A 72,089-nucleotide genomic window follows, 5' to 3' on the forward strand; every position below is an offset into this window, starting at 1 on the left:
AATATGCATGGCCAGGTCTTTGGATCTAACTTTCCTCTCCGGTCCTTAGCTACATGCACGTACTCGAGACACCCGAATACCTTCAGATGCCAGTAGGATACTTCCTTACCGGTTCATACTCTCTGTGGCGTGTCTCCATCCAAGGGTACTAAGGGTGATCTGTTTATCACATACGTCGCTGTCGACAGTGCCTCAACCCAAAACTTATTGGGTAGTTTTGCATGCGCCAGCATACTCCGGACCCTCTCCATTATGGTTCGGTTCATCCTCTCGGCCAGCCCGTTTAGTTCTGACGTCTTCGGCACGGTAAATTCGAGCCGGATTCCCTTCGAGCGAAAGTACTCCTCGAACTGCCCCCGGTATTCACCTCCGTTATTTGCTCGAACCGCCTTCAGCTTCCGGCCGGTTTCTCTTTCCACTCTCGCGTGGAGCTCTTTGAAGACGGATAGCACCTGATCCTTCGTCTTCAACGGTGTGGCCCACAACTTCCGGCTGTGGTCATCTATGAATGTCACGAAGTATTGCGATCCTGCATGTGACTTCCTGTCCACTTGACACACATCAGTATGCACCAACTCCAGTGGTGCATTACGTCTCATCGGTGGCCTTGGTCAGAAGGAGGTCTGGTTTTGCTTACCGGCCAGACAATCAATGCACGTTCTTCACTGGAATGAGGTTGTCATCTGCAAGCCTCTTCATCCCCTTCTTGCTCATGTGACACTGCCTTTTGTGCCACAGCTCACCGGTAGTGTCGGATGCCACGTTCACTTCCTCCGGACATAACCAGGCATTCATCAGGTATAGTGTGTTTACCTTCCAGGCCCGAGCCACAATCAGGCTCCCTTTGCTGAACTTCATAACACCGTTCCGGATGCTACCAGTGTAGCCTTCATCATCTAGCCGATCGACTGATATCAGGTTCAGACGAACCTCCGGAACGTGTCAGACATCCTTCAGCAGCATCTTGCATCCGGTTGGTGTTGTCAGCCACACGTCTCCTATGCCAACAATTCGGCATGTACCTTCATTTCCCATCCGGACACAGCCGTGATCACCGGCTGAGTAGGATGAGAAGCATTTCCGGTCCGGGGTAAGGTGGAACAACGCTCCGGAGTCGACCACCCAGGTCATCTCGTCGCCAACAAGGTTTATCTCAGTCTCCTCGGTGATGAGCATCAACTCTTCTTCACTTGCCGCAATTGTCGTCGTTCCCTTCCGGTTCAGCCCCCTCCGGTCTTTACCGTTCCGGTCCGGTGTCCGCTTCAAATTGGTACTGTCGGTTTCCTTGTCTTTTTGGAAATGCCGATAGTTCTTCTAGAAGTGTCCCGGCTTGCCGCAATAGAAGCAAGTAGGCTTCCCCCTTGACTTTGACCGTGTCCCCGACTTTTCCCGGTTCTAGGGACTACGGTTTCTTTGTCTTCCACGTTCCGATTCAGTAAGGAGCGCTTTGGAGTCGGAGCTCGTATCCTTATCTTTCCGACGCGCCTCCTCATCTAGCAAGCTCGACTTCACTCTTGCTAGGGATAACTGTTTCCCTTCCGGCCCGGCGTTGCCCAAGGTGACAACCAACGTCTCCAAGCTATTTGGGAGGGAACCAAGCAGGAGTAGTGCTAGTACCTCATCGGCAAGAGGTACTTCCAATGATGTTTCCTGGTGAATCAGCCCCTGGAAGGCATTCATGTGCTCCGCCATGCTGGAGCCATCTTGGTATCGGAGTCTTACGAGCTTCCGAAATACCGAAACCTGATTAACAACATTCTTGTTTTGAAACATAATGTTGATCTTCTCCCAGAGCTCATGAGCCTTGCTCTCTTCATTGAAGTTGTTGTATAGGCTCATGTCGATGAAGCATCGTATGTAGGCCGTTGTCTTCATGTGCATCACCACCCATATCGTGGCGTCGATTTTGTCCGGTCTCTTGTCCCCAAACTGAACCGACAACCAAAGATTTTTAACCACGACCATGTTCCTCATCTTCGACTTCCACACGGAATAGTTGGAGCCGGTGAGCTTGAACATGCCTCCCAACGATTCGTCCATTTTCTGTGTCGCTTCGCTCTGATACCAGTTTGACAGGAATTACACGCTTCGATGAACACTGCTCGGCCACAATCGAGTCTAAGATCAAACACAGAAAATGGGAATGAATACACACGACACAAAGGAGAGAAAAGTACACAAGATGTTTAACGTGGAAAACCCTGAGAGGGAAAAACCACGGGAGTCCACAAACTCCAAACTATCACTATATCACAATGATTACAACAGTGAGCTCACGGAGGCAATGACCTCGCGCTCACGATCTTCGCCACAAGCGGCGGTTACAACAGAGGCAACAACCTCTCTCTCTCTCTCTCTCTCTCTCTCTCTCTCTCTCTCTCTGTACACTGTTACGCGCTTTTTAGTCTTGCGCCAACAAGAATGACAACAACTCTATTCTTTGTTTGCCCTAAGTCATATTTATACTAATATGACTTTTCAGCTATTTACAAATATAGCCCCGATGGACTCTCAGAAACATATTTACAAAGATGTCCCTTCATCCGACGAGCACTCCTCACCGGGCCTGCATTATCTGGCGCTTGTCGGGCACACGTCATCCAGTTCTCACCGGGTCTCCACCATCCGGCGCTTGCTGGGCACACGTCATCCAGTTCTCACCGGGTCTCCACCATTCGGCTCGTGCCGGATACTCCACATCCGGTTCTCACCGGGTCTTCACCATCAGGCTCGTGCCGGGTACTCCACATCCGGTTCTCACCGGGTCTTTACCATCCGGCTCGTGCCGGGTACTCCACATCCGGTTCTCATCGGGTCTTCACCATCCGGCTCGTGTCGGGTACTCCACATCCGGTTCTCATCGGGTCTTCACCATCCGGCTCGTGTCGGGTACTCCACATCCGGTTCTCATCGGGTCTTCACCATCCGGCTCGTGTCGGGTACTCCACATCCGGTTCTCATCGGGTCTTCACCATCCGGCTCGTGTCGGGTACTCCACATTCGGTTCTCATCGGGTCTTCACCATCCGGCTCCTGTCGTGTTCTCCACATCCGGTTCTCACCGGGTCTTCACCATCCGGCTCATGCCGTGTTCTCCACATCCGGTTCTCACCGAGTCTTCACCATCTGGCTCATGCCGGGTACTCCACATCCCTAGGGACCTGTTTCCTAACAATAGACAAGTGTACTTAGCCCTAATATTGTGTTAATCATTTGAGCGTTATCGTGCTCAGAGAGAGAGGGAGGGAGGGAGCTTTCGTTATATGAAAGGATTGGGAAGCAAATATCACCTTATAGTCGTCGTCATCAATCTGACCAATGTACATTAGACTACAAGTTAGTTGGGGAACATGGCTTACATCTTTCATGGTAAGATGAGAACGATCACTAAAATGCGCTGAGATATCGCCAATACCAATCACACCACACTTATGTGAGGCTCCAACGTCTAACTTTGCCAATTGACTTGGCTTCATAGCATGTGAACCACTCTTTATATGGAGTCCCATGAAGTGATGCATCGGAGTCCAACAACCATGTATGAGAGGGAGAAGATACCATATTCACCCCAACATGTGTGATAACATCAGCGAAGACCAAAATGTCACTCTCGTCACATGTTGCATTTATTTCCTCATTTTCTGCTATTTCCACCGAGGAAGAGGGATCACTACATTGTTTTCCATGCCCATCATCTCTAGATTTAGCATCATCCTTCCTTATTTTTCAAGGCATAACAATATTCTTGAGGTGTCCCTTCTTATGGCAATAATGGTTCTTGATGTTTTCTTCCTATACGTGTTTCTACCTCTATCATTTCCGCGATTGTTCTTTGTTTGGCTCCTACCACATTGGTTCTTGTGAGAACCAACCTCATACACTTTATATGCATCTCCACTATGTAATGCAATCATAGATATCCTCTTAATTTATTTGCTTAACAACGCTCTACATATGGCATTATAGATTAGTTCCCCATTCGGTACACTATTGCCAATAGTAGTGCAAAATGTGTTCCACGAGGTAGGCAAAGTGCATAAGAGAAACATATAGTTTAGTTCAGCATCCATAGTCATTTTTTGAGTATGTAATTGGCACCATAGTGCATCAAAGTCATTCGCATGAGAGGCGACCCTATCAGTGAAGATCACAAAGTTTTCTCATTAGATAACTTTTATTTGATGCAATCCCTTTTTCATAGCTACTACATAGTTTAGTCCATAAAATTTCAACTGAATCATTGTCAGGTAGGTGCAATCTTATGGTAGACATTCCCAAGGGATTAAGCTCTTCCCAATCGTCATTGTTTATGCCCTTAGGTCTCTTGGCACCACCATTTAATGGCCTTAATTGCCATCTTTGAATCAGAACATCTCTCATCTTATTCTTCCACGAGGTGAAGTTGGATCCGTCAAACTTGCGGATCTCAAGTTGGTCTTTTCCAGTCATAGAGTAATTTCTATGGGAACTAAAGGAACTGCCACATGAGGTACTTGAAACCTCTGACATTTCAGAAGCCATTAGGTGGTAATGAAGTACCTAATGATAGTTGGGGTGTTACTCGCTAGTTGATCTTGAGCACAACTATCATCGTGGGGAAATTTATGTATATGTAAGTACCATAGGTCAAACAATAACCATATATGTGTCATGAAGGTAAGTACCATAGGCCAAAAAAGAACTATATATGTGTCATGAAGGTAAGTACCATAGGCCAAAAAAGAACTATATATGTGTCATGAAGACATACATTTTAGCTTATGAGGAGTCGAACCCACAACTTCTTGGTCTGTGTTCAACCTTTAACCATTGTAATAGCATATATTATGTGTAGGTAAAATAATTATATTTTTAGTTATTACAAGATATTTGGAATATTCTAGAACATTCTTGAATATTTCACGATTATATTTATTATCAAAAATATCTAAATTATTCTAGAACATTCTAGAATACTCCATAAGGATCTATAAATAGGTGTTTATACATTCATCACAACTTATTCGGTTCAACACCAGTCTTTAGCCCTTAGCCTACTCTTTGTAACATTGTTTTCTCATAATATAATATCATTTCCATTTTCTCTCTCTCTCTCTCTCTAACTCACGAGTCACGACAGTTTGAACTGAATTCTTTCTTTTTCCTTCTTTATTTTTCCCTCTCAGTTATGGAGTCCGTTAGCAAGCAAGAATATATGCGTGTCCTTTCTAAATTCGACATGCTCACTACTAAGTTTGTGGCATTAGAGCAAGAAAATCAATGGCTACTCTAGGATCAACAACACGTGAGTACCGAGAAAGCTCACCAATATGAGGAGTTATCACAACAGGTTCATCAACTCGAGGCTACTATATTAGCATTACGAGAACAAGCGGTGGGGGTTCAAAACTTGCCAGGGAACCAAAGATTAGCCTCCCTGCCAAGTTTGATGGTACAAGATCTCTGTTCCGAGGTTTCTTGAATCAAGCCCGTTTGGTGATTCAGTTACATCCCAATCGGTGTCCAACCGATGCTGCTCGTGTGGGATTAGTAGGAACCGTGCTAAGCGGTACAACATTAGCATGGTTTGCACCACTTCTTGAGAAGAAATCAACGTTGTTGGAGGATTTCGGGGCATTTGTTGAGTTTCAAGCTAGTTTTGGAGACACCGATAGCACTAGGACGACAATAAACAAGTTTCGAAGACTCCGACAAGGAGATCGTCCCACTTCAGCTTACGCAACAGATTTCCATCTCTTGGCATGCAACATCCCTTGGGATGAGGCAGCCTTAATGGATCAATTCCATCAGGGTTTGCATAACGATGTCGAAGATTTTCTTCTTACTTTCCACGAAGATCCGAAGTCTCTTACATAGGCAATTAGTCGAGTTATATGATGTGATAATCACCTATTTGAGCGACATTCTGAACACCAACAAAATGTCCCATTCGACAAAGAAGGTGACCAAACCTTTATTAAAAATGTCTTGCATGTACCAACCATTACGAAGAATTTGGTCTCCGTCGGCCAAATTGATGAGCAAAGGATACAAGTACGATTTAATCAAGGCGGTTGCTTCACCGAAAAAGAGGGCCGACTCATCACTCGCGAACGATGTCGTGATGTTTTCGACACATAGTGCGAAAACCACCCTCAAAAGAGAATAAAATAGTAGTCCAAATAAACTAATGTTGTTAAATCAACTATAGTAATAAATGAAAGGATAAAAAGTTAGAAGCAGTTTTCGAAAGTAGACAAAAATAGAGAAAAAGATAGGAAAAGAAAAGCTAGCCGTGGATATGAGGAGCAAGGTCGAGTAAAAAGCTTGTAATTTCCTCATCCAATGTCCAAATTAGAAAAGGAAAGATTCATAAGAAAGCTAACAGAAATAGCTTTCTAAGAGTAGCTTGCATGTCAGATTTGACGTTACGGAACAGAAATAGTGATAAAAAGAAAACTCGACTCATATAGTACTCTAAGCCTTCTTACTTATCAGACTAATTAAGTATTATTCAATATCGCATAATCTCCTACTCGAAGATTTGCTTATGCATAAATGTAATTAACTATTATTGGATCTCGTATATTACCAATTTACTCTTATTAGAGGGAAATCTCTCGTCTCTAAGCTTAAAGTGCATTAAGCGTCAAACCCTAAATCTTTCCGGTCCAACACCCCGGCGGTTCCGCCTCACGATCCGCACTTACTGGCGGATTTTCACGACAACGAAGAGAGGGCCCAATGTTTATTCTCGACTCGCACGAGATGAAATCGGCCATGTTCGCAAAGGGCACGAAAGCCGATTCCGACATAGAGTTATGGCAGAAGCGAATTGGCCATATCAACCTCCAAAAGCTCAAGGCAATGCAATCGAAAGGAGTCATCATCGGGCTCCCGACATTCAAGGAGAAAGAGATTGAAGGTGTGTGTGCTGCTTGCCAATTCGGCAAGCAACATCGGCACCCATTTCCAAAGGAGCGGAACGTGAGTAAAGGCGTACTCGACGTAATTCATTCTGATGTATAGGGTCTGGCTCTGACGACTACATTCGCCGGATGCCGATATTATACGGCCTTCATCAAAGACTTTTCTAGGCACACCTGGATCTACCCCATGCGGCAAAAGAGCGAAGTGTTCAGACACTTCCAAAAATTTAAGAATGAAGTCGAGAAAGCCACGGGCCGACATGTACGATGTCTTCAGTCGGATGGAGAAAAAGAGTACTTCTCCGACGAATTTACAACGTATCTCCGAAAGGAAGGAATCCAACAAGAATTCTCGTGCCGACACACACCTCAACAAAATGGTGTAGCTGAATAAAAGAATCAACATATCCTCGAAGTAGCACGGGCCATGATGAATGAAAAGCATATACCAAAAGCGTATTGGGCAGAAGCAGCTAAGACAAAAATATACCTCATGAATCGGTGTACGACATCGGGTGTGCACAAACTTACTCTACACGAGAAGTTTTTCGGAAAGAAGCCGGACCTATCACATGTTCGGGTATTCGGCTCCATTGCGTACGTGCACATCCCCGACGAGAAACGACAAAAGCTCAACTTGAAGTCGGAGAAATGTATCCTCGTAGAATACGCACTGGAGCAAAAGGGGTACAAGTGCTATAACCCCTCAACTCGAAAATCTCGAGTAAGTCGAGACATTGTTTTCGACGAGTCAGCATCTTTGTACGCACCAGAGACAACTTCGACTCTGATTCCGCTCAACCCGGAATCCGCCGAAATAGAGATAGAAGCCGGAGATCAGCTCACACGCATGTTCGAAGAAAGCCTAATTATGACAAGGCTTAATGGGCCACAAGAGCCTCCAAGCAATCAAAGCACATCTTGGCCGAGTCTGGAGCTGGACAAAGGGAAGGCGAAAATGCCAGAGTATGAAGACGATCACTTCGACGACAACAAATCGACTCACTCCCTCGATAGTGAGTTCGAAGGCCTTGACATCCAGACAAATGGAACAAAAAAAGCCTTAGTATCCGCAAACGAGAAGCTCCGCCGATCCACCCGTTAAAAGAACCTCGTAAGCCGATTTGGCTGCAACGATTATATGGCATACCATTACGCCTTTATGAGGAAGGTGGCAATAGTACGGGAGCCGAAAACGTTTTCCGAAGCCGCGAAGGACCCTAGATGGGTTGAAGCGATGAACGAGGAGATGCAAGCACTCTCCAAAAACAAGACGTGGGATCTTGTCCCCCACTCACCGCACAAGAAGGCGATGGGTTGCAGATGGATCTACATGGTGAAGTATAATGTTGACAACTTTGTAAACCACTACAAATATCGACTCGTAGCAAAAGGATACGCACAAACGCATGTAGTCGACTATGAAGAGACATTTGCCCCGATGGCAAAGATGACAATTATGCGGACCGTGATCGCACTCACAACGACGAAAGGGTGGCACCTCCACCAGATGGACGTCAAGAACGCCTTTCTTCAAGGCAAATTAGAAGAGGAGGTGTACATGGTAGAACCACCTGGCTTCGAATCCAGCATTCATCCGAAACCCGTATGCCAACTCAAGAAGCCTCTTTACGGCCTTAAGCAAGCACTCGTGCTTGGCATTTGAAGATTATGCAATATCTTCATCAAATCGGCTTTTGAATGTCAAAATCTGACAATTCCCTCTACGTACGAAATGACTCTAGAAGCTCGATTGTCATCATCCTATATGTGGATGATCTGGTGATTAAAGGAGAAAGTTCAGTCAACATCAACAAGTTGAAATCCCTCCTCTCCAACAAATTCGAGGTGATGGACATGAAGGACCTTCATTACTTCCTAGGCATCGAAGTAATTCGGATTCCGACTGGCATTATGATCTCTCAATGGCACTACATTCTCAACTTATTATACAAGTTCAGGATGACAGAGTGCAAATCTATGGCAACCCCTCTCGATCGAAACTTCAAACTAGATGCCAACTCCTGCATAGACGAGTGCGAGCTGACTCGATATCGACAACTGATCGCGAGCCTCATCTATCTCATGATCACTCGACCCGACCTCGACTATCCGATCGGCCTCCTTAGAAAATTCATGCAAACTCCATGAGATATCCATTTCAATTGCACTAAGCGAGTATTACGATATGTGAGTGGCACAATGGATTATGGCATCCTTTACGCATCGGCCACACAATTTGACTCGAAGGGTACACAGATGTCGACTGGACTGGCTACAAAGCCGATCGACGATCAACCTCTGGTTTTTTCTTCTCCCTTGCCAGTGGAGCAATTTCGTGGAGTAGCAAGAAGCAACCAATCGTAGCTCTTTCGAGTACGGAAGCCGAATATAGGGGTGCAGCCGTAGCTTATTGTGAAGCTGTATGGTTCAAGAGGATTTTGAAGGATTTGAGCGTTCCCATCAAGGATTTGACTCCCATTTACTGCGACAAAATGAGAAGTATATATTTGGCTCGGAACCCGGTGTTCCACGCACATACAAAGCATATCGAAGTGCACTACCACTTCATTCGAGAGCGTGTTCAGGTCGAAGATGTCGATCTTCTACACATCAACACGAATCTTTGAACAACTGACATCTTCACAAAGGCCCTAGGAGCCAACAAGCTTCGGCAATTCATGTCAGACCTTGGATTGACGATACTTGTCTTGCTAAGCTTGAGGGGGAGTACAAGCGAGAACCGAATATCGCTTGAATCGGGTACGAGCCGAAGCAAACACCAAAGATCATCCGAACCGGATATCAACCGAAGCGGACATCAATCAAAAGGAACCGACCCGAGTTGAGCTTGAGGGGGCGTGTTGAGAATCAAGCTCAACATAGTGCAACCTGTGAACACACCTTTTGAGAATCTATAATTACTCAAAGGTCAATAGTCACACCACTACTCTCTACACATTAACTATGTGTCATAAAATCATATTTTATGACACATAACTAATGAGTTATATATTCCCCATGACTATGAGTCTTCACATTCCCCAAGAGAGAATGGTTGTTGTAGTTAGTTAATGAAGAGAGAGGGTGACTAATAACCATTCGGTTAAGTACATGTCCAATTAAGTTCATCATTCTATTAAATGCGTTTTTTATAGATGTCAAAATCCTGTTCAAAAAAATACATTGTTTTGCAAAAAAATACATTGAACCAAATTGAAACTATGTTCCAATAATTCAAAAAACAACAAAATCAAACTAAGAAACCCAATATTTGTGAACCTAATTGACATATGGACTCTAATTCAGCCATGAAAACCAGACAAATACATCACATACTCTTTTATGATCAAACATTTTCAAATTCACTAAACCCTCGGAAATGCACAGAAAATCTACGTACTCGGAGAAGACGGTAGGAGCACAAATAGTGTTTTGAGAAGAAATGTAGTGAAGGAATAGTATTCTAAGCAACTAGCAGAATCCATGCATATCTTGCATCTCAATAAACTCAGAATCTGAATTGTTTTTATCATCTGCAAGTGGTTCATTAGTGTTGGATGCTTGCGCTATAACTTCATCAATCTCTTCAAGGAGACTTTGATTCAATTTTTCTTATTCATTTGCATCTGCATTGACACATTCCATGATTTCCTCTCAAATTTCTTCTACATTATGTGCATTTTCAAGAAAACTGCAGTTACATAACAAAGCAACAAGATCATCATGGCATTGATCTTCCATTTCAACAACTTCAACATCATTAATACGGAGTGATGGAATAATATTTGCTTTTCTATAGCAATTAAAAAGTGTCTCCTACATTATCTCATTCCAAGCAATAACAATGAGATTGGCAGCATCTAGCAAATGTGCCGATTTTCCAAAAGTTAAACCAGTAGAACCTCTTCTAATTCGTTAAGCTACATCCTCCAAACGAATCTTAACATTTTCTGGACTATCACGATATGTCAAAATTTCTCTTATCAAATGATATTTGTACCTTTTTATCAAAGTTGCAATAATTCCCATATCCATTGGTTACTTCCATGATGTGACATTTGATGGGAAAAAAATCACTTTGATAGCATCATGCTCAAATGCTTCGGCATATCCAAGAGCATTATCAAGGATTAGAAGCACTTTGCGATTAGTTCGAGAACGAACAAAAGGTACAAACACATTATCAAACCACTTATTAAAAGTATGGATATCAATCCAAGCATTTTTTTGTGCTAAATAAGGTAATGGCCAAGAATTTCCAACAATACAAGAAGGTTCCTTAGCTTTCCAATCATTGTAATAGGAACTTTTTCAGTTCCAATCGCATTACAACAAACAACTAAAGTAACTCTATCTAGCAATTTTTTCTTACCTCGAATTGTTGTAGGATCTTCATTAGGCAAAAGCACTGTGTATCTTGGAACTAATCGAAAAAACAAGCCTGTTTCATCCATATTGTAAACACAATGAGGATCATACTCATTGACTATAGCATAGAGCCTTTCCAAAGAAGCCAACAATTGAGGGTCATTTCGATCAACTGCCCCTCCTTCGCCATACAAACTAATAGTATTCAAACATTGGTGATGAAGAAATTTCCTAAACCAACCCCAAGTTGCTTTGAAATCATCATCACAAATATTCATTTGTGTAGCCAACCTTCTCCATTATAACCAATGGAGGCAATGCAATTGACAATCTACGAGATGCATCAATCCAAGCATACAAGCGTTCCTCTAATTCTGGATATTTCCCTTTAGATCCTCGAAAAGTTGTTTTCCTTGTATTATGATCTTTTAATAGGACATGCATTCGTACCTCATCCTTCTTCTTGATGAAACTTCTAATTGCACCTTCACTCAAATCGAATTTTTTGCCTATTTTGCGAAGAGAAGGAGCTGCTGGTTGTTCCACTATCTCCAAAATTTGTAGCCTTTGTTCATCATTCAAACGAGGTCCAACACCTCGCTTGCGGGTTGAATTAATCTTTGTGATAAAGCTAATTAGCTAATTTCACATTGACTTATCCATTCTTTTTTAATTCCCCCAAACCCTCAAACTAAGAAACCCAATATTTGTGAACCTAATCGACATATGGACTCTAATTCAGCCATAAAAACCAGACAAATACATCACATACTCTTTTACAATCAAATATTTTCAAATTCACTAAACCCTCGGACTAAGAAATCCTTAATTTATGGACCTAATCGACATATGGACTCCAATCCAACCATAAAAACCAGATGAATACATCTCAAACTCTTCTACAATTGATTATTTTCGATTTCCCAAACCTATAATTCATGAATCTAATCACCATTTGGACTCCAATTCAACAATAAAAAAAGACAAATCAATCACATACTCTTCCATAATAATAAAAATTCAAATTCCCTAAACATTCGGCCTAAGAAACCCATAATTTATGAACTTAATCACCATATATAGTTCAATTCAGCAATAAAAGCAAGACAAATACATCACATACTCTTCCACAATCAATAATTTTCGGATTCCCTTAACCCTCAAACTAAGAAACCCATAATTTGTGAACCTAATTGACATATGGAGTCTGATTCAGCCATAAAAACAAGACAAATACATCGCATACTCTTCCACATTCAATAATTTCCAAATTCCCTTAACCCTCAGACTAAGAAACCCATAATTTATGAACCTAATCGATATATGAACTCTAATTCAGCCATAAAAACAAGACCAATATACCACATACTCTTCCACAATCAATAATTTTTGAATTCCCTAAACCCACAGACTAAGACACCAATAATTTGTAAACCTAATTGACATATGGACTCTAATTCGGCCATAAAAACCAAACAAATACATTACAAACTCTTTTACAATCAATTATTTTTCATTTCCCTAAACCTCGATCTAAGAAACCTCTAGTTTATGAACCTAATCACCATATGGACTCCAATTCAACAATTAAAACAAGACAAATACATCGTTTACTCTTCCATAGTCAATAATTTTCGAATTCCCTAACCTTGATCTAAGAAACCCACAATTTATGAGCTTAATCACCCTATGAAATTTGATTAAGCAATAAAAACAAGACACATGCATCACATACTCGTCCACAACCAATAATTTTTGAGTTCCCTAAACCCTTGGTCTTAGAAAACTCGGAAATGCACAGAAAATCTACGTACCCGGAGAAGACAGTAGGAGCACAAATAGTGTTTTGAGAAGAAATGTGGTGAAGGAATAGTATTCTAAGCAACTGTGCAAGATCAATTAAGGAGCAAATAGGGTTTGATCGGTTGTTATTGGGGCTATGCTCCCTAAAATGTGTAGAGAAAAAAAAAAAATTGGGGAAAAAAAATTTGTGTGTAAAAAGCCCTAAGTACGCGGCTCGGTTAAATGCACACTTTTTCCCTCCGATCAAAGTGCGCACTTAACCGAATGTTTACTGTATATAAAGCACCCTCCTCATACTTTATATTAAGTCGGTTATGACTCCTTGTAATGCTACATTTTTGTATTTCATATTCTCCTTGTGAATATACATCTTCTTCTTCTTGAGTATTCTATTTCCATTCTATCTAATCTATCTTGTGTTCTCTCTTCTCTCTTCTAATTCCTCTCACACATACACATAACACACATCTCTTCCGCTACGCAAGAATCATACCCGATTCTTTACAATAACATCAAATGGTTTAGTGTTGGGTTCTAGACAATGGTTATTGTGGGGAAAATGACAAAAGATATTGCGAAATCAGTTCGAACTTGGCAAGAATTTTTATCGCGTTCATGGGAAAAACAAAAACAAATCCTAGGTAATATGCATGACGGTCAAGTAATGTATTAACAAATTCAAGAAGCTATGACTAGACTCCCCATACCACCCAATAACTCTAACCATAGATAGGTTGGGATTTTTTCAAGATTGGAAGTACTCTTGGTTGTTAAGGGGTATTCAGATGATAAGACCTACTAGTTTTTTGAGGTGGATGAAACAAACTAATTGTCTCGGTTGGGGGAAATGGTGATAGATTACCCTTACGCAATTGAACACAAGATAAGGGTAACCAGATATGCCGATTGTAAATGATATATTGATCCACTGATAGAGGAAATAAAAGGCATATTGGAAGTTGTGGGTGTTGGCTAAAAAACCAGTATTTAGATTAGATTGGGATCCAATTGATTATCAGCGGATAGATCCTTTTACAAGTAACAAGTTCAATTTCTTTGAAATTCAGTATAGTTGGGAAGACAAGTGCTTTCAAATACACGGGATGTGTTACCAGAGGTATTACTCCCCGGTTCCTTGCAAACTTATGGGTTATCTTATGGGCAAGAAAACAACCACACCAATATATTGCATGTACAATGGTTACTTGTACACCGAGCCTTGCTTGTTTGCAAATGGTTGCATAGGATGGGAGTATCTTTTGGTTGTGCTCGATGCCATTTACAAATGGAAACTCAAAAACATTGTTTATGGGAATGCATTCAGTTTCAACCGATATGGCAATGTCTCCTTAGAATTTTTGCTAACTATTTTCCCCTATTGATTTTCACTTGGGCCATGCTGGTTTGGACATCACTTGTCCGTGATGCGTTCCATTATGACACCAAACCTATGGACCATGGATTTTACACTAAATCTGGAAGTGTTCATACATTACCATTGCTGTCATTACAATTTTCAGGAATAAGGAAGGAAGTCCAACCAGTATGGGAGATATTGAGTAGTACCACTACATATCACATGTAGAAGGCTCGATGCTCTCTTGTTTTCCATCAACTTAAAACATCACTAGCTGAATTGGTTTTAAATATTTAGTTAGACATAGTTTATACTTTGAAGAGTCAATGGGATGATTCTGATGCTAAAAATTGATCAACGGCATGAGTTTCTTATCGTTTGGACAACAACTCCATTCATGACATCCAATTACGACACTACTTATTAGCAATTTCAGCCTTCGAAATGGTTGTTTCCCCCCACCGATCACATAGAGTTAAAAAACTTGTAAAATGTTTACACTAATGACAGGATATCTTCTCTAAAAAAAACAAAAACAAACTTATATACCTACTAATAAATAGTGAGAATTACCCCTTTTCAGTCTTTCTCACTATGTATCAACATATATACATAGGTACACACACACACACACACACACACACACACACACACACACACTATCTCTATGTTTTCCTCTGCTTGCTTGCTCTCTAGTATACATACATACATACGTACGTACGCACATACACACACACACACACACATACACAATCTCTTATGTTCTCCTTTGCTTGCTCTCTAGTATACATAGATAGATAGACATACATACATATATAGAGAGACATACATACATACGCAGATACATACATAGACATACACACATACATACATTGGTACATAGATACATAGATAGACACATAGATACATAGATACATAGATACAAACATAGACATACATACATACAAACATAGACATACATACATACAAACATAGACATAAGTACATACATACATACATACATACATACATACATACATACATACATAAATGATAATTGTGATGATAAACCCTTCCATGAAGAAAAGAAGAAACAACACTTCCTCAAAAACAAACCCCTTCAACTCTCTCTCTCTCTCTCTCTCTGTGAGACTCTGTTTCTGAGCGGAGGAAAGAGGGGGAGGGGTGAAGAAGAAGAAGAAGGCGATCTTCAGACATGGGGACGATGAAGAAGAAGATGGTGGAAGAGAAGAGCACAGGTGATGGAAAAGGAAGAGGAAGAGGAAGAGGAAGAGGAGGAGGAGGAGGTACAGGTTTGGCATCGATGTCTGCTCTGGTTGCGCCTCACATCGAATCGTTCGACTACTTTGTGAACCATGGCCTCCAGCAATCTGCCCTCGCTATCCGCCCTGTCGAGCTCCTCCAGCAGTCCACTCAGACTAAGCTGAGAAATATCCTTCTTTTTCTTCTCTTCTTCCATTGCTCTATTTTATTCTGGTGCTATTCTTTATTTTCGGCTTTTCTGTCTGAAAATTCAATAATTATTTTGAATTTTTCATGAATCGTTGAGAGAGAGAAAGATATATTAACGTCTTCTAAGACCGAAATTGGCCCATGAGACAATTGGTTTACAACAAAAGTGGGGTATTTACCCATTCATATATATATATATATATATATATATATATATATAGAGAGAGAGAGAGAGAGAGAGAGAGAGAGAGAGAGAGAGAGAGCATGACAGCTAAATGTTCAACTCTGACATTCCACAGCAGCAGTGGCATCTAGTAAAGTAGTGCATATTGTGAGATTTGAAGCCAGATGCATGAGCTGGTAAAAGCAGTGGTTACACTAGGTAAGCCCGTTATGACAAAAAAAGAAGAGAGTTAGAGCAGCTGATTTGTTGGAATGTAACTTGGGAGAAGTATTTTGTGGTGACCGAAAGTAAAACATTTGAATTCTTCTTGACCTTGTGTCGATAGCCCACAGCGCACAACTAGGCTTAGTGGATTACAAAAAGAGAGTGCAAGAGAGAGTTAGAGAACTGTCTAGTGCCAAGAAGAAAGTCATGAGTTTTTTTTTATGCATTTGGCTTTCCTTGACTCTTTCGATACTATGGATTGAAAGACCTGTTCTCAGCCCTCCGTTGAAGGATGTCAGGGATAAGAGTCAATTCTTGGATCAGCGAATCAAGCCCCTGGAGGTGATCTCTTGGAAGTCATTTCTTTTGTTTTGGATCTTTTCAATTCTTATGTTTTGCTCTTTTGTTTCGGATCTTTTTAAATGCATTAGGTAGATGTCCTTTTACTTTAAAAGAGAAAAACGTTTTGATTCATCCTCCACAGTGCCGTCAAGGTGGGCTTACATACAAAGGTCAACTTACTGCCGACATATGTTATCAATGGAATGATCAGGCTGTGATTCGATTTAGTGCTTCTTTGGGTCATGTTCCAGTAATGATCAAGGTATGAAACGCTGTTGATGATTTGATCTCATTTTGAAAGAAAATTTGAACAAAAGATGTGCATTTATTATTTCTACTATCTTTTTACCTGAACAACTTGATGAGATTTCAAAACAGTCAACAATTTGCCACTTGCGAGGTGCTGATAGTGGGAAATTGGTTGCTTTAAAAGAAGAAGCTTCAGAAGTAGGAGGGTAAGGCTCATACTGGACTCATGTTATGTTATTTTGTCGTGTTCTAATTTCTTATGATTTTTTGATGGATTGGTTGGAATAACATCAGATTTTGTCACCATTTTAATATATGATAGTTGCATGTTTGCAAGTTGCTCACTTTTTGTACTGCATGATCAGAATGTTAATAGCTTCAATTTGTTCACAGATTATGATAGCTGTTTTATATTTTGGCATAAAAAGGCTGCGTAAAAAGATTATTTTTCATAGAGACTCGAATGTATGCACAGGTACTTCATTTGCAATGGGAATGAACGTATCATTCGGTTGCTTGTTGTGACCAAGCGTAATCATGTAAGTTCCCCATTACATATAATTTACAACCATTTATAAATATATGTATATGCATGTCTATGAACCCTCTCTTCTTGTGGCTAACAACACATGTGATAATACTGTGAAGCCTCCCATGCAATAATATGCTGTAGCAATGCACTAGATAGTACCGTGTAAACATCTGATTTTATATTTCCTTACAACTGGGCAAACAGATAGTAGCTGTGCGCAGAGGTTCATACAAGAATAGAGGCCCTTCTTACACGGACATGGGTGTCTTCATCAGGTAAGAAAGAATATTGACAGTTTCAACAGTCAGATAGGATACAAATAGATCACCATGAGAAGAATTTGACTTCTTTTTGCAGGTGTGTCAGACCTGATCAGTCAGCAGTTTCAGTAAAGTTGTACTATTTACAATATGGTGGTGCATCATTAGCATTTTCGTATGTATTGTTGAAATTTATGTTCATATCTTTACATATGTATGCCATTTTTAACCTATGTTCATAATCGCCTTCAAATAAACTGATATTTTCAGCCTCCGTCGCCAGGAGTTCCTTATACCTGTGGGAATCATCCTTAAGGTCTGGTCTTCTTATTATACCAAAAAGCAAATACCCAACAAAGAAATAATAATGTTATAGATAATGAGCATTTAAAGGCCTGAGAGTCAAAAGTCACATGATGTTTTTGTTTCTCTGTAGGCTTTATCCAATACTCAGGACAAGGAAATTTTTGAACTTTTGACATCTACATATAATGAAAGAAATACAGGGAAAAGGGGTGCAGTTGGAAGTCAATTAGTGATCCAGAGAGCGCAAATCATTCTCGAGGAAGTTAAGCAACTTGGAATGTTTACAAGATTGCAATGCCTTGAATACATTGGTGGGTAGGAACCTATAGTTAGGTAGGATATTCATAGTAAATCTTTTGTAATTCCCTTATTCTTATCATGCCTTCCAGGTGAGAGATTCCGTCCTGTACTGGATGGAGTAGAAGGCCAACTTGCTGCTATGGTAAGCACATTTTGTGATTCCCTAAGATTCATGTAAAAAGATTGGTTTTTAAGCTAAAGTTTGTATCTAATATTCAACAGATCGGTGAAAGAGTTCTTGAAGACTACATTTTTGTACATCTAGACACATGCTTTGACAAATTCAACCTTCTTATGTGAGTATGCCAACTGGCACGTTGGAAAATCTTCCTGCCAGGTCTGCTTATATTTATAAACTAAAAATCACTCTATGATGGTTTTTGCTTTTTAGTTATATGCTGCAGAAGCTTTTTGCACTAGCTGATCAAACTGCTGCTCCAGATAATGTTGACGCACTTCAACATCAAGAAGTTTTATTACCTGGTCATGTACTCACTATGTATGCCAAGGCAGGTTAACATTAATCCACCCCAAGCTGTTGTACTCTGACCTAATCCATGCATCTAAAATGTTGTGAACTTTGAAGAAACGAACTTCTTAAAGCACTACAGAATCATGCCATATGTAATTCATGAATATTATATGTTTTGAGTCCACAACTGTACAATGAATGTGCAGGATAGAATGCAAGATTGGTTGACAAGGGTACGGAGGGTTCTAGCAAAAGAATTAGAAGATCATCCAAATGAATTTGACCTGCAGGATGGTGAGTAAGCCTTCACTATTCATCTAGGAAATAAAAGAATACTATTTCATTTTTGCTTTCGACCTTGGAACAAAAAGGGTTTCTTGTATTCAGTTTTATTTTTCACCATAAAATATCTGTTAAAATTTTTTCCTAGCATATTTAACCACAAATTCTTGTAAATGCCATTGAGTGCAGCTCATAATGTGAGCTTACATATTATTTGCATTTGGATATCCTCCATAATTGGTCCATATTGGAACTCTTATAATCAGGTTCCTGTTCGTTTCTCCCTTCTAGGATTTTGATCCACAGCCATAAATGTTAGACGAGGAGCTGTGATAATGTTGCAAAGAGTGATGAGAGGTCACCATTTTGGGCTGATTGTTCCATAAATGGTGAAAGAAAGAAAAGAAAGATACATTGACGTCTTTTAAGAGGCCAAAATGGCCTATAAAACCAAACAAGATATTACATCTTAACCGTTGTCTTGTCTTTGAGAGCAAACCAAAATAAACGTTACTAAGTAAAAAGCTAAAAAAGATAAAAACTAAAGAACCTTGTTATTAGTACATGTAAGATTCTCAAGTCAGATACATTGTATTTTTGTCTTCTAAAGTTCATTAGCATAGGTTGATCTAGAATGTAGAGGTCTCTGAAGCGAGGGCATGGCCTTTATCTGTCGACGACAAGGGTGGTGAGATCATGGTCCATGAGACCGGGGCCTACATGAATGGGAAATTGCTATTGCCCACTGTATTGTAACCCCTTTGCTATGTCCTGATCGGGATCCCATGGTAAGATCATGGTCCATGAGACCAGGGCCTACATTCATGGGAAATTGCTATTGCCCACTGTATTGTAACCCCTTTGCTATGTCCTGATCGGGATCCCATTTATGTATCCCTTGATTGACTTGTAACATGAGAAGGAGTGATAGGGCTAAAGAAAGAAAACTATATTAATGTCTTTTGCAAGGCCAAAAGGACGTATAAGACTGAACGACGATTACATCTTAAAATGTTGTTTCTTCTTTAAGAAGAACAAGCCAAAGTAAATATAACTAAATATACTGTATTAAAGAATCTAATTATTGAAACATTTAGGATTTCTCATTGTGTGGCCCTACCTCAAATGAGTGTATCTAACTGGTGTGGGAAAGGCATTTGTGGTGGCATAATGCAATAACTTTGACAACCGTTTGGGTAATTTATCTAGGGATGTGAAAGAATCCAAATCAAGCATGCCATTGTTTTCACTCCACAACTATACACATGAACTACTTCCTGAGTTAATGGGTATTTGGCATGGCCAGTTTTGTTCCTGGCATATACATCTTTTTGGCATCCATGCTTCACCTTAAAAGTGTTACTGAAGGTGAAGCATGGATGAGGGAAGCATGAACTACTTATTGGTGACGAGGGAAGGTGGTTGTGATGGTATGTTGGATGTAAGGGTTACAGAAAGATAAAATGTGGTTGGCGCCAATTAGGCAGGGTTGGATGAAGGTTTTGATGGTTTGGGTGGCTTGTCTTGTCCTGAGGATGTATTCAATGTTGCTTTCGCCGCCTCTATGTGGAGTACTGTGATGAGACTGCACTCCCCACTTAGGAGGAAGAGTGGGCCATTCTCAATAAATCTTTGATCCATCCAGTGTTTTAATGCACCCCTAGTCTGCTTCCTCCAACTCTTGAGGGCTCCAAACTTCATAGCTGTAATCACAGTCGTCCAGTAGAAGCACTATATTATTGATCGACACAATTGACAAATAGAATCAAAGGAGTGTTGGATATGTCTCTCACAGAATGTGTTATGTGAATAAGGGAGGGATGTATATCCAAAGAGGGTGTTGGCATCTTTGCAGAGATGGAGAACTAAAATATGAAATAATAGACTGGCATAGTCAAACCACGGAAATGTATGTGGAATCACTTGGTTTTTAAAGCCTTATTCTTGGTAAATCTCAAGTAACTTTGTAGCATGTAACTGGAACTGCATGAATGGAACAGATTGTCACAGAGGATGTGCTAGAAAGTCATATAAACTGTTCTGTTTGTGTAAGGGCTACATCATTTATTTGCTATGGCGTTCACATTTGTCAAATCACAATTATCTGGTTTAAGTGTGAAAATTGTAAATATTCTTATTGATAACAGAGTTTGATGATTACAATTTGCTTCTCGCAAGAAAAAACAGTAATGATGTATTCGTGGCTTGATTGCTATTGATCAAAGATCTCTTTAAAAATGTCTACCTGTAGTGAAAAAGGTACAGAAGCTAATGGAGAAGGTTCCAGCAACATTAATTGGTAAACGTTTTGAATACCTCCTTAATACTGGCAACTTGGCTATGCAACACGGATTAGAACTAATGCAGGTGCCTTTCCTTCTTGCTGTAAAACCACGCAGTGTTGATGTAATATGAAAGATTGTCTAGAGTTTCTCTATTTTGATTTACACATCATCACAATTAAGTTTATGAACTTTGTGGTGCACGAGTTGAAAGCCAATAAATAGTTGATGAATCTTCTAAATCAGCCATTAATATTTTTGTTATAAGCCTAAGAAACCATTAGATGTTGTAGCTTCATACTGATATACCTAAGTGACCTTTGGTGAATAGTTTAACATCCATATCTAGGCAGTACGATTCTAAGATGGTGATGTATAGTGCTAAAACTAACCTTTTTCTAAACATAGTTCTTAGCTGTGATATTTTTCCCAGTACAATGTGTCCTTTCAGATAATCTGATTAGCTTTTTTTGTTATGTTAAATATTTCAACAAAAGTTTTGACATACAATCATAAGACTTCCATCTACAGGCTCAGGTCCGTGTGACAATCTTCTCCTTTGGAAACTTAAACTGTAGGCGTTTAGCTTCATACTAATATGCCTAAATGGGTTTTGGATGATCTTTTAACATCGATAGGAAATAATATTCTAAGAGGCTATATGTAATCTTAGAACTAACCTCATTTGAAACATAGTTCCCTGGTATGAGATTTTTGTTGTGTTAAAGATTTTAATAATAAATTTGGCATACAATTGTAAGTCATACAAAATCCATTATTCCATCTAAAGACTCAGGCATGTGTCCCGTGGAAACTTAAATAAGCTTTTAGGGTCAATAGCAAATGTATGTTATGATGCGCCCCCAAGACAAGCAAGGAGTCCTTCTGGGCAATGTTTCCTTAAGCCCAAAACAGAATCACCAAAGTCAGTTAAAATTTGATGTTCTGGAATGCTGCGTAGGTCTCATTACCTGGCTAGAAGTTGCCTTGTGCCAAAAGAAGTATCATGATTGCTTCTGTTTTGAAGACGAAATGCATATACGAAAATTAGGGTCTTCTTAAAAACTTTCTTAGCTGTAAAAACTGAACAATGGCCTACATATAAAGTTAAGTGCTTCTATTAAGGTAATAACTGACTGTAGAAATCTGTCCTGACCAGTCTGAAGTACTTGGCCTATCATGGTAAGAAGTTTATTTTATCACGCGGAATGCTAGAGATTATAGTCAATTGATGTGTGGTAATGTCAGATAATTGTTATTGTAAGAATATTGATATCATGCTTTGTCTTTTCCTGTTTGATGCATCAATTCTGATATGAAATGTGGTTTTTGTTCACTTCAGTCAACCGGCTATACTGTTGTCGCAGAGAGACTCAACTATCTTAGATACATTTCACATTTTCGATCCGTTCATAGAGGAGCCTACTTTCAAGCTCTTAGAACCACAACTGTGAGGAAATTGCTTCCAGAGTAAGACGGAACCTTTGTTAAAAATTGCCTATTGTAGTTACTTTTACTGAAACAAGAAACTTTCTGTATTTTCAGGTCCTGGGGATTTATTTGTCCAGTTCATACCCCTGATGGGAGTCCTTGTGGGTTGCTTACCCATTTATCAGTAGCTTGTGGTAAGCCAGTCCAAGATTCATTTGTCATTTTGAAAACCACACGGAAAAAAGGCTATTTGAACTGTCTAATATCAAATCATAGGTAATCATCACATTGTATGTGGCATCCCTTTACTTTGTAACTTCAAGTAGGCTTGCAATTGTAATTTTTCATTTAGTATGATGTCTAATTAAAGATTGAAAAGTAAATCACTTGTAAGATCGCTCATCTGTTTCAAGAAATGTTTAGAAACATTTTTCTTGTTTTCTAGGGTGTGCTTGTTGCATATTGAGCCCTACCTTTTGTTATGACTTATGGTTTTCATATTTGATCTGTTGGTATTCTAGGTAGTGCAGTTTTGATGTCAATCTGTATTTTCTTGAAAGTTTCCTTTCTATGATCAATTTACATGTATACTGTGTTGTTTTAATCAAGTTGTCATTAACTGTCCTACTTTCTAAAGATGCCATTCAGAATAAACATGAAAAGTATAAGTTCCCTTCAATTATTGTGTCGAAGTTGTAACCAAAAATGATTTGCAGAGGTAACAACTGACATGGATTCGAATGGCGAATTGAAGGATTTTCTTCAGCAGAGGAAAGAGATTATTTCTGTCCTGTCAGGATTTGGTGTGGTGGGGATTGCACCTGGCCTTTCAAGATCAGGCCCACCTGACTACCTACCTGTCCTTTTGGATGGCCGTGTTGTCGGACATATAGACAGTGGAAGGGTCTTGTCTGTGGTTCTGCAGCTTCGCCTATTGAAAGTCACAAAAAGTTCTGCAGTAAGTCGGAATAATTGTTATAAAAGTGATGAACTCTGACATACTACACCTGGGCTTTTTGTTATTTCCCTAGATACCTGTAAGTTCTTGTTTTTCCCCAAATGAACATATCCAATTGAGAAAAAGGAGATGAGTTGAGCATAGAATTTCCTGAAGAGAGGGTTTACCAAGGGCATTTGGGGTATTTGAGGGTTTTTTGGCCATGTTTATAGTTTGAGGAATTAGAAGCAATTTCTGAACATTCATAACTAATATAACTGTGTATTTTGGAACAGGTGCCACCAGATCTAGAGGTTGCATATGTGCCATGCACTTTTGCTGGTGCATATCCAGGATTATTCCTCTTTACAGGGCCTGCACGAATGATTCGACCTGTTAAACAATTGTTTAATGAGCAAGCAATCGAAATGATTGGACCTTTAGAGCAGGTATTTCTTACAAATGATACCACCTTGTTTGGCTTTTAATGTGCTGTGATTTAAATAGATGAGATATCAGCTGGAGTAAATTAAACAAATAATAAGTTACTGTCAATAGTCTTATTTTCTCTCATGGTTTAAATCAACCTTTTGTTATCTTAATTTTGAACTTCTGAATCAAACAAATTTTAATGAACTATATGCTAGGTGCTATTCTCAAGGCATTTTTCCATTTCGATGAGCATTTGAGATTTAATTCTGTATGGTTCGTATGAAACAATTCCTTTTAAATGCTTGAAGAACATCTTTTCTCATATACTACTTGAATGTAGTAATTGATCTGTAGAGTCCACATCAATAAATTATATGGGTCACGGTGTTTAATTTTATTAATTGTTGCTTGAAAATGCGTTGGCAGGTTTATATGGAAATAAGTTGTCCAGATGGTCTTGATGGTGGGCGGTCAGGGGTCCCTGCAACACACACTGAGATTTCTCCTATGGCAATGCTTAGTGTTGTAGCTGGTCTAACACCCTGGTCAGACCATAATCAAAGTCCTCGTAACATGTACCAATGCCAGGTCAATTTTGTCTTGTCCCAGTCATATTTCTTCTGCATGATAGTGTGATTCTTTTAAAGCTTACTCCCTGAATGTTCCACTATGCAGATGGGCAAGCAGACCATGGGATTTCCTTCTCAAACAGTTCAATTTAGGGCTGATAATAAACTTTATCGACTTCAAGTATGTAAATATTCATTATTATTCCTTGCTGTTGGGAACTTCTCTGGTCAATTATAGTACTCATTTATTAAAGGGATTCCTTGTAGACACCACAGACACCCTTAGCTCGAACGAGTCGTTATGTGAACTATCACATGGATGAATTTCCTACTGGGACAAATGCTGTAGTTGCAGTTCTTGCATATACGGGTTATGATATGGAAGATGCTATGATTATAAATAAGTCTTCCATGGAGAGAGGATTGTGCCATGGTCAGATCTACAAGGTTTGTATATCATTACTTTGTCTGGCTAATACAACAATTTAAAATATAAAACATAGATTTTTCATAACTGTTGATGCAAGCTTATGGTAAATACAGTTTATATGTTGTCATTGTGGAGAATACTGGGTCTTGAATGCAGATATTCAGTGCGTTAAATATGTCTTTTGCTAGATAATTAAGGTGAAGTGTGGACACCCTAGAAACCGTTGGGGAAATAAGTACTTCAGCTTAAGCTCTGTACATATCTTGTTCAGGAGATAGATAATTGGGTTTCATATGGACAGCTTATAAACGTTTTTAGGGAAGAAGTGTGTCAGATTCAGCTCTGCACACACATCTGTCTAGTTCATTAATAGAGGGTGGCATTTTCACGGGAGAAATGCTTCAGCTTCAGCTCTGTACACTTATCTATTTAGTTTAGGAGATAGGAAATATTCAAATATTAACATGTTACTGTAAATTATTTCTGGTTCTATAATCCGACATCTCAGATGCAACAAGTCATATATATGTACATATATATATAGATAGATGGACATGCATTTAGAGAGTGTCAACTGGTGGATGTTATAAGAAATATAACTAATAAATTCTACTGATCAGGATACAATGACCTGATTTGGCATTTGTGCTCTATGTTTGTATGTAGACAGAGACCATTGATCTAACAAAGATAAACAAAAAAGGAGATGGGTACATTAACAAATTCTCAAGACCAACAAATAGGTTTCGTCCTGCAGATGTAAAGTATTTAGATACTGATGGGCTTCCCTACATTGGACAGGTACGAATGCTATCCTTACTGCATTCTAGTAAATTCTATATGGAGTATTAGTTTATTAAAAAGTGGTTATATATGATTGCAGGTCCTGAAAGGTGATGATGTTTACTGTAGTGTCACTAACTCAATGACTGAACGTGCAAAACTTTGGAAACTGAAGTCTTCAGAAACAGCAGTAGTTGATTATGTGGCTGCAATTGGAACTGGTGCTAAAGAACCATTACAAAAAGTAGGTATTTTGTGTGAAATTAATGAATGTGATTTTATATGAAATAAATGAATTCGGTAAAGTTTAATGAGTCGTAAAATAGAAGGGCTGCAAGCAGTTCTCATTTGAATGATGTTTGCTGTACCAATGACATTTTGCAAAATATATGCATGCATGCCAAATCTGACGGCGAAAAGCTATTGTTGGTGCTCGCGTACTACTGCCTTCTCTAAATGGCATACCTTGTCTGAAACCAATTTACCAGCTTAGTCTTCTGTATAAATGTTGTTATCTCGCATCTCTCCAAAGTCAGAGAACCTTTCTTACAGGCTTCTGCAAGTTAGTGAACCGTTGAAACACAATTTATGGATGATTCACATATAAATGACCATTTGCTCACATTTATTGGATCGATTCACATACCTCATAAAGAGCTCCACTCATATTAATGACTACAAATTTCCTACTTTAGTTGAATCAGACCCACAGACTTCATATTCTTCAACCCATATTAGTCCTTGACGTTAAAGATCCATTCACTGCCCATCGGTACAAACATCTCAAATCTTCCCTGTTTCTAATGCAGTTAGTTTCTCAAGTTATTTATCTCTTGAGAGACAAATACTGAAGCTGAGAATGAGCATTGTTTTTCCAGCAATAATGGAGGACATTCTGATAACCGTTGCTTCATATCTAGTCATGGTGTACAGTTAAATATTGCAATCCTTAATTCTTGGTCCAGATGGCATGCAATTGCAGTACCCTTTCAGTAATAGATCTTGCCTTGTTCTTTGTTCTTATGGCAGGTTACAATACGATTGAGGCAAGAGCGTAATCCGGTAATTGGTGACAAATTCAGCAGCAGGCATGGACAGAAAGGTGTTTGCTCACAATTGTGGCCAGATATTGATATGCCATTCTCACATGTAACAGGAATGCGTCCCGACATTATAATAAATCCTCATGCATTTCCTTCGAGAATGACAATCGGAATGCTTTTGGAGTCTGTGGCTGCAAAGGTATGTGTGCTTCTTCCTTGGTCTTTTAATTTAATGTTTTCCTTTTTTGAAATTGGAAAGAGATGTATGGAAGGAATCAATGAATACTGTGAACTTTCAGATGAGTTTAAAGAAGGCTTTTTTTTATCTCAGAAATTCTTTATTAAATGTCAACTTTCTAATCCTACGCCATGGTTTGTTAGAGTGGATGATGTACCCAGGTACATGATCGTGTTTTCTTTTTTCATGCTGTGCTCCTATATGTATTAGTTCACTTCTGATCACTTCTGATTGAGGAAGAATGCACAAGATTTTCGTCTCCTAAACTAGCATGTGAAAGGTTCATTCCAAAGAAAAAAGCATTATCGTGTTTTTGATCTCACTGAAGTGGATACAGATTATTGGTATACGGGGATGCATTTGGTGTTTTCATCATCTTCCATTATATTTCATGAGCATTCTTGTGGGGTCAAACGAGTCATGAAAACTGTGATTGTATCATGCATCTGTGAATCACAATGAATCTACATGCTCTGTTCATTATATGCATAAGAATCAATTTCAAGTTCGTGTCTCCCAACAGCAACTTGCTTTTAAAAATTAATGTCAGGGTGGCGCATTGGAGGGAAAATTCGTGGATGCCACCCCTTTTTCAGGTGTGAAAGTTGCATCATTGTCTGGAAAATCAGATAAACCAAGTGGAACCTTAGTTGATGAGTATGGCGAGGTCTTACGGGATCATGGCTTCAATTATCACGGTACCGAGGTGATGTACAGTGGATTATTTGGAACAGAGCTAGTTTGCGAAATCTTTATTGGAGTTGTTTATTATCAGCGGCTGCGTCACATGGTATCAGATAAGTATCAGGTGAAAAGACAAAATTGTCATCTTAGTTTTGTTTTAGAAACTAGAACATATTATAATTAGCCATATTTATGTGTTTTAAACAAATCATTTATCGCCAGTGGACTTTAATTAATGAAGCTTTTTATGACTGGATATATTTCAATTGCTTCTTGGTTCAATAGGTGAGATCGAGAGGTGCAGTGAATCCTGTTACACAACAGCCCGTGAAGGGGCGGGCGGCGGGTGGTGGAATCCGGTTTGGAGAGATGGAGAGAGACTCTCTACTAGCACATGGGGCCGCATATCTGTTACACGACCGATTACACACTTGTTCTGACCATCATATCGCGATGGTTTGTTCTTTTTGTGGTAGTTTACTCTCACCTGTTTCGGTCTGCCAGGTGAAATCATCTCAGCTTAGTCTTCCACCACCTGGTGGTAGAACCAAGAAGGCTATGTGTAAGTATTGTAAAACTGGACGTGGCATTGAGAGAGTGGCAATGCCATTCGCCTTTCGTTACTTAACCGCTGAGCTCGCGGCCATGAATATGAAACTTACATTGAAAATTTCAGATGATGCAAGGAGGAAGATGTAGTTCTTTTTAATATAAGTGAGCCATTTTTGACCTAATTTGATATTTTGGCATTTTGTCATTCAATCTTTTTTATTTACCTTAATTCCATTGTGATATTTATCCAATAGTAAATTCTTTATGATTGTTAGCAAAGTAATATGTTACTGTATTTGGTGTATTTATAATATAAATAAGTGGAAAAATGGTCGAGAGATGTTATTCACAGAGAGAAATAGATACGCTATTAATGTAAACAGGGAATCAGTATGAACTATGGGATGAGCGTGGATTGAATATGAATTTGCTCAATTCTGTGGTATTGATGCCACTGCAAGAAAAGAAAAGAGATGTATAATATGCAGGAAAAACAGTGAAGTGGCGAATAGTAGTCGCCCTCATAAACATTTGATTAAATGGGCAGGTGGTAGTTCTTAATTTGTATGATGCAGCATAACTCTTTATAAAAGCATCAATATGCAACATGATATGGTGCTTAGCTGGGGGTTCTCCATGATGCACACTGAATGATGAGTATGTTGGTACAATAGTTGATTACATTGTGAGAGATGTCCTTAGATCAGACAATTTGGAATAATATTGTGAGGCATACTTGAGACGTCATAGGCAAGTTTGGATGTAATCAGATGCACTCTAATCATCTCATTAGTGTGATTTTTTCTTGGTAAATTTAGGTTAATGATACCAACGTCCACAATTGTTTTGCATTCCCTAGCATGGTGGTAAGGACTTGGCCTAATATTGTTTGACTTAGGGTTCAAGCATTGCATTATCTAGAATAGCAAGTGTTTCATTTTATGTGTTTGACCATGTAAATTTAGGCACAAGAGGTGACTACTCAATCAGTACCTTAATGTGTAATGTATTTGGCAATCCACACGGGTGGTCTTGATTATCTATTTTGAGTGTTCCCTTTATAAAACGAACTTTAGTCCACCATGATGTTGCGCGAGGTTGTGAGTATGTGTGAACACGTAAGGCACTTGCACGACTAAGCATCTCATGATTGTAATTTGTAACTAATTAGAATATTGATTGCAATGGATTACAATCAGAAGTTGATTGCAAATTGAATACAATATTCTGGTAAAGGATTGATCAGACTAGATTACATATATTAGCATTCAAGGAAAAAGAGGCAATAATGATGAGATAGCAAATGTCATTATGCGATATTAAGAATTTGAGCTATCGTTATGAGCAACTAGTCATCAAATCAAAATCAAAACATTCATAGCTAATCGATTGTCATAACATAACAAAACGGAACTCTTAGAAAATAAATGAAAAGAGAAAAAAAAGAACATTGATTTCTCACTCTTTGGTTTCTTGGATCAACTAACAGTACTCATAAATCCTTAAAAAATAATGGAACTCTTGGAAAATAAATGAGAAAAAAAAGAACTTTGATTTCTCACTCTTTTGTTTCTTGGATCTACTAACAATACTCATAAATCCTTAAAAAATAAACGACAAGAGAGAATAGAATAGATGTTTTATTGTCCATAATCAGGCCAATTATGATCTATAGATGTTTCATCATCTTCCATGTGACTTCTTCCTAAGAAGGGGTTATTGCTAAGTAGTAAAAAACTCTTGACGTGAAAATCATGCACACACATCCATCTAACAAGTCATCATATTTCTCGTGGATTACCTTATACATTGAGCATGCGATAAGTAAGTGATATTCATCCGCCACTAGGTTTTCATTGGATATCTTGCATATCTTCATATTTGAGTGATGATGTAATGATGCTACCTCAACACCTAGCTTGCGTGAGTGAGTTCGAAGAAGTGTTAAAGACTTCTAAGAGCCAAGGCTCATAGGTGTAGTGAGATGCAATTGGATACCAACATTTTTTCCTTGTATTTTGGCCAATATTGGGGGTTAATATTTGCAATGTAATAATCCAATTTTGTCATTTTTGCATTTTGCCATTTTATCCTTAGTGCCTCTAGTAATGTATCCTCAAGGACCACATACTTCATACCATCGCCTGAAAGCTCCACAAGATCTTTTATTTCGCATCCATTTTGTTACATGAGGCACCCAACCACACGAGAGGATCTTCCTCTTACTAGTTTTTTGTACCTTGCATTTTATGCTTCAAGCTTGTTTGGGTAGTCTATAATCAAGCATTTTCTTGACTTTTGTGATATACTTCTTTACTCTTTGCATGGCTAGTATGGGCCATGCGCCTATTTCTAATAGTATGATAGGATAGGATGCTGAGGATTTTACCCCAATTGTCTATGTAAGATTTTTTTTTGGATTTTATGTATTTCATTCCATGCACCAAGTGAGATAGTGCCACCCCATGCTTATACTCCATAAACAATGCTAGGACCACCAAAGCATTGAATGACATTAATCTCAGTATCTCTTTGGTTGCATTGATTCTTGAACATATAATAACTATTCCAATGTGCTTGAAGTCTAGGCTCATAACATACATTCCACCTATTTGTGTTGGGATATTAATACCATATATTTGTGTTGTATTAGTTCTTCGTTGTATGTAAAAGTGGGGTAATGTTTTGGTTGTATTACCTTTATTGCCATCATTACTTTTCTCCACATTGACAATTAGCCCATCGATTTGACAAAATGTGTCGAACACATGAAGTGTTGCATATCATCCAAATTATTTAAGAAAAACAGCATCATCAAGATACAGGCATATAAAAATAATCTCCATTGATTTGATAGAATGTGTCCAATGCACAAAAGTGTTGCATATCATCCAAGTTATATGAGAAAAACATCATTAGAATATAGGAGTATAAAAATAAGCTCATGCTTGAGTTTGGGGATCCAATCAAAACACGCCATTAGAATTGCATCGGTACCATTGAGAATATGCAAATTTATGCATTTAAGCATAAGTATGAGAAGCCTACTATAATTTGACTTAGTGCAATCTTCTGAGTCACATGTCAAATCCAACACCATTACATTATCATCAACTTCCACATTTTGGTAAGTTCCAATTCTAGCAACAAAATCTCCCACAACCAACACTTTTCCAATCTTCTCATATTTAAGAAAGGGATGAGAAATGGAGGCTAAATTTGGCTTCCTTATAGATTTACGTGATCACGTACTCACAGGGAAGATTCTAGTTTTGTTTTAAAAAAATTAAAACAAATTCACAATATACTAAAGCAAACAATAATGAAAGGTTATTATTGCTATGCATTAAGGGAGACCATCCACCAAAAGCTATCAAAAAAACACATCCTAATGTACAGCCCAGTGGAAATGATATCTTAACCCACTATTGGTAGCTGAAACTGTAGATATCTTCACACACTGAAATACACAAAATTGTACCACAAGAGGTGTTCTAGTTAAATTTGGAAACTTACAGGTGTTTTTGTCAAACTTTGAAGACATGGGAGTATTCCATTGAAATTTGGAAACCTGTGCTATCAAGGTGATTTGGGTGACCCAAACGTTCAGGCTATTTGGGTTTTTTTTTTCTTCCAGGTAAAAACCTGCACAGTAATATAGTATTGACCATGAATAAAATTTCCACTATATTAGAATTCACTGGAGGTTTCTCAAAAGATCAAGACTAGGGGCACTTTGTCAAGGCATTACTATTTTGCAATTTCCATCCAGAATATGATGATGACTTGGTAAAATAGTTACAGGTAGTTTACTCATCAAGATCACAAGATGTTACAATTTTGCCAAGTGACACCAAAAAGTCAATAGTTAGTACTCATCAAGATCTCAGGATGTCATAATTTTTGCCAAACGAATCCACTATGTTGGACAAGAAACTGAAACAGCTGTGTGGGATCTTTATGTAGAGAGAAGATATAATTATAATAAACATAATAGAGAGAGGAGAGAAAAAGGACAATGGAAATGTACCCTAGTGCCAAAGGAAAAGGAAAAAAGAATTGGGTTATAACTTATCTGTGTCACACCTAGACTCGCCACTTAGTGGGGCTATGTTAACCTTGGGTTTTTGGTTAAATGATGATAGTTATAAGCCTCTGTACATTTGTACAAATTCGATGTTAACCTCTTGGTAACTATCTATATATACCGATCAATATTGGGAAATAACCTCCAATTGGTTCTTAATCTGAAAACCATGAGACCTCATCCAAATCTTTGTTTTCAGATTGGACACCTGCATTAGTCTCTCTTAGAAGGTCAGCTTGTTGCAGCAAGTCTAGTGTATCGTCTTTCGGAAACTCGACTAGATCTGATTTGCTTAAGATTTCCGTCTCGCTTTGACCTCTTGATGCCTGTCGATATAATAGGTCCCCCATAGAGTTTGTGAGATTCTTCTCATTGCTCTTACAAATGCAAGAGCTCGGAAACTCAAAAAAATCACCACCAGGTCTCTTCTCATCGGGCTCACCAATATAACCCCTCTGGATACGCCTCAACTTTTTCGTGAAAGCTCTCCATGTGATATTCCTCCTAGTAGAAAATAAACTCCCTAATTTCTTCACATTTGGCTGTATTGTCCGCTTATGTGCTCTGTAACGCCTGAAAAGAGAAGAGATGCCATGGCATCAGTCGCAAGAATGATTTACTAGAATTTATGATTTTACTTTAGCAAAATTAATAAAGGACAAATTTATCAATATCATAATATTATTTTCGTGAAAATTTCCAAAAAGCCATCCAATTTTTCTGAAACATTACCACACCACCGTTACATGATACAAACAAACATTTTATGGAGCCAAAATGGAAAGTACTAATCACTTCCAATCAAGGGCAAATAAGCTCTAATAAATCATTGATGACCCCTAAATAAATGTTGATCACCCCAATTATGCACTGAAGCCCATAGCTAATCAACTCCAGTTGAGTACTAACCATCCTAGTAATTCAGCATTAACCACTCATCTCAATTAGCATCAATCACCTACTTAAGCGCTAATCATATCTACGGTTTAGATGATAACTTTCCCTAATTTGGATGGCTTTTGGGCAATTTCCTCAAGTAACGATGGGTATATTTGGTAGCTTTTCCATGAATAAATGTGTATCACAATGAGATGAAGCAAAACCTGCTGCCTGCGAGTATCTTAACCATATTCCCATTATAGTTAGTAATGAATACATCACTTTCTTCACAAACTATGTAGTCGATTGCGGCCATACGGTTTGTGTACGGCATGAACGGCCCCAGCTCTTCATAGCTTGTCAACGAGTCTTTGGTGTGAAAATTTGGAAAGAGTGCTCGCAAAGGTGCTAAATTGTCTTCACCACCATAAACCTCTCCAGATGCAACATAGATATGAGAGTTGTTCTCAAACCCAAGGGCTCTTAACATTAAGCCAACCTCCTCCGGTGTTAAGGGGCACTTCCCACTGCGAGGAACCTCTCCTTGCTTCATCGGCTGCAACACAAGTACACAACATCAAAAGAAAGACCCTTTTATGGATGAATAAGATGTAGTATGGAATTTATTGTTTAAAACTTTGGCAATATTAACCAATAAGGAAAAAGAAGACAAAAACGAAATATTGAAACACACCGATAGAGTTATCCATCGCTTTCGAATTTCACCTAGTTCTCTCCTTTCCTTCTCGCCACCGCCATAGTAGCAACCGGTAAAAGCTAGCATATCAGGTTCAAATCTGCACGACAGCTCCATGGAATCAGAAATGGTATCTCAAAGGTAGAAATCACAGTACACATTTTACAGGTCAATGTTAGGCAATTCTTTCAATTACTGCAAGATGTCAGACTGAAAATATTAATCATGAAACAATGACCAAACTATCTACATAGTATATGTATCACAAGATGATCAAACTCTCTACACTGTGTATGAAAAGATTGCTGGACCTTAAATGTAGGGCAATGTATCGTCCACCCTTGGTTCTCAAACGCTTCACTATAGTTTTGCCCATATCTGCAATTGCTGTAGTGAAACGCAGTGATTGATAGTTGACCCGACAACGCAGCTTCTGTAAACCTTCCTCAAGTTCGCTTGCGAGTCTATAATCAAATTTTGTTAAACGAATTGCCTGAAATAAAACCAAAACAGCATGATGTTAAATAACTTGGCAGGGCTTAAGTTGGCAGAAAAATGCTAATGCTCTCACATAATCCAATGGCCACATACCTTCTTCCTTCTTAGAAGAGGCAAGATAGATCTGATATAATGCTCAGGTTCGGACCTCCTTGGTGCACGAGTTGAATAAAGCATTTCTCTAGTGATTCTTAATCTCGACGGTACCTCTTTCAATATTTGTACATCTGGTGCCAAAGTAGCAATAAACCATTCGATATCGAATATGTCACTGAAGTTGCTGTAAAATAAAACGAAAACCACCTATAAGAACAAGTACGAACCTTAACTTTGAAGGATTGAATGAGTTTCTTTTAATTATGTATTCCATCAACAATCACTCCATTCTCAAAAGGCCAGATGTTTTACCCCCAAGAATTCACAGCTAAAACGGAAACCTAATGAAAATGCAGAGAAGAAACATGATGGTACCAAAAGTGCAAAAATAATGCCATATTAAGAGACATGTTGCCAAAGCAAAGATATAAGAGATGGAAAATAAATCAGACACAGGAAAGTCACCAATTATACATCCAAACATATGATTTAGACGATAATATCTTTAATAATAAATAAATAACAAACAATGGTTCAACCTGTTGTCCTTCCAAAAAGAATCATGGTCTAACACTGGTACTATAAGTGTTGCATTTAGAATTCGTGCAACCACTACAGCATCAGTAATCTGTCAAAAACCAAAATTATTTGTAGTTAGCATTACAGTTCCAAGCCCAGAAATTTGAAACATTATTTAATACTATCTTCAAGTATTGAATCCAGATGCAGCACATGTTGAAAAACTATGACGATGTATTGATGTTGCAAACAGACTCTTCACTATTCAACCATGCAATGAAAGTAATTGCAGTATTATTATATTTTCATGCGACAAAGCTGACTTTTTAATCCAGTGTAAATTGTTGCTAAAAAATAAAATCCCTAGACAAACAAAAAACATTCTGAATGACCCAAACATACGTACACAAGTTTCACTAGATAATTATGATTTTACTCCTGTCATCAACTCCCAGAGCAAACTCAAAAATGGAACACAAACTAAAATTACATACAGCACTGAGGCAACATCTTAAGCAGATAATGATGAGAATACATATATCCATAGGGAGCCAATAAGACCCATAGGAATCAATCAATCATTACAAAGCACTCTCTGCAGCCATTTAGGCTTGGCTTTAAAAATGAATGCTGAAATGAAAAACTATGCTTGTTTCCAAATTTCACTTGTCTCTAACTTTCATGAGTTTTGTGTTGTAGTGAGCAGACTAGCAAAGAAGTTGCCTGGTGTCATCGGTGATCGTTCCATCCTTGTTAGGACTTCCAGAGAGCTTGTATAACCTTGTCGGAATTCCTGGAAATCATCCTTTATGTCCACATATGCCTTCCAAAGTGACATTTTCTTCTGTTTCTGGTACATTGAGAAAACATGGGTCACATATTCTTTTTTCCGCTCATCATTCAGCCAATCCCAGGTTTCTATTTCCAATGTGTGAGCACAGTGTGATAGCATATGTTACTCACTCTCTTGGGCCATGAGCGTCCAGATGTGAGCTTGGGTCTTGGACAGTTAATTTCAGTAATTTCCCCAATATTGATTAATAGAGCAGCTGCAATAGTACTCAAACTTAGATTGATGTTGGGCTGTGTGGGGGACTTCCAATGTAGCTTTGTAAAACATAACTCATGTTCTGCTATCCCTTTCTTTTCCTCTATATGCATATTCAAATATTCAACATGGCAACTTGCAAACCATTTCCTGGTGTCTTGGACCCAGCTGGAAAGAAGCTTGCTTGTGTAGTTTTAGTTGTACGCATTCAATTTCCATGAGGCCTTAGGGAGGCAATTTCAAGGCATTGTCCTTACTTTTGATATGTACTTGTAACATTTTAAAGATCTTAGAACTCTATTGGTCTTCTTCCAACTTCTAGGAGCATTAATGAGTACAGAATTCTTTTGTATTTCTTCTACTTTATTCGATGAGCTGGCTGAAATACTGCCTCCCTAAATCTTAGTTCCATAAGGCAGAGTTTGCATCATGCATGCATCAAATTCTATTTCTGTAAACTCCCATCTTTAGGTTGTTCTCAAGTGGCACATGTTCTCAAATTCATAGTACTGGGATGTGCCAGCTTCTGTTCTTCTAGTTATGAAACTTATCCTAACTGTATTGTCTAGGTATGTCAATTCCAAGGTATTTGAAATTGTGAACCACTTCATTTTCCTCCTCTTCATATCATAGTAACTGGATGCTGACTTTCACATTTGATATGTTTAACACCATTAATTTGGTCTCAGTCACGTTGACAGCTAGGCCATTATGTTCACAGAAAGTATGGAGTATATCTAAAATCTTTTGCTCTCGATGCCAATAATATGCCAAAATTGCAACATCATCTCCCTTTTATTCACAAACGATATTGTAGGGAAAGAAAGAAAGATAGACATATTGACACCTATTTAAGAGGCCAAAATGGCTAAAGAATCTCATTATCGATGTAAGATTCTCAAGTCACATAGATTGGAATGTTTGTCTTAGAAAGCTCTACCATAGGTCAATCCAAAATGCAGAGATCTCCAATGCAAGGGAAGCATATGCGAAGGCGGGCAATATCCTTTATCTGTTGATGACAAAGACGGGAAATATCCTTTATCTGTCGATGTTAAATTTCTATTGTCTGATCTATTATAACCCCTTTACAATGCCCTAGTCAGGAGCCTACTTGTGTGGCCCCTAATTGATTTATGGTATGAGTAGCAGTGATTGGGCTAAAGACAGTTGTGACTGTTCTTTGTTGATGAGCTTGTGTGGTTCTATTGTTGTCCTTCAACAACGTCTCCCTGTATCTCTTGAGTTCTAACAAGAACAGTCCCAAGCAGCGTTGGTCCTCATATTCCATTACCTTGAGTAGTGAGCCAAATCCTTGGTTAAAGATGCAATGGTATTGCCCTCTTATTTATTTCATAAAAACAGTACAATGACCAATATAGTGTTCTTCAAATTCTACTCCCTAATGACGCAAATGGCATAAATTCTTTATTCTAGAGGTATGAGTGTAAATGTCCAACCTCGATCTCTAACTGATGTGAAGGGGTCTGCAGCTTGCATAGGATAGACGTGTCCATATAAAAGGGGCTGATGATGAATCCATCCTCCACTGTGTGTAAAAAGTGTGTTAACTAAGTGCCTTATAATGGGCCATCTTCCTACAAGAAATCATGTGGGGCTTATCCATGTTCTTCCATTATGCAAGTTGATAATATCAGTTTGGATCATTCTATTCTTTTCCAAATTGGTTATGTTTAGATGGGGACAACTTGGAACGGGGTAGTGCATTAATGCTTATGCCATGTGACTCGATCCATTCTTGCATTTTAGCATTTCAACAATGAATGTCACCATGTTCAGTAAGTTATTTTGAACATTAGTGCCAACCTTGAGCAGCTATGTTAAGAGAGCTCCCAATGCCATTGGATAATGGTCACTGATCAGAATAATGCCTCCACAATTATTGGGGCTGCTCCTGTCTTTGCCCGGATTATAGCATGGGGCACTAATCTTTTGCTCATTATCATGTGGGTAATCATTGAGACTAAAAGTCTCTCTAAATCTTTCTAGTTATTTGTCTTGGTAACACTTAGTCCCCAAGTTTCTATTCCATAAAGAAGAGTTAGTGAGAGAAGTGTATCAAATAGCCAAGGTTTAGTTTGTGGCATTTGGAACTGCATACCTTCACATTGTCTCTTGAAAGCACCTAGGGCTGCATATCCACGAGAAAATCGAGCACAAATATCCTGCCATAAGGAGAATTGAGGCCATGTGAATGTTACTCCTAGGTATGGGTAGGATCATTATCATATAGTAATATTTGTATGGCTACACCTGCTATGCATACTCTCTATGTAATACAAATCCTTTACCGTAGGTGGGTAATAGTGGGCATCCTTGTTTTACTCCCTCAAATTGTGTTCGCCACATTGGGAGATCACACTTTTCCTTTCATGAATTCATAGTGCATAGATTTTGTATTCCATATCTACGGGAACACCCTCGGTTTCTAGCTGCTGCATGAGCTGAGCTCATGGTATCGTTTCAAAGGGTTTTCAAAAATCCACAAAGAAGCAATAAACTCTCTTTTGTGGGTTCTGCTCTCCTCAATAAGGGCTCATAGGATCAATATGTGATCCAAAGTTGTGAATCCCTTACAAAAGCCCGTCTGTCCAGCTAAACGGCAGCCGTACACTGCCTATACACTCAACTCTGACTCTTGGACTGAACAAAATAATTTAGCCTAGTAATGGCCAACCATGATTGTCCTATAATTGCTCGGCATCATGGAGTTTCCACACTTGAATATTGGCACAATGGTATGTTCTGTTCATCTAGTAGGGATCTTCACTAATAGCTCTATTAAAGATGTGTGTTAGCAATGGGAGCAAGGTGTCACAAGCATAGATAAAGTGATCATCTACCAATCCATCGTTATCTTGGGTCTTCCCAAATTGTAACCAATCAATGGTGTTTCTTACATTTTGTGGAGTAAAAAATGTGAATTCAGATGAGCAACAGTTATAAAGAGGAGGCCAGATCTCTTCCCCCTTGATTATTACATCGAACTTGTAAATTAGAATCCGATGATCCTAACACATTGCCACCAATATTGATAGATAAAAGATAGAATGACATACCCCAATCCGTTGTTGATTTAGTCCTCCACTTGTTTCCACATAAATATAGCCATTTGACTCAATCGCTGATACTCGATCTGTGCATTCGGTTCAAATGGTTAGACACAAATATCAACTTTCATCAGAGAAAAAGAAATATATGTGTCTATGAAAGGACCTTCATGAACAGTATGTGTTCATGTACAATGTATGGCCTTCTATGTGTATATGAATATGAAAATGTGTATCAAAATCTCACTTGGATGCGTAAATGTTGTAAATGTATATGACATAAGTCCATGACAGTTTCTGAATGTGTTCATATACATTGTCAATGTACATTGTATGTTATATGTGTAAATGTATATGACATTAGTCCATGACTGTATCTCAATGTGTTCATATACATTGCCAATGTACATTGTAATATGTGTATGTATATGTATATCAGAAGTTCACTTTGGAATATCCATTCTTATACAGATATGTAAGCTCACTTGGAAAAGACTTGTTAGGTCTGCTACAACCATGATACAATTTTGCCAAAGGTGATGACCAGATGGTCTCAGGTAAGATCTCGGCTGCCATTTCCTATAACATCATAAAATTAAATGCTTTGAGAGACTGAGAACCACCATAGCCCACTACAGCAAACAACTCAACTAAACTAAATGATAGAAAACATTAACAGATTAGCTAATTAGCTAATTTCCACCACAAACCACCAAGGAGCTTACGGAGAAATCAGGCACGGTTATGTTCGAGGTGTTAGCTGACCCAATCTCCTCCTAGCAAGAGCAAAAGCAGGAAACACAGAGATCTCTTTAGCGTCCAAAAAGAAGAAGCCAAGAAACGGATCTCAATTTTCCTCTTGTGTATGAAGGAGGAGAACTCACCAATGGGAAATGCTGATGATGATCATGGAAGGCATACCAATGTTGGTAGGGATGGCGATCGTGAAGGCGATGAGTGAGCAGGAGATCAAGGTCATCCAGCATAGGAACAATGGTGAGGGAGAGGAGGAGGGTGAAGATGATGAGCAGCATCAGACCACATGAGAGGCGAGCCTTGGATGTGAACCTTAGCTGAGGAGCTTTTGAGGAGGAAGAAGAAGAAGAAGAATAGTGATGGTGTTGATGATGATGATGATGATGATGATGATAGGTACCCATGGCTTTCTTCAGTTGTGTCCGATTGATCTGCACATCTCAGCAGGAGGCTTGAGAGATTAGTAGCCATGCTCCATCTACGTACTAATAATCTCTGCTCTCTGTTCCTCCTCTTCTCAGCTCTCTCTAGGACTGAAATTTGGGGAAGATCTCTTCTCTTCTCTTCTCTTTCTCTTCTCTTCTCTTCTGCTACACGTGGGCACGTTGCAAAATACGTCTCAGATCTCTCTCCTCTGTGTTTTCTCTCTCTCTCTCTCTCTCTCTCTCTCTCTCTCTCTCTGTGTATGGTTGGTTCTCTCTGTTCCAGAGTCAACAGACTCTGCTCCTCAAAGCTTCTCATATTTTCGAATTCTTTACATTGGAGAGAGAGAGAGAGAGAGTGTGTGTGTGTGTGTGTGTGTGTGTGTGTGTGTGTGTAATGTAAAGTAATGTATGTATGTATGTATGTATGTATGTATGTATGTATGTATGTATGTATGTATGTATGTATGTATGTGTGTGTGTGTGTGTGTGTATGTATTTTATGTGTATGAGATGTGTGTGATGTATGTATGTATGTAAAGCAATGTGTGTATGTGATGTGTGTGATGTGTGTGATGTATGTATGTATGTAAAGCAATGTGTGTATGTGATGTGTGTGATGTGTGTGATGTATGTATGTGTGTGTGTGTGATGTATGTATGTATGTATGTATGTATTTTGTGTGTATGAGATATGTGTGATGTATGTATGTATGTATGTATGTATGTATGTATGTATGTATGTATGTATGTATGTATGTGTGTGTGTGTGTGTGTATGTATGTATGTATGTAAGCATGTATGGATGTAATGTATGTATGGATGATGCATGCATGCATGTTTGTATGTAAACAAGTATGTTTGCATGAATGTATACACACACATGTTTTTCTTTTAAGAAGATATCTTGTCATTAGTGTAACCATTTTTACAAGATTGAAATTCTATCAGATTGGGGGAGGGAAACAACCATTTCAGAGGTCGGAAATGCCAATAAGGAGTACCACAGTTGGTTGTCATGAATGGAGTAGCTTTCCATATAGTGATAAACTCATGCCGTTGAGCAATTTTACCATCAGAATCTCCAACAATACCATCCCATTGTCCCTTCAAAGTATGAACTATGTCTAACCAAATATTTGAAACCAATTCAGCCAATGGTGTTTTAAGCTAGTGGAAAATAAGAGAGCACTTAACCTTCCAAATGTGATATATAGTGTTACTACTCGATATCTCCCATACTGGTTGGACTTCCTTTCGTGTTCCTATAAACTGTAATGACAACAATGGTACTGTATGAACACTTCCAGATTTAGTGTAAAATCCGTGGTCCATAGATTCAGTGTCATAATGAAATGCATCACGAACAAGAGATGTCCAAACCACCATGCCCCAAGTGAAAACCAATGGGGGGAAATAGTTAGCAAAAATTCTAAGGAAACATTGTCATATCAATTGAGACTCGGTACATTCCCATAAGCAATGTTTTAGAGTTTCCATTTGTAAATGGCATCGTGCACAAGTAGAATCTACTCCCATCCCATGCACAAACATGTTTGTATACATTCATGTGTGTGTTCAGTGTTCACAATGGCCAAAAAACATGACACACTTGCCTCGGCATAATAACAACCCCTTACAAGTAAACAAGTAAAACCATATTGTGCTACATCTGGAAGGCTCATTGCACTTCCATTTTCCATCAAGTTAAAGTCTCACTAGTTGAAGTGGTGGGTTACATTTGGCTAAACATGATCTATACTTTAAAAGGACAACGTGATTGTCTGATTGGGGATTCATATGATAAAGTTTTTTTTTTTTGAAAAGATATCCTGTCATTAGTATAAACAATTTACAAGATTTTAACCTCTATGTGATTGGCGGGGGAAACAACCATTTCGGCAGTTGAAAATGCCAATAAGGAGTGCCATAATTGCATGTCATGAATGGAATAGTTGTCCAAATAATAAGAAACTTGCTCCGTTAAGCAATTTTAGCCTCAGAGTCTCCAACTATACCATCCCATTGACCCTTCAAAGTATGAACTATGTTTAACCAAATGTTCGAAACCACTTCAGTTGGTGGTGTTTTAAGTTGATGGAAAACGAGAGAACACCAAGCCTTCCAAATGTGATATACAATGGTACTACTCAGTATCTCCCTTACTGGTTGGACTTCCTTCCTTACTCTTGAAAACTATAATGACAACAGTGGTAATATATGAACATTTCCATATTTAGTGTAAAATCCAAGGTCCATAGATTCATTGTCATAATGGAACGCATCACGGACAAGTGATGTCCAAACTAGCATGCCCCAAGTGAAAACCAATGGGGGAAAATAATTAGCAAAAATTCTAAGGAGTCGTTGCCATATCTGTTGAGATTCAATGCACTCCCATAAATAACGTTTTTGAGTTTCCATCTGTAATTGACATCGAATACAACCAGAAGATACTACCATTCTATGCAACCATGTGCCTACTAGCAAGGCTTGGTGTACAACTAACCATTGTACATGCAATATTTTGTGTGGTTGTTTTCTTGCCCATAAGATAACCCTGAATTTGGAAGTGGGGAGTAATACCTTGTTGATTCCAATATTGAGATGCAACTGGCAACACATCACATGTATCTAAAAGTACATGACTTCCCAACTGTACAGAATATTGGAAGAAATTGAACTTGTTGCCTATGTAAGGATCTATCCACTAATAATCAATTGGGTCCCAATCTAATCTGAATATCAGTTTTTTAGCTAACACCCACAACTTCCAATGTGGCCTTATTTCCTCTATCATTGGATCAATATACCATTTACGGTCAGCATATCCAATGACCCTTATCTTGTGCTCAATAGCATATGGGTAATCTATCACCATTTCCGGGGACTGAGATAATTGGTTTGTTTCATCCACCTCAAACAACCGGTATGTCTTATCATCTGAATACCCCTTCACAGTCAAGAGTACTTCCAATCTTGAAAAAACCCCAACCCACCTATGGTTAGCATTATTGGGTGGTATGGGAAGTCTACTCATAGCTTCCTGAATTTGTTGATACATTATTTGGCCGCCATGCATAGTACGTAGGATTTCTTTTTGCTCTTTCAATGAACGCAATAAAAATTCTTTCCAAGCCTGAACTGCTTTTGCTGGACCTTCTATCATTTCCCCCCCACAATAGCCATTGTCTAGAACCCAACACTGAACCATATGATGTTGTAAACAACGGGTTCCAAACTATCTTTTGTCTAAGATAGTCAACATAATGTCATATGATAAAGTTACCCAAACATCTCTAGTTTATTACTCTTTTGGAAAAATGCTCCACCACACTTATGTCCTTCAAATATGGTAGCCCGTTTTGGCATTCTCAGCCACCAAGATGGTTGTTCCCTCCACCAATCACTCGAGAATCACATCTCTAAGTAAACTTCTTTATACTAATGAATGTATATCTTTAAATAAATAAATAAATAAATAAAAACAACACCTTACGAGAGAACCTCCTATGAATCCCCCCTAACTATTCAAGGGCAACTCGCATCAACAATGCATGTTGGCATCACATCTCTGCCTTCAATGGTAACGAGAGAACCTGCCATTGTATGTTGGCATCACGTCTCTGCCTTCAATGTTAGAGGCAAATCTCCCCCTCCCCCTCTCTTGTAATTAGACTACCCTAATGGTAAGTTGTTACACTAGAAAACATGTTCGAAACCCAATTTTCTCACCTCTCTATTACTCCATAGACATATCTTATTTCATTAAATGCCACTGTGGAATGTATGGGTTGAACCCATGACCACTTGGTCTCCATTGGACAACCTTACCAACTGAGCTCTCTCTCTCTCTCTCTCTCTCTCTCTCTCTCTCTCTCTCTTAATAAGCTTACTCTATTGGTAAGTTGTTATACTACAAGCAATACGTCTTGGGTTCAAAACCCAATTTTCTCACCTCTCTATTATATACTTCATACATATCTCTTAAGTCACAAGATGCCACTTTTGATTCTCTCTCTCTCTCTCTCTCTCTCTCTCTCTCTCTCTCTCTCTCTCTCTCTCTCTCTCTCTCTCTCTCTCTCTCGTCTACATGAATCACTATTGAGTTTGTTGCATAAAGAGGGGGTTTTATGGCATGAAGAAGAGAGAAACACAAATGTTTTTAAGATCTATGAGAGATTAATTGCGATATATGAGACCAAGCGTAGTCCCTGGTTCACTTAACTTCTTGACTTTGATGATACGATGCAAACCACTAAGCTGATGGCAAAAGAGCTAACAGGGTTAACGAATAAACCTTTCATTAATTATGGGGAAACACTCTTTAAATTTGAGGATTTGAGAAAAATATGTGGGATTTCCCAAACTTTGTATCGACTTTTCAAGATTCACGATTTCTAAATAGGTTGAAGTATCATGTGGGTTGAGTTTGAAAGTGTTATACTTTTTACAAAAAAACTTGAAGACTCTTGGTAAATGTTGTTGGAGTCAATGGGGTGATTTCCTCGATCAACTTGCATGCAACTCCCGTCATCTTCTCTTGATTGAATCTATATATTCACTTCAAATGTTGGGAGATCTTGAGGATGTTGATACCCCTAATCAGAATTATTTGTAAATGAGCTTCAATATACTATTTATATTCCTATCCTTCTTCCTATAATTTATACTCTTAGTTAATTCAATTGATTGATTTTTCGCGAGTGTGAGAATCGAGTAACACATGCATCCAAATAGGTGACCATGACAAAAAGACCTAACAATTTTACTGAAAGAAGGTTGAAACACTTGAGATCTCAACCTCGTGTGCGATTATGTACATATTTGTGAATCCAAATCTCACACATACATGAGAATAACATCCTTACTATATAGTAACAATTGTGAATTTCTTCCAATGTGTATACGACATATGCCAAGGAACCTAATCATTCATACCTATCTAGTTCTTGAAATACGACAAGATCAATCTCTAACTTTGTCATTTGTATGTACACAAGTTTGAAGCTCATGTATAGCCTCTTGTTTTTGAATGAATAGAATGAGTGTCACACATTTCGTAGCAAATTGTTTACCAAATAGTAGATCATTTCATTTTCTACTAATAAGCATTGTGATTGTGATGTGAGAAAAGGTAGCATGACAATAACTCAAAGACCAACCATATTTTTTTATGAACATTACCTTCTCAAGTGTGACGTTGTTTTCCCTCTATGTAATGTGACCCAAAAATGTCATACTTTTTTATAGGAAATCATTCACGAGCATCGTCTCAAACTAAACAATCGCACAACACATTTGAAGTTTAAAGTTTCTTTAAGATAACCTTGTGAATCTATGAGGGGACATCAAAAGTCTCTTAATGTGCTTTACCACGCAATGTAATATCAATTCATACAAGTGTTCGAATATACCATTTATACATTCTATCACAAATGCATAATCATCCTGATTACTCAATGCACACATGTCTAAATTTTAGGCATGTAGTTCAATGTGTTACACTTCGGATGGGATTCTCTCTATATGTATGAGAATTTCTTTATGCACATAAATTACTCAATACAACATGTAAGTATAATGTTAAGTCTCAATGTTGGTAATGATAAAATTTACCAACTATTGAATTGCACCAAAACACATGTCCGCTAGATCTAATGGTTCATACTAGACACCTTATATAAACTACATTTTCTTTTCTTGATCACTTCAACTTACATATTCTAAGGTTTGTGAACTTAAAAAGTTGGGCCCGATAATCATAAATATAAATAATTTGGTATCGTACTTTTACAATATAAACATTTGCTATGGCATTTTCTTATATCATCAAAACGCAAGTTCCAATCTAGAAAACTACCCTCATTAATGAAGTAAACATGCAAGTTAAGATATTGAAGGTGTGCAGTTAGACGGACCCTTACACGATGGTTGGCGAACATTGGGCATCCCTAATGAGATGCTCATTACTTTTTGGAAGGGTCTCTGGCGTCTCCACATGCTTGAAAAGATCAAGCTCTTTTGGTGACAAATTGGTAATAATGTGGTTCTCGTTGGTGAATTGCTAGGTAAACGTGGCGGCCCATTAGGTTCCCCACTTTGCCCTACACCTATTGAGACTATGAGACATTGTTTCTGGGATTGCCCTCAAGCTCAAAAGGTATGGGATAGAGTGACTCACCTCCTTGCGGCAAGTGAAGCAGAAGGAACAACATCGTGGAGTATTGCGGCATGGATTGATCACTCTGTTGATAGGTGGACGGAGCCTTCAATGCGGATAGTTAGTGCTACGTATGCACGAGAGGCAAAATCGCCAAGATTCGTTTTGAGAGAGGCTTGCAGTCCGCATCCCTTAGGTTCCCGGAAATTTGGATGTTGATCGCAGTTTTCACCCTATGGTATGTATGGAAAGCTCGTTGCCTAAAGGTCTTTCAAGATCTGGTACGGACCCCAGAGGAAGTGATCATGGACATATGGTTTGCGCTTATCATCTGCCTACGAGGGCAATTGGACGAGGATTGCAGCCATTCCAACGATGTGGTCACTTCTCGTTTGCGTTTTTGGCGGAAATGGCGGGACACACCTATGGTGACACAAGGAGGAAGTGGCCCAAGGTGGAACTACCAGCCCCCACGCTGGTTGTCCGACTCACCTGTCCCTCCTTTCATTGTAGGCCCTAGGAGTTGGCTCGTACTAGCCAACACTGAAGGGGACTGTTTTTAGCTATAGGTATCTACTTACATTAAGTAGTCAGTTCGAAAGGCTATGTAAGTAGTCTCATTTTCTTGAACTTGATCAGAGGAAGATTCCCTAATTTGTGTATAAGCCTCCTTGTACAGTCTCTTTGTAATAATCCGTCCTAACTAATGGGGAAGTAGCTTCATTTTGGAAAAAGAAAGAAAGATATTGAAGGTATGTCATAAGGAAACTCAGATTGGATTGGCACATAAAAAATGTGTTGATCCAATCAAATGTCTCACGTCTCAAAAAGTCGATGCACATCATGCAAATGAAAAGCGAAATTTTCTAATTTGTCCCCATCATTGTGTGCCTAGGGCATTTCCTCCGAAGTTTTTTTGGAAGTCTTTCTCGTTTTAATTCATTGTTTATGTATTGATGGAACAATGAAAATGTCAAGAGTGTATGTGACTTTTCCACATCGAAGTACGCGAAACATTATTGTGGCAAAAGAAAACGCTCCACCTAAAAAAGGAGAAAAGTGTTCAATTCTTGTTATTGTACTGTAAATCTAGCTTTATGATTACGTTATCAAACTTTAAAACGTACGTACACATTGCATAGAAAGATTAACATGTTGTTGGGTATCCAAGTGATGTTAGAGTAACCAATGGACCTTTGGCCTTTTTAAAAATTAAAATTAAAAGTGCAAATAATGTTCCATCAAGTTGCGCATTCACACAAGAGAAGATGACAAATTTGTATGCTTTGTTAGCATATGAATGATCTATGTGTGTTGATTGACATGTTTGAAAAGAGTTGTTGGTATGCATTGCTTGGAGGGAAGAAGCATAACATAGCTTCACTATGGTAAGCGTCTCGACTCCTAATATGAACAAGAGAATTGATCCCACTTAATGTTTTCTCCATCTTTACTTTAATGGAATCGACGGTTCTTTGGTATACTAAACAAAATCTGGCAAATTTAGATAACATTATTGACATCAACAACTTTTATGCACACTAATTAAAAGGAAACAAATTGTATCATATTATACAATAGTTATAAACAAGGAATTTACTATAAAGGTCTAGTTATAACATCCGATGTTAGAATTTAGGCATAAACAAATTGGTTATCACCGTCACTAGGGATTCTTGATCATCATTGGAAAATGCTTGGAATAATCAATGTTAAAGGAGTTGGTTAGGCTTTCTCCTCCATCTCTAGTATTTTGTTTGTCATGAACCCGTTGTCATTAAAGCATTTAGCTCATAACTCAAAGAACCAATCAATCTTCATGACATGTGATAAGCAACTTTGTAGATGATTTTGGATCACATGTTCTAAAACTATGGAGAAAGTGTTCAATGTTTTAACAAGCCATTTCATTATAACGTCATCACAACATTTACGCGTCCACAAAAGGTTAAGATTAAATTCATGTCACTTTTGGCAAAAACATTTATAGTGGAATAGTCGAAAATGCATTATAGTTGCATGAAAATTTGATTTAGGAAATGTCACTAGTATTTGTTATAAGCTTGAACTTAACATTATAATTAGAAAACGTTTGCATCCAATATATTGATAATGTGTGTGAGTGTACTAATATATCAATCTTGATATTGGAGAATGGTGTGAAGGAGCTAATAAACCACGTTGACCGACGACCAAGATAAATGTTATATAGAATTATATTAAAATAAATGCTTTAAAGCACACATATCCATAATCATACATTCGTGAGCAAATCCATAATTAATTTGGGCACATAAAACATTTAGACTAACATCTAACACATATTTTTCTATGTCAATGATGAACTTTATGTTTATGTTGGGCGTTATTTTTCGTATATGAACGTGAAAGTTACCAATAATCTCATGTTGTTTTAGTGCTTTTACAATAACAATTTTAGTGCATGTGTAATCGCTCAATATAAACTAAAAATTGCAACCAACCATGAGATTCATGTATATTTAATTTGTCTTGGTTGTAAATTTCAGTGTTTTTCTTTACCCATATAAAGTTGTACTCCATGTTGTACATGATCAATTCTCTAATTTACGTTACTCTTATAACAATGAACATAATGTCTTGTCAAAAACTAAAAAGTCATGAGAACAACTTTTGTCTTCCTTTCTAAGAGAACATATACATGAAATGTATGAATGATTCTCTTCTATATAACTTCTATTTATTAAGATGCAAGTTTTTCCTATCCAGGTATCGAACGGTTTCATGGGACTTGAGCTAGTGTGAACTTTTGTATTTATTTTCATTTACAATATGATCACAATAGACTATGTAAAAATATATCAAGAATCCCATGAATCCAAATAATTAAGTTCTTGGAACTTTTGGACACATATAGTTTGATTGACCAATCTTCAAATAATGTTATGCATATTTTGAACTTCTTGCACCATATTTTTGGTTGATGAAGAAATGAGCACATGGAACCATACATTTGGTGGCCTTTTGAAGTTATTCGCCCAACACAAATCTTGGATTGAAAACAACAAGTACAACTTCTTTGAGCAAGTAATAAAGCATGCAATCATGCATGTATCTAGGACTAAAAGGGAAGCTCTTTGCATGAAACAAGGATATTACCTATCTAGAATGGGTGTGTTCTCTTATGGAGACCTTCAAAAGGACTTCTCTTGCATCCAATTGTTGTGACGGAGGTTAGTACGAGTGATTAGATCAATTGAATATTTGATAACAGTAGGAAGAAACAAAACAAGACCTAGCAATATTGCTTTTGGATTTTGAGAAAACTTATGACAAAGTCGATTGGAACTTTTTATGTGAGGTTATGGGTCGTATAGGTATTCCAGGTGATTATATTAAGGTTGTTTTTGCCTTATATACTTCAGCATCTAGTCAAGTTCTTGTTGGTGGAGCACTATGTAATAATTTTCCGATTACTAGATCCGTGAGACAAGGATGTCCTTTGGCTCCATATTTATTTCTATTCGTAGGAGAAGCCTTTAGTGCATTCTTGTATAAGAATAAGTCATCTATTAAGGGTATACAGTGGCCAGGTCTAGAGGAGGTTGTGTTAGATTGTGAATTTGCAAATGACACAACATTGTATGTTGTAGGAGATGACAAAAATCTTTGTAATGTGCAAAATGTGATCCAAGATTTCTGTGATGCTTCAGGTGCCATTATTAATTGGCACAAGTTAGCGGTGTCGTGGAGAAAATCGTCCCTAGGTGGAAATCGAGTATAACGTGCGTAAACCGGCCCTTACACGTGGGCACAAGTTTTGTTGTATAGTACACAGATAGGTACAAGTCGGGTGAGGTGAAATCCTAGGTAGCACGCATTTATTAGGAGAAAATTGAGGCGTATCCCTGTCCGAAAGGACAGAGAATAAACATGATGTAATGGGTGGTAACGACCTCCCTCCTTGGGTTATAAAAGAGAGGGAGAAGTGAGACCAAAGGTATCGCGTTTTTGTGAAGGACGAAGTGCTGCCGGACTGGAACCGAGCGCTTCTCCTCTCCTTTATCGTCTCCTTAATCGTTCTGTGCAGGTTTTGGGAGGCTGACTCTGCTCCACGGGACGCCCGAGTGCTCTCGGCAGAGCCTCCATCTCGCGTCCTGTGTGTGTGTGTGCGCAGGCGTCGGAGCCCATCACTCGCCAACTTGCCGGTTGTAACACCTTGATTTATATATACATAAACATTCATTCTGTCTCCATCTCGTGTTCTATAGCTGGTTGCAATTCCTGTGATTCTGTGGGTCCGTGCGCGTGTGAATTACATCGTTATTTTCCTTCCCCTCCCCTCATACGGTTATTTCTCGGTCCGAGGCCCCGATGGTCCTGCCTCGTTCTCCACGCACGTGCGTAACAACGCGACATATTTGGTGAACCCGACGTGAATAGGCGGCAGAGGAATAGAAAGATGAGAGGGTAAGATCTTGCAGAAGCCATGGCTTCGACTGTGGATCAGATAGTGAGTGCACGCGAAGGCACAGGCGCCCTCGATAGGGCTATTGAAGCGGTTGTTGGCACGATTGGCCGGTTAGGTGGGAAGGACGCCACGAGCTATTTGGAGGCCTACCGAGCTGAAATGGTGATGAGGGACATCCCGGAGGACATGCGACTGGTCGGATTCCCTCGGGTGGCGATGCCGGGCATCCACGCGGAGGTGCTTGAGAAACGGGCTGAGAGTCCGACTTGGGAAGAGTTTGAAGGTCGGCTCCTTGAAAATACGGGCTTGATGACGCGCTTCGACTGTCGAAGCAAGACTTCATGGAATGGGTGGAGACCCCCGAAAAGGGGAGAAACGCGTGGGTGCTCCTTCAGGAGTTTGAAGAACGCTTTGCACGACTTTCGGCGTTGGACCGGACCGTGCTGGACACGAGTCATGTCCTATTGTTCGTTAAATCGGTGGACGCAAGGGACTGGGAGCAAGTGGGCTTCTTACTGGAGATCGATGACGGCCTAACAACCGACTGGGCCATGGTAAAGAGAGTCTGTGGCCGTTTTGACAAACGGCGTGAGTAGGTCGATAAAGGCTTCACGGGGGCGGGTTTTGTTGTGACAAGGAAGGTGGAGGTACCCCCACCGGCGCGAAGGGAAGAGACCCGAGACCGGCTCGGCTCGACTTCGACCGGTATGGTCAAAGGTTCGTCCGGAGGAGCGGCTCTGGAGGAGCTAACTCAGATGGTGAGGGACCTCCAGATCGCACAAGCACGGAGGGACGGCGGCGAACAAGTCCGTGACCGAAGGCCTCCGGCTGGGAGCCGGTGCTTGTGGTGTGACACAGACGGCCATGCCCGAAAGGACTGCGAGGACTTCGCCAAAGCGATAAGAGCTAATGTGGTGTACCTGTGGAATGGTTGGGTGCACGCTAGAGAGACCCGGAGGGCCCTGGATTTGAATGTTGGACGAGGGGGTATGAAACGGCTGATGGAAGAAGCGACAGCTCGTCACGTGGAGACCGTCCACTACTCGGCGTCGGCTGGAATCCGGGTCGGAAGCAATGAAGACTGGAAGATGAAGGAAGCCGGATTCTGGCCGGTGATGTTGGAAGGCCTCGCCGGTGTAAGGCTGAAGAAAGAGGAAGCGAACCGCGCGGAAAGACGGGTTCGGGAGGTAACCGGGTGGAGTGACCCGGTCGAAGAGAAGACGGGCTTCGTGGAAGCCGCGTGCCAGAACTATGAGGTTCTGGTGGAAGACAAGCGAGCGGGAAAGACCGGGGGGGCCGGACCCTCACAACGGTATGAGACCCGGTTCGGGCCGAAGCAGAGTGATGTCGGTGCATCCAACGCACCGGACAAGGCCAAGAAGGCTGATTATCGGTTGAGCACGGACATCGAAAGGTCCTGGAGGAACGGATCCTCGACAACAAAGTGGAGCTGTCGCTGAGGGAAGTGCTCGGTATCGCCAAGAAGGAGTTCCACGACTCCATCGTAGACTTGGTGAAGCGGAAAAGGTTTTCAATGGAGCCGGAGCCGGAGAAGCCGGTGGAGGTGCAAACGACGCACCTAGAAGACATGGCCCTGGACGACGAATTGGCGGAAATCCACTACTCGAGGCTACACTGGGCTAGGGCCACTACGGAAACCCCTGTTCGGATCGGGGACGTCCACGAGCCAGTGGTGGCATTGGTAGACCACGGTTCGGAGATCAACTTGATGTCCATGGACTTCAAGAAGGGAAAGTGGCCGATCAACACCAAGCACGGGTGGAAGATACGGGCAACAACGCGCGCCACGGAGGAGCTACACGGAGCTTGCCCGAATGTACGAGTGAAAATCGACGATGTCGAGATCGACCAACACTTCTTCGTGCAGGAGACGTCCTCGCATCCGGTGATACTCGGAGAACCATACATAACGGCAACGCGCATGGAGACAAAGGTGCTGGACAACGGTTCGGCATATGCACGAGTCAAGAGCCAGGATGGGCGTCACTCGGTCCAGTTCCTGACGGTGCGACCAAACCATGAGCGTAGCCGCGAGACCCTCGGTGCCGAAAACCGAGGGGATGTTTAGAGAGGGCTATCAAGGCGCGGGGCTGCAATAGTCCGGACACCCCGGAAAAACCCCAAAGACCTATACCATAGGTAGAAAATTTTGGTTCTCCAATAGCGGAGGTTGTACGATAGCCAACGTAGTTGGCCGGGAAAAGAAGCGGGCGGAGGAGCAACTTCGGGCATGGGGAGTCCTCGGCCCTGAAGAGGAAATCAACAGAGCCGTGGAGGCGGTTTCTTTCGACGACACCTTGGGGAAGTTACGGGAGGTGTTCGGAGAAGCCCTTAATGAGGACCGGATGATTCCGGTATGTTCGGAAAAGATGTACGAAGTCATCGCCGACTTCGGTAGTGGACTTGAGTTGGATCGGACGGCTCGAGTGGATACGAAGTACAAGACTGTGGACCGGAATGTGAGGCCATTCGTGGCACCCTTGCCGGAGGGTAGTGAGTTACGGATAAAGGGGGTTGTGTCGGACCCAAGTTTACGAGATCCGGCTGGCATAGGACACACGTTCATCGACGTAACGCTACGGGAGCTCAAGATCGGTGGGGGTGGCTTACTACTACCGGCAGAAGAGGACCGGTTTCGGAGAATGCTCGGGAGGCATGGGAAGGCTTTCGCATTCTCACCGGAGGAGATCGGGTGCGTAGACCCGAAGGTTGTGGAACCAATGGTGATCTTCACGGTATCGCATGTACCGTGGAGTCTCAAACCGATTCCGGTACCCAGAGCTCACATCTTGAAGCTGATGGAACTGCTGAAACAGAAGGTGGAGATGGGCATCCTCGAACAATTGAGTGCCCCATATTCGAATCGGTGGTTTACTGTGCCGAAGAAGAACGGCACACTGCGCTTCATACAAGACCTACAACCGGTCAACAAGGTGACCATTCGAAACGCAGGTATCGGACCGACCATCGATGAGTTCGCTGAGGCTTTCGCAGGGAGGTCGAACTACTCGGTCGGGGACCTGTACTCAGGCTACGATAAGTCCCAGCAAGTCGTAGAGAGCAAGGATGTCACGATGATGCGGACTCCTCTCGGCCTAGTTCGGATGTGTACCCTGCCGTTTCTGGACGACATCCCGATCAAAGGATGTCCGATGGAGGACAAGGACGAGTCGGTCGGGCCCAATGATTGTCGGAGGCGTACGGTTCCCGATCCGGTTCGGGGCGAAGGTATTGAGCGAGCAGCAGCGAGGATACGCCCAAGTCAAGCGCGAGTTGTGGGGTATCGTTTCGGTAGTCAAGGCTGACAAGGACTATCTGATCGGAACGGAAGTGATCATTGAGACAGATTGCCTACTGATTCTAGGTATGGTCTTCGGATGCGCGACTCCGGACCTCGCGATGCTCAGGTGGATCGCGTACATCAAGTCCCTGAACCTGGAGATACGACACATCTCCGGGAAAGATAATGTCATGGCTGATATGCTTTCAAGGGTGCGGTTCAGTGACGAGGACAACATGGTTTCGGATAACGAGGAAGTCGGCGAGGATTTCTTCGGGTCAGCCAACGTAACAACAAGAAAGGGGAGCACTCCAGTGCTTAACGAATTCGACGAGAGCAAGTACGACGGGGAGTGGCTCCAGATCGGCGGGTTCCTAAAGGCAACGACACCGGACGTGGCATGGACGAAGGAAGAGGCCAACCAGATTCGGAAGAAAGCGTACCGATTCTTTCTACGGGACGGGAGCATATAGAAGCACCCGTAGAAGAGAGATGGCATCCCGCTCTGAGTGGTGGCGAAGAAAGAGGAACATGAAGAATTGCTAACAGCGTACCACGAGAGTCCCTGGGTTATAAAAGAGAGGGAGAAGTGAGACCAAAGGTATCGCGTTGTCGTGAAGATTTTCGGCAATAGTGTGAAAATCCCATAAAACGTACAAAATCGAGTATGAATCATGTAATACAATAATTGTGAAGATAACATTTTTAATATCTAAGTACAAAATGATGGAGGTTTCGAATGCACTTTATTACACAAGAAATGGACAACTAAATGTCAAGATATGAGGGTATAAAGTTTGTGAAAAGAAAAGAGAAAATTGTGAGATATCCCATATAGGCACGACAAATACGGCTCTTATCATATATAAGGTGGAGCAAAAGATATTATTTTTGTGTCTATGTGTGGAGCATAGAGAGTTCAAGGTAACTTGAACTTAGAGTGGAGGTGGCTAGCTACTCCAAAAGGGTTTTGGCCAACCAAAACCGGACCGGCGATGGAGTCGGTGATCCGACGACATCCGACCGCAATCCGGCGGCGGCGTCGGCATCCGGCGGCGGCACCGGTATCCGGCGACGACATCCGGCGAACCGGCGACTAGATAAAATAAATATATAAAAATATATACATATACAAGGAGGGCAAGTATGGATTCGAACCTTGCACCTCCAAGTTAGGAGTCAAATGGCTTACCATTAAGCCATAGTATTTAGTTGAAATTATATTTCTATCATTGTACTTTTACATGTAAATTCTCATCCATGAGTGCTAAAATGAGTGACATGGTTAGCATGCACCACATGTAATACTTAAGCGCCAAATGGCAAACATGCAATTTATGCATGTCTTGTACCCTCACATGCATCATATGCATGAGAGCATCTATAAAAGAGGGAAGGGGGAGGAGAAAAGCACGGTTTTTTTTTATGAAAATTAAGAAGAAGAAATTCGTTATCAAATCAATCGTGTAATCTCATCTTCTCTCTTTCCCAATCTATCTTAAGTACTTTCTCGCCAAAGCTTGTATCGACTCTAAATCCTTCCGGTCCAGAACCCCGGCGGTTCCGCCTCACGATCCGCGCGTAGTGACGGATCTTCATGACATAATAAAGTGGTGAACCCGACGTGAAAGAGGCGGTAGGAAGGATCAAGTCGAGATTAATACTTGGAGATGGCGTCCTCAAGCAACCAAGCAGGAGAGCTCGAAAGGATGATGCTAATCGTCGAGCAAATGATGAGATCTCGGGACAACGACGCGAGCGTGGAGAAGGCTGTCGATCGTGTCGTAGAGCTCGAGGGCCAATTCGATGGAAGGAACGTTACGAAGTTCCTTGATGCATATAAGAGGGAGATGAATCAAAGGGACGTGTCCGAGGCACGTCAAATTGCAAGCTTCAAGAGAGTTGTCGCCAACAACATCCAAAGACGCGTCATCGAGCTTCAAGAAGGAAAGACAACATGGTCCGAGTTTGAGAAAACGATACTAGCGGAGTTCGTGACTGAAGACTCAACGAGGATGACTCGACATGCCCTGATGAAGTGGATAGAGAAGAAGAATAAGAAGATGAGCGTCTCGAGGGTGTACGACGAATTCGAGCAGATGTTTAGTCGTCTCCCCAATACGGACCAAGTGTTGCTTGAAGAGGACAAGACTTTGTACTTCTTGAAGGCCGTGGACATAAAGAATAGACGGGAGTTGGGGACTCTTCTCGAAGATGATACCCAAGCAAATGGGCTCGTAGCGGACTGGATCGCGGTGAAGCAGGCATGCAATAGGCTCAACAAGCGTCGCCAATGGGTTGATGACACCGACTTGACGGGACCGACTACCACAGAGAAAGCAAGTCCGCCGAAAGTAGCTGAGCCGCCAAGACAAAGTAACGTGGAAGAAAAGAAGATTGATGACGACATCATTGAAGAGCTAGCGAAGAAGTTCGAGAAGGTCACTCTAGCCAACATGAATCGTCGGGGCCCTAAAGGAAAAGAACCCTTTAGATGCGTGTGGTGCGATAGCATGGACCACATGAGAAGGGATTGTGCGAGCCTTCGAGAGGCGATTCAACAAAATATCGTATACATAGAGGACAACATGATCTGCTCAAGCGAGACTAGAAGACCCCTACGGGTGAATTTCGGAAGAGGAGGAATGAAGAGATCTATGGAGGATGCCGATGCGACTCATGTGGATGCGATGCACTATGCTGCGTCGGCCGGAATAAGAGTCGGGAAAGACAAGACTGAAGCTGCTAGAGCGGGAGCAAAGTTTTGGACTTCCGTTCTCGAATATGAGAAGAAGGGAAAAATCACATCGAACGAGGTAGAGCTTGCGGACCGAAGCGTGCAAAGCATAACCGGGTGGTCGGATCCGGTGGACGACAACACCACACTCGCAGAGGTGATGTGCGACAACCACGAGGTGTTCGTCGAAGAAAAGAGAAAGAGAATAGAAGAGCAAGGGCCATCAAAAAGACAGGAAACAAGGAACGCGAAAAAGAAGGACGATGCGGAGACGAGTCGACCTTTACAAACGGAGGAACGAGAATCAAGCCGAAAAGGGGAGCCGAGCATACGAGTTGAAGAAACGGTTCGGCCCGTGAAGGTTGGTGTCCAAGACCCCACTCGGAGGACAAGGACCATACCTACCTATAAGCTAAGGTCGGACATAGAGCAGATGACGGACCTAAAGAAGATTCTCGAAGAACGAGTTCTTGATAGCCACGTAACTTTGTCCTTGAGGGAATTGCTTGGCATTACGAAGAAGGAGTTCCATGACACGATCGTGGACCTTGTAAAGAGAAAGAGACAACAATCGGACGAGGAAGAAGAGAAGCCGCAGAAAGCAAAAACGAATGCCATAACGATGGCAAGAGACGAAATCGATGAAGATATGGTGGACAACCACTACACTCAACCTCATTGGGCACGAGTGACAACGGAGACGCCGGTGAAGATCGGGGAGAAGAAAGAGACCGTCGTAGCCTTGATCGACCACGGCTCGGAGATCAACCTCATGTCAACCGACTTCTACAAAAAGGGAAGATGGCCAATCAATACAAACCACGGATGGAAGATTCACGCGGCAACAAAGTCTACGGAGGACTTGTACGGAGCTTGTCCCAATGTCAAAGTCACGATCGGGGATGTGGAGATGGATCAACACTTCTTCGTACAAGAATCAGCGTCGCATCCTGTCATCCTAGGGCAACCTTATATCACATCATCTCGGATGGAGACCAAAGTGTTCGATAATGGAGCAGCCTTCGCACGAATAAAGAGTCTTGACAACCAAAGATCGGTCCAATTCCTAACAGTGCGAGCTAATCATGAAAGGAATCGAGATAGTCTCGGAGGCGAATCCTCGGATTTTTAGAGCGGACTATTGAAGCATGGGGCACAAATAGTCCGAGCAATCACAAGACCCCACAAGAAAGAAGAGCGCGTGGATTGCAAGGAGAAGCAACATGTGTCACACCTAGTGGCGCATGTATACTAGTACTACCCGACAAGAAGCACAAGCACCAGATACAAGAATTCGAGAAGATACTGAAAGAAGAGAACATAATAGAAGAAGAGGAGTTCGTGACTCATATTATGGAAGAAGCCTCATTTAACGACACCATCGGCGGAATCGAGGACGTCGTGGACTTGAGCTATCTTCACAACCAATGCGTGATTTCGGTTAACTCCGTCAACATGTACGCTATCATCGATGAATACCGTCGTGGCATCTCGATGAAGGAAGCTGACATCAACACGAAATATAAAACGGTTGATAAGAAGATCAAGCCAGTTGCGGTTCCGCTACCGGAAGATAGCTGGCAAAAGATGAAGGAAGTCGCAAACGATCCAAGCTTAAGAGATCCGAAGAAGATAGGTCATGACTTCACCAAAGAGACGAAGGGGAAGCTACGAGTTGGAAAGGAGGATTTCCTTCTCCCTGAAGAGGAGCGAATGTTTCGCGATATGCTTGAGAGACATGGGAAGGCTTTCGCATTCTTCCCACGAGAAATCGGATGCGCCGACCCAAAGGTTATAGAGCCAATGGTGATCTTCACGGTGCCTCATGTGCCTTGGAATTTGAAACCGATACCGGTTCCGAGAGCACACCTTCCGGAGCTGATCGAGCTCTTAAAGGAGAAGGTGAGTATGGGAATTCTAGAACCGTCGAATGCTCCTTATTCCAATAGGTGTTTCACGGTGCCGAAGAAGAATGGATCATTGCGATTCATCCAAGATCTTCAACCCGTCAACAAGGTGACAATTCGAAATGCCGGAATCGGTCCGAGCGTGGACGAATTTGCCGAAGCGTTTGCGGGCCGGTCCATCTACTCCATTGGCGATCTCTACTCCGGATATGACCAATTCCAATTGGCAATCGACAGTCGGGACATTACAACCATGAGGACTCCGATCGGGCTTGTGCGGATGTGTACCTTACCCCAAGGCGCAACGAACTCGGTGGCTCATATGGTGAATGCCATGAATAAAGTCTTGAAGGATTGCATTCCGGACATCATGATGCCATTCTTGGATGATATTCCGATAAAAGGATGTTCGGATGAGGAGAAAGATGAATCGAAAGATAAGGAAGGTTGTAGAAAGTTCGTTGCGGATCATATGAAAGATTGCGAGAAGGTGCTTCAAAGGCTCGAAGATGCGAATTTGACATTTTCGGGAGAAAAATCCGCATTCGGGCAACCGGAGATCTTGGTGGTAGGTCACTTGTGTGGAGCATACGGCCGGAAGCCCTCGCCATCCAAAGTGAATGCAATCCAAGACATGAAAGAAGAATGCGAAAACCAAACGGAGGTTCGAAGGTTCCTTGGAGCGTGCGCGTTTTATCATATATGGATTCCTCACTACGCTCATGTCGCCGAACCGTTATATGGACTACTAAAGAAAAGAATAAAGTTCGAATGGCGAGACGAGCACACAGAGGCGATGCGAAGATTAAAGAAACTGCTTCTTGAAGCTCCGGCACTAAGGAAGGCCGACTATGCCGAAGGGAAACCAATTTATGTGACCGTAGATACGAGCCCAACCGGAATCGGGTGGGTCATCAATCAAGAAGGTGAAGATAATGCGCGATATGCCGTCCGGTTCGGAGCAAAGGTTCTCAGCGAACGGCAACAAAGATATGCCCAAGTCAAGCGGGAACTTTGGGGTATTGTGTCGGCAGTGAAGACGGACAAAGATTACTTGATCGGATCAGAAGTGATAATAGAGACAGATTGTCTCCCAATTCTCGGAATGGTCTCGGGATGTGCGACCCCAAATCTTGCTATGCTAAGGTGGATTGCCTACATCAAGTCTTTAAACCCAGAGATCCGTCACATCGCAGGGAAGAAGAACGCCATGGCTGACATGCTGTCGAGGGCAAGATTTTCAAATGGAAGTAACATGGTTTCGGAAGATGAAGATGTCGCCCTCAACTTCTTCAAGATGGCTCGATTGTCGGCGGAAGACCAGGACACGCAAACCCTCCACGCCTTCAACGAGAACGAGTACGAAAGAGAATGGTTACTCATCGGTAGATTCCTAAGAACATTGACGACAGATGCTTCGTTGACAAAGGAGGAGGCCCTACGAATCCGAAAGAAAGCGTACCGATACTTCTTGAAGGGAGGATTCCTTTGGCGACATCCAAAAAGAAGGACAGGAATACCACGTCGAGTGGTGGTAAAGAAAGAAGAGCAAGAGACGCTGATGACCGAATTCCACGAGAGTGCTTGGGCAGGTCATAGAGGAACATGGGCGACGTTCGAAAAGTTGAAGGAGAAGTACTGGTGGCCAAGCATGTACAAAGATGTGCTCCATTTCGTGTCCACATGTGAAACTTGCCAAGTATATTCAAATATACGTCATCGTGATGAGTTAAAGCCGACATACCCACTCACCATTCACTTCAAATGGATGGTGGATCTGGTCTCGATGCCAATGGGAGTGGGACAAATGAAGTACTTAGCGCTCGCAAGGGAAGACTTGACAAATCAAGTGGAAGGACGAGCCTTGACAAATAAGACGACTTCAGCCGTTTGTAAATTTTTACTTGAAGATGTTGTTTGCCAATATGGATGTGTAGGGAAGATAGTGGCCGACCGAGGGGAGTTGGAAGCGCACGAAGCGACGGAGCTCTTCGAAAGACTAGGCGTGAAGCTCTCCCTCACGACTGCCTACAATCCGGAAGCAAATGGGAAGATCGAGCGAGGGCATGGACCTATCGTTAAAGCCATCGTACGGGCATGCAACGGTCGAGTCGGGAATTGGCCACGACTATTACCCTATGCCTTGTGGGCCGATAGAACGACACATAGCTCGGTAACAGGGTATATGCCGACGGAGCTTATGTATGGACAAAAGCCGATTATACCCATCGAAAGGACGATCGCCTCATGGGTAGCGATACCGTGGGAGAACGAGATGAGCCGAGAAGAGTTATTAGCGGCGCGGATAAGGCAACTTGAAAGAAGACCTGAAGATTTAAAAAAAGCGCGAAAGATGATGAAGGCAGCCCGAGTAAAGAACAAAGTTCGGTTCGACAACACGCATCGACTTCGTCCCAAGAAGATTGAAGAAGGGGATTGGGTTTTGGTCTACGACAGCACCCTTGACAATCAACATAGTACAACAAGGAAGTTCGCAAGAAGATGGTTCGGGCCGTATGTGGTGACAAGTGCCAACGATAATGCCACATACCACCTTGCGGAACTAGACGGATCAAGGTTGGCCGTACCCATTGCGGGAAAAAGAGTAAAGCTTTTCAAGAAAAGACAAGACAAGGATCCTGACCTCGATTACCTCGACGATGAACATAATAGGCCGGATGAAAATGAAGACGTGGAGGAATCTAATTGATCATCGTAGCCGAAATCTCACTTCTTCTCTTCTTGGCACGTACCGGAGGACGTGTGGTTTGGTGGGGGTGGATGTCGTGAAGATTTTCGGCAATAGTGTGAAAATCCCATAAAACGTACAAAATCGAGTATGAATCATGTAATACAATAATTGTGAAGATAACATTTTTAATATCTAAGTACAAAATGATGGAGGTTTCGAATGCACTTTATTACACGAGAAATGGACAACTAAATGTCAAGATATGAGGGTATAAAGTTTGTGAAAAGAAAAGAGAAAATTGTGAGATATCCCATATAGGCACGACAAATACGGCTCTTATCATATATAAGGTGGAGCAAAAGATATTATTTTTGTGTCTATGTGTGGAGCATAGAGAGTTCAAGGTAACTTGAACTTAGAGTGGAGGTGGCTAGCTACTCGAAAAGGGTTTTGGCCAACCAAAACCGGACCGGCGATGGAGCCGGTGATCCGACGGCATCCGACGGCGGCATGCGGCACCGGTATCTGGCGTCGGTGTCGGTATCCGGCGTCGGCATCGGCATCCGCCGGCGGCGTCGGCATCCGGCGAACCGGCGACTAGATAAAATAAATATATAAAAATATATACATATTTACATATACAAGGAGGGCAAGTATGGATTCGAACCTTGCACCTCCAAGTTAAGAGTCAAATGGCTTACCATTAAGCCATAGTATTTAGTTGAAATTATATTTCTATCATTGTACTTTTACATGTAAATTCTCATCCATGAGTGCTAAAATGAGTGACATGGTTAGCATGCACCACATGTAATACTTAAGCGCCAAATGGCAAACATGCAATTTATGCATGTCTTGTACCCTCACATGCATCATATGCATGAGAGCATCTATAAAAGAGGGAAGGGGGAGGAGAAAAACACAGTTTTTTTTTATGAAAATTAAGAAGAAGAAATTCGTTATCAAATCAATCGTGTAATCTCATCTTCTCTCTTTCCCAATCTATCTTAAGTACTTTCTCGCCAAAGCTTGCATCGACTCTAAATCCTTCCGGTCCAGAACCCCGGCGGTTCCGCCTCACGATCCGCGCGTAGTGACGGATCTTCACGACAACGTTTTTGTGAAGGATGAAGTGTTGTCGGACTGGAACCGAGCGCTTCTCCTCTCCTCTATCGTCTCCTTAATCGTTCTGTGCAGGTTTCGGGAGGTTGACTCTGCTCCACGGGACGCCCGAGTGCTCCCGGCAGAGCCTCCATCTCGCGTCCTCTGTGTGTGTGTGTGTGTGTGTGTGTGTGTGTGTGTGTGTGTGTGTGTGTGTGTGTGTGTGTGTGTGTGTGTGTGTGCGCAGGCGTCGGAGCCCATCACTCGCCGGCTTGCCGGTTGTAACACCTTGATTTATATATACATAAACATTCATTCTGTCTCCATCTCGTGTTCTATAGCTGGTTGCAATTCCTGTGATTCTGTGGGTCCATGCGCGTGTGAATTACATCGTTATTTTCCTTCCCTTCCCCTCATATGGTTATTTCTCGGTCCGAGGCCCCGGTGGTCCCGCCTCGTTCTCCACGCACGCGCGTAACAACGCGACAACGAGATTTGGAGTTGGGGAAGGTCTTACTCCTACTTGGTGTCCAGACGTTGGATTTCGTTTGGTACCAAAAGGCTTTCCAGTGAGATATTTAGGGTGTCAAGTGGGAATTAATCTTCCCCCAGAAGCTCATATTCAACCGTTATTGGTTTCTTTGAGGAAAATATTAATCTTTTGGAGTTCTAAGAGTTTATCACTGGCGGGGAGGCTAGTTATTTCTAATCAAGTATTACTCGCCTCAATGTGGTATATTATGTCCTCTTGGGTATTCTCCAGATCTTTGTTGTGAAAGTTACAACGGTTGATTAGAAATTTCTTATGGGGTTCTACTGATTTTAAGAATGTTAGGCCGAAGCTAGCTTGGAAAACTATTATAGCACCGACCTCTCAAGGGGTTTTAGGTTTGGTAGATCCTCCTATGCAATGTAAGGCACTATTGGCAACATTTATAGTGTGAGGTTTACTACCAGGAAATGAACCGTGGAAGATGCTCCTTCAGTTAAGAATGTAAGAGGTCTTCCTAAAAACTGGAGGTGAATGGACAAGGTCTCTTCGATGGTGTGGTTTATTCCTAACTTTGATTCGCATAATATAGTATTTTAGAATAATAGGTTCTTTGCTGCGATAAAGCGAGCTTGGTGGTCACTAAAAGATAATTTGCAACAAGTCTGGCCCACTTCGATGGATGAATTGTTACATCAACCCTTGGTTTGGAATCCTTTATTTCTAGGTGATGAAGGATCTATGTTAGGGAGGAGAGTGAGAATAAATTGGGCTCAAGTGGATTCATCTTTTGCCTCATCTCTTAGTAAGTGGCAACTCTTTATTCACAATCCTACTGATATTATGCAACAAGAATATAGAGGAATAAGAGGGAGAAAGATGATTGTTGATGAGTTAAGGAAATTGCAACTACCCTTGATGGATAACATAAATTCTAATTGTCATAAGTGGGTGGGATTATTTTCAAATTTTCAAATTTTACTTGGAGTCCGTGAACTTAGAGATAAGGATTCTTTCTTGAGTTATGATGTTTTACAAGATGGACGATTAGTGTTGATCTCCCTAGAAGATGAATGTCTCGTTGAGGCTACAATAAAACCCATTGGAATTCTAGCCAAGGTAGATAAGATTTAGATCCTAGACCCTAATCCTAATGTTGTTCATCCATGGTGGGATCTATGGGTAATGGGCAAAAAACCATTATGTGCATTGGAATGGGATCCAGGGGAATGGAAGTGGTTACCTACATCATATTTTGGGGAGGATGTTAGGCTGAAGCCATTTTTTCAATATTCTATTCGGTTGGGAAGGGAGATGTTACGACGTAGGATACCTCATTAACCGACAACTACAACATGGTTGAGTTATAATGTTGATTCTACGCATATGACAACATTTTGGAAATGGCTATGGGCTATGCAAATTCCAAAGAAGATTATTTTATTTACATGGTTGATTGTTCATTATGCGGTTCCTGTTAGAGTTTGGATGCATTGTAAGGATGTAGATAAGATGTGTGATTTTTGTGGATTAGAGATGGAGTCTATTCATCACCTATTCTGGTCATGTATGGCGGCTACATTGTTTTGGAAAAGGATATTACGTTTATTGCATGAGGTATATGGATCTAGAGTATATAAATGGGGAGCAGTGATGCAGGCTGCTGTTAAGGGTAAGGTACAAAAAGGTTACCTTTGCATTACATACAAGAGGTTGATATGTTGAGGAAGTGTTGTCGTGTATGCATAGTAACTCAGTACAAAATGGGGAGGTTTGTGAGACTATTAGTTCCATAACATTGTGGGTTTTGTGGATTAGTAGATGTCGAAGGATATTTCAGCAAATTCAATGGAATGTTGTGGATGTAGTCAAAGAGATTTGGTTGACCTTGGTGCATACACTAAAAGGAGAGTATGACGCTATCAAGGGTGATTCAGATGTAGTCCTTTGAAAGAAAGAGGTTTTTAAGAAGACATGGGAAAGGATGAATGTGTTTTACATGGTTAATTGTTGTATACATTGGAGGTATCAGCCACCTCTCTGGGTATTTCCTCCACCGATATGAGACATGGGGATATGTTAATTGTTATTGGTATTGTCTTAGGAGTTATGTATGTCAATGGTAGTCTATGAGTAGTTGAAAAGAAAGAAATAATTGAGATTTTGTGCAATCTCCTTCAAGACTTATTTTCTGGTTTGGTGATATCAAAAGAAATTATGGCATCATGGCTTATCTAAAAATTTGCCCTTCGAGTAGTAGGAAAAGGATAAGAAGTGAAATTTGAAAACAGGGTTTGGAACATGATTTTGTAATCACTAAAATGCTAAATGATATGTATGCAGAATGCCATTTCTTCTTATGAGATGGATGGAGTCATTGAAATAGGTGGAGGGGGATGCTCTTATGTATGCATCCGGAAGAAGTCCGTTTCTTCTTATGTGATGGATGGTGTCATGAAGCACTGTTGATTGCATGCAACATGTGGAAGGTTATCAAATGCATATAAACTGGTCGAAGGGCTAAGATCCCTTAACGTGGGTGTTGATCACATGGCTTTACATGACAATATGTTCATACATGTTAGAATCATGGATCGAGGCATACAAAATGACCTCTATACCATAATGCTTTGATTGAGTTTTACGTTGAATATGGAAAATAGAGAATGCTTAGTCATTGTAAATGTGGGGGTATATTGGATGCATGTGATGGATGACCCAAAGGTGGTATGTGGAAATGTTGAATATGAACATGATGTGGAAGATTGATTTGGTTTGAACATATGCAAATTCATGGTATGTTTCAACTATTGAGGAAGTGTTCAATCAAGTCTATCAAAAGAAGGATTCATGGCTAGCTATTGTCTTACAGAAGATGGGTTGGGGAAGGACAATCATCTCCTTTCCATCATTTTGTATTTTGTAGTTGATTTGGTTTTTTAAACTAATGGAAGGATATGTTTTCTAATAAAAATAAAAATAAAGACCAAGATTGTGAGACAAATGATGCAAAGAAAGGAAAATAATGAAGATTGCATGTGCCGTAAAAATAGTGATTGAGACTATCAATCAATTTCAAGGTGACAACATCTCAAAAAATTTAAAGAGATACAATGACAAGATGTTTTGAAAACGTACAAATGACTCAGGAAAACTAAAATGTTTCAATAAGGTTTTGTCCATTGCATCACACATGAAAATTGTAAATCTTCAACAAGTCCACACATCTTAGGTTAATTATAGCAAGGAAAGTCAAGGAATTTGAAATCAAAGAGAGCAAGGGGACAAGTCGTGATGATTTTGCCAAATGGGTGGCATCAAACAAGAAAAGGGAAGAGCATGACAATGGTGTTGTAGAGTATCAACATCATCTTGCTTAACTCTAATGGTGAGATCAGGAAAATGCTCTAATTGAGAACTAGGAGGAATCAAGAAGAATACGTTACTACTATGTGAAGATAAAATAAGGGAAACTTGTCCAACACTACAAACCAATCCACGGCTATTGGGATTGCACACCCAGATTTCTAAAGTGCAAATTTCTAAGGGAAGAATGATAGTGTCAAAACTTGATGTAAAAAACAAGAACCAACAAAGAAGTTTGATAAAGGAAGTGGGTACAATATGGTCCCAATTAGAGAGAATGAAATGAGCCCATCATGTAAGAGTGCCCTGATGATCAACGTGAAGGAGATAATTAATAGGGCATATGTAAAGGTCCAATTTGTACTCCAATAGTGGGATAACTCATTCTCCATTGCATTATTAAGCATATCATTTATTTAAGCTTGTTCTTCTTTTCTAGTCCATTTGAGCATTGAAGATCTTGTGGCTTGTGAGTGATCGATTTCTTAAACCCTACACATGCATTCCCAACAATAAAGAGCGAAGGCATATATTGATGAGAACCATAGCACCTCATCTTCGATGTGTTTGATTACTCTTTAAGTGTGCTTACCATGTAGACACAATTCCACACAAGTTCTTCCAGGCAATAAACCAGCATGGTCCCCCCGAAATTTACCACATGCATGTGCTTTCTCTTGGGTTCAAAGGGATTGTCGACCGACTTCCCATATTCTTCTCTTTTGTTTCATTACATGCATGTAAACACATTTTATGGGGTTTCCTTTTGTTTCGCCAACATCTAAACTTGTGAAGTACTCTCGGGCTTCTCGGCATTCCATTATGTCGTCGAATTATGTTCTTCGAAAATATGTGTCGGAGAGTCGGGGATGACGGACATCGGATCGGATCGATAGCCTGCAATCGGAGGGGCAGGGCTTGCGATCCGATTACAATAAGAAAAGGAACAGAGCAAAGACATATTTCCGATATATCCGTCGGAGTGTTCCGGATATTTCCGAAATTTGGCACTAGAGCAGGGCATTTGGTTACATCTCCCATTTTATCTATGCATTATATGTTGTTAAATTTGCTCTGTTCATTGAGAGATAGATAGACAGATAGATAGATGCTGATCTTGCTGCGCAGGGCATTTGGGTAGATCTCCTTTTTTATCTATGCATTCATTATATGCTGTTAATTTGCTCTGTTCATTGAGAGATACATAGATACATAGATAGATGCTGATCTTGCTGAGCAGGGCATTTGTTTTATCTATGCATTGAGAGATAGATAGATAGATAGATGCTGATCTTGCTGAGCTCTACTGATTTGCTAACACCTTCTTCTTCCAAAACACATGCCCTCCCCAATGAATCCTCTCTCAAAGGCCTCCTCCGAGACGACACCGTAACTCTCCACAAAGGTAAGCTTCTCCACTCCTACATAGTCTCTCGAGGATTGGATAAGGATGTCTCTCTTTCCAACCACATCGTCAGCATGTATGGTAAATTCCATGCCGTGGCTGATGCACGTTCGGTGTTCGATCACATGCATACCCGTGATTTGGTATCATGGAATGCCATGATAGCTGTCTATGCCAATCGTTTTCATGGGAACAATAACAACAGCAATAATGAAGCATTTTGCCTTTTCAAACATATGTGTGGATGTGACTTTGAGCCAGATGTGGTCACTTTCATAAGCATTCTTCGGGCTTGTCATAAGGATGCGGACTTAAGCCATGGTGAATTGATCCATGCTTCAATTCTAGATTATGGGTTTGAATCGGATTCAGTTGTTTGTACTGCCCTCCTTAACATGTATGGTAGATGTGATGCCCTTGAATTTGCCAGTATATTATTTCACAAGTTGCAACCTTGTCGAGAAACCATCCCTTGGAATGCAATTATTGCGGCTTATTCACAACAAGGTTATCATGAAGATGCTCTTGAGTTCTTCTACGATATGCAACGGTGTGGAATAACACCTGATAAAGTTACATTCATCTCAGTTGTGACGGCTTGTGCAAATTTGCATTGTTTTGATGAAGGAAAGAGAATTCATTTACAGATACGGGACTATGGATTTGATTCGGATGTTGTTGTTTGTAATGCTCTTATAACCATGTATGGGAACTGTGTTGCCACCAAGGAATCTCGAACTATTTTTGATAGAATGCCACAACGAGATCTTACATCATGGAATGCAATGCTTGGTGCATATGCTCATGACGCTGATGGTGTGGGTGCCATTGATTTATTCGAATGTATGAGAAATCAGAATGTACAACCTAACGCGATCACATATGTAAGTCTCTTATCAGCATGTGGAAACATTGCTTCAATATTGATGCTTCAAGACATCCATGCTTGCGCTGTCTATGATGGATATGAGTTAAACGATATCGTGAGCACAGAACTGCTCAACAACTATGGGAAATGTGGAGATCTTGAGGATGCTAGGATTATATTCAACAAAATACCACAGCTTAGTCTGGTTTCATGGAATGTTATGATATCGGTTTATGCCCAGAATGGTGAAACTCACAAGGCGATAGAACTTATCCACCTGTCTTCACATAAAGGTATACAGATAGATGAAGTATCTTTCGTCTGTGCTTTGACGGCATGTCATGATGTTGCCGCTCTAGAAGAAGGAAGAATCCTTCATGCACAAGTTCTGGACGCGGGTTTTGATTGTAACATAATAGTAGAAAATGCGATCGTCACTATGTATGGAAAGTGTGAAGCTCTGGAGGATGCATGCCTATTTTTCGAAACAATGCACTTTCACAATGTGGTCACATGGAATATTATAATGGACGCCCATGTGCAATCAGGAAAGGGTGATGAGGTGTTGGGAATTTTCAAGCGAATGAAAACAGAAGGATTTAAACCAGATCAAGGAACTTATGTGAGTGCTCTTGGTGGATGTGCAATTACAAGAGACTTATCAGAGGGTAGGTTTACTCACATGTGCATAGTCATCGATGGATTAAGGTCAGAGATTCTAGAAGGGGCACTGATGAACATGTATGGAAAGTGTGGTTCTTTGGATGATGCAGAGGTTATCTTTCAGAATATGAATGAAACAAATATTATCTGTTGGAATAACATCATAGCTTTATATTCTTCAGCAGGGCATAATAAGGAGGCTTTAATGATGTTTAAAAATATGCAATATGCAGGTGTAATGCCAAATAAGGTCACTCTTATGACCATTTTGACTGCATGCATTGATTTAACTGCCTTGGATGAGGCCCAAGTGATCCATGGCTATATTGTAATGTGTGGTTTTGAAACTGATGCGTTTATTGGGACTGCCTTGATGAACACATATGGGAAATTCGGAGCCCTCGAAGATGCACGGAATGTGTTTGATAGAATAAATGATCATGATGTGATTGCATGGAATGCCTTGATTTCTGTATATGCGCAGCAAGGGCATGCGGAACAATCGCTGCAAACATTTGAGGAAATGATATCCAAGAAGGTGAGACCGGATAATATCACATTTGTTAACCTATTATCAAGTTGTAGTCATGGAGGGCTGTTAGAGGAAGGTCTGAAATTCTTTCATGCTATGTGGAAGGATTATAACGTGAAGCCAAGTATAGAGCACTATGGATGTGTAATTGATCTGTATGGTAGAGCTGGACAGCTGGCAGAGGCAGAGGATTTCATCACTAAGTATTCCTTGGAGAAGCAGCCTTTGGTGTGGACAAATTTGCTCGGTGCTTGCCGACTTTATGATGATGTGGAACGTGGGAAAAGGGTTGCAAAAAACATTCTCCATCTGGAAGCTCAGGATTCGGCGACTTATGTGTTGCTTGCAAGCATGTGTTGAATATGTGGTGCTATATTGGAGACAAAAAAGAAGGAAATTTGAATTTTGTTTTAAGATGTATTGATTTGGAATACATCCTTATCAGTAACATTGGATCATTGGACTTGTGAATGACGTAAAGAAAGGTGTTCTGCTCGTCTTATGCTGTGATGATGTGCTATATGCCATGGAATGTAATGATCATTGTTATTACACTTCTATTTCTTGAACTCAATCTGCATGTCTTAATCAAACATGGAAGAAGAAGAAGACAACTATTATATTGGTGATTGCTGGATCACACATGAGAATGTTTGCCCTGGAACTCGGGCAAAAGTGTGTTGCTATTTGCAGAGGATCGATAACATGAACAAGTAATTGGATGCAAAATTGTGTACCATACATACTCTGCTTGCCTTAATATTATTACATATCTTGCAGACATTTAAATCTAGAGGATACTATGATTAACATACTAGATTGGATTCAATAGAAATGCAAAAAATATTGTCAAATCTATTATACGAGGACGAGAATGTGACGGTTTTTTGGCAACTGATTGTGTACTTTTGGATTGTCCATACAAAGCAACTATTCATTCCATATGGATTAAGCCATATTATCTAATACTAAACATAATCTTGATGGAGACAGATGATGGATTCGTCAATGTTCTGTTGTTGGATAAGCAGTGATCCATTTGCAAGGAAACTAGTTTCACGAAAATGGAACCTGAAAAAAGTTTGTCAGTTGTTTCAAGTGAAGAAGAGAATTAGATTGATATGGGGCCATTTTGATGTAACATCTACTGTGAAATCATTGTATACCAGTATATCACTCAATATATTTCAGAGACTCTACTCTAACATCTACTGTGAAATCATTGTATACCAGTAAATCACTCAATATATTTCGGAGACTCTACTCTAAAGAGTATGACATTGCAATTTGCCACATACCATTGTATCATCTCAACGTATTTCATATGCTTTACTTTAGAGAGTATGACATCATTGTATCATTGACCTTTTTTTAAAGGGAAATTCAATAATATATATGTATTAGAAATTCGAAATATGTGTGCTTAAAATTACTCATATTCTTCAACTCCCTCATCAAGTACTTGATATTGTGGTGTGCATGTGTTCCTTTGTGCCACCCTTTTAGCACACCCTTTTTAGCACGCATGTAGCTAAGCCAACCCAAATGAGCACCTTTGTATCAACTATAAATTGAGCAAGAAGCAAGAAGCTAACGAGGGTGGTTTTGATATCTTATGTGCATTTCACAATATGGTTAGAAATATACACTTAATTGACCTAATTATCATAATAATGAATTGTTCATTGAATTTGCCAAATGACCTTGATTAAGTTAATGTCTTAACATAAACAAAGCTTCTAATTATCCCTATTAGGACATCTTCACTTTGTCATTAGCGGCATGATTAACAAGTACTTGATATTGAAAATTCAATAATGTGTTAGAATTCGAATATTTTTGTTTTTTAAATTACTCATAATATTCAATTCCCTCATCAAATACTTGATATGTTTAAAATATACACTTAATTGACCTAATAATCATAAGAATGAATTGCT

General features: G+C 40.4%; 3 protein-coding genes across 4 annotated transcripts; 2 read left to right on the forward strand and 1 right to left on the reverse strand.

The window, feature by feature from the left end:
* Positions 1 to 15,597: 15,597 nt before the first annotated feature.
* NRPA2 (nuclear RNA polymerase A2) lies at positions 15,598 to 28,584 on the forward strand. Its single transcript, XM_087337024.1, has 26 exons — positions 15,598 to 15,868; positions 16,532 to 16,620; positions 16,763 to 16,882; positions 16,999 to 17,075; positions 17,345 to 17,408; positions 17,606 to 17,676; positions 17,759 to 17,836; positions 17,932 to 17,977; positions 18,098 to 18,278; positions 18,357 to 18,409; positions 18,490 to 18,563; positions 18,659 to 18,776; positions 18,946 to 19,033; positions 21,273 to 21,388; positions 22,646 to 22,773; positions 22,849 to 22,928; positions 23,451 to 23,692; positions 23,968 to 24,120; positions 24,530 to 24,691; positions 24,779 to 24,853; positions 24,940 to 25,119; positions 25,769 to 25,903; positions 25,986 to 26,129; positions 26,915 to 27,127; positions 27,717 to 27,974; positions 28,136 to 28,584. Exons 1-26 carry the CDS (start codon positions 15,634 to 15,636, stop codon positions 28,547 to 28,549), a joined length of 3,594 nt encoding a protein of 1,197 aa, XP_087193150.1. The 5' UTR covers positions 15,598 to 15,633; the 3' UTR covers positions 28,550 to 28,584.
* A 3,862-nt stretch (positions 28,585 to 32,446) lies between these two features.
* LOC147849990 (O-fucosyltransferase 29-like) lies at positions 32,447 to 40,531 on the reverse strand. Of its 2 annotated transcripts, none has more exons than XM_087337106.1 (10): positions 40,182 to 40,531; positions 40,023 to 40,073; positions 39,783 to 39,876; positions 39,307 to 39,383; positions 35,199 to 35,287; positions 34,657 to 34,843; positions 34,377 to 34,558; positions 34,063 to 34,165; positions 33,593 to 33,924; positions 32,447 to 33,062 (listed from the first exon to the last, which is right to left on the reverse strand). In XM_087337106.1, the coding sequence occupies exons 1-10, from the start codon at positions 40,455 to 40,457 to the stop codon at positions 32,645 to 32,647; spliced, it is 1,809 nt and encodes a 602-aa protein (XP_087193232.1). In that variant the 5' UTR covers positions 40,458 to 40,531; the 3' UTR covers positions 32,447 to 32,644. The 2 variants fall into 2 exon arrangements, with proteins under 2 accessions (XP_087193232.1, XP_087193233.1); XM_087337107.1 differs by having other exon boundaries at positions 32,874 to 33,062; positions 33,687 to 33,924.
* Positions 40,532 to 67,690: 27,159 nt separating this feature from the next.
* Positions 67,691 to 70,718, forward strand: LOC147849991 (pentatricopeptide repeat-containing protein At4g13650-like). Its single transcript, XM_087337155.1, has one exon. The coding sequence runs from the start codon at positions 67,966 to 67,968 to the stop codon at positions 70,507 to 70,509; it is 2,544 nt and encodes an 847-aa protein (XP_087193281.1). The 5' UTR covers positions 67,691 to 67,965; the 3' UTR covers positions 70,510 to 70,718.
* The last annotated feature ends 1,371 nt before the right edge of the window (positions 70,719 to 72,089 follow it).

The sequence above is a fragment of the Azolla caroliniana genome, unplaced genomic scaffold (assembly GCF_043228905.1).
Source record: "Azolla caroliniana isolate FFs.n. ecotype wild unplaced genomic scaffold, voAzoCaro1.0.p SCAF_22, whole genome shotgun sequence".
Classification (NCBI taxonomy): domain Eukaryota; kingdom Viridiplantae; phylum Streptophyta; class Polypodiopsida; order Salviniales; family Salviniaceae; genus Azolla; species Azolla caroliniana.

Coding starts and splice junctions, on each gene's coding strand:
- NRPA2 (XM_087337024.1), top strand. CDS start 15,634: ATGGGGACGATGAAGAAGAAGATGGTGGAAGAGAAGAGCACAGGTGAT. Junction 15,869..16,531: donor CACTCAGACTAAGCTGAGAA/ATATCCTTCTTT, acceptor CTCTTTCGATAC/TATGGATTGAAAGACCTGTT. Junction 26,130..26,914: donor CTAAAGAACCATTACAAAAA/GTAGGTATTTTG, acceptor TTCTTATGGCAG/GTTACAATACGATTGAGGCA.
- LOC147849990 (XM_087337106.1), bottom strand. CDS start 40,457: ATGGGTACCTATCATCATCATCATCATCATCATCATCAACACCATCAC. Junction 34,166..34,376: donor TACATTGCCCTACATTTAAG/GTCCAGCAATCT, acceptor GCTGTCGTGCAG/ATTTGAACCTGATATGCTAG. Junction 33,925..34,062: donor AGCGATGGATAACTCTATCG/GTGTGTTTCAAT, acceptor CTTGTGTTGCAG/CCGATGAAGCAAGGAGAGGT.
- LOC147849991 (XM_087337155.1), top strand. CDS start 67,966: ATGCTGATCTTGCTGAGCTCTACTGATTTGCTAACACCTTCTTCTTCC.